The sequence below is a fragment of the Thermobia domestica genome, chromosome 17, assembly GCF_964235325.1.
Source record: "Thermobia domestica chromosome 17, izTheDome1.hap1.1, whole genome shotgun sequence".
Classification (NCBI taxonomy): domain Eukaryota; kingdom Metazoa; phylum Arthropoda; class Insecta; order Zygentoma; family Lepismatidae; genus Thermobia; species Thermobia domestica.
In genome coordinates, this window is record NC_137470.1 from 133274023 (window position 1) to 133346111 (window position 72089).

Consider the following 72089-nt stretch of genomic DNA (forward strand, 5'->3'; position numbering starts at 1 on the left):
GGATGTCTCAGGAAATTTTTCCCTGAGATACTATTTATGCAGGCATCTGGGATATCCTTAGCACATTAGTAAATATTTTTCCGGCTCTTACTTTTCAAGATAGAAGTCTGAAATTGTGTACGCACATTCAGTAAGACAATAAGTATTTTTCAGTTGATTTTGAGATCTGTGCGTTAACACAGGGAGGTCCAGAGGGTGAAAAGAAAAAAAATCAACAAAATTCTTTATTTCCCTTAACATTTCCCGCCTCAGGAATATGACAGGTTCATGTGAGTGGTACTGTTTGAAAGGCTATTCTATTCTGAAGAGAATGATGTAGAAAACATGATCCAAGGATAAATAGGAAAGTCTCAGGAAATTCTTGTTACATCCGGGTTTTTTGGGTCATCTGTGTTATTGTGGGGATGTTCTTAGCTCGTTTGTAAATATTTCCCCCGCCCTTACTATTCAAGATAGAAGATTGAGTTGATTTATATGTTGATTTTAAGTTGACTTAGTATTTATGAGTAGATTTTAAGGTGTGTGCGTCAACACAGGGGGGGGGGAGGGAACTCAGAATTTCAGAAAAAATCTCTGAAAAAATCCCGATTTCTCTCAAAATTTCCCGCGTCAGGGACATGGTAGGAAAATGTGACAGATACAATTTGAAACGTAGCTTTATGCGAAAAAAAAAATGAGCCATTATTCTACAATAAATAGCAATGAAGCAGTACCTGCTTAACTGAGTCTATAATTTACCTGACAAAGGCAGAATTTTAAAAGGGTTAACACATCCCATCAAAATTAAAATATGAGATTATGATTATAAGAGTGGGCGGCCCAGAGAACCCCAGGAGTTACGAAATTACTACCGAGATAATATCTTCTATAGTGCCTAGCGTGGATTCACGGTTTTCTTAAGGAAGGTTATTTTCACAACCAGTGTGTTAAATACCCCTGGATATATTAAATACCTTCTGAAATCATCACTAATCAAGATTAAAGGAAGCAAAAACCCAAATGTGATTTATTATTATCATTATTAAAATTCTTCAGGATTTGTGAAGTACGTTGTCATTAAATCAATAGTCGCAGTCTGCAATATTTTGAAGCACTTCCTGTGACTGTGTTAGAATGAACATTTAAGTTATAACTTAACGAGACATAATTCATTGCAATTATACAGTATTGTACTCTAGCATTAACTTAAATAAGCAATGAGAGAGAGAAATTACAGTAGGCCGAGCATTTTCCCAAGAACATTAAGCTACTTTATTAAAGAACTGTTACACATAATTAACACTAAGTGTATTATAATATCTGGCTGTAATTAACACTATGTTCTGAAATTCATAAACAAAATATAAGTATCAACTATCCACTATTTTTTGACATATATCTGCTGGTTCTTTGCGTTTGCTAAACCGCTTTGAAAGGACGGAACAGTGTTCAGCTAAGCAACAAATTGGCCTGCCACCTATTGATTAAAATAAGCGTCGAGCAGATTGGGAACAAAATGTGACTTGTTTATTTCGAGTATCGTTGTGTTATTTCAGACATAAAAGTGGATATTTAGTTTCGTTTATATTACTTGTACAATATATATGTTTAGAACTTACAATATGTTTGTTTGAAATTAATCAGTACGTGACAATATGGAAGATAGTGCTGCATGTATATATTTCTTCGCGTACTCATAAGTTCTGTGTACTTTGTGCAGACAACTAAACAACAGTTTGATTAATTAATTGCAGAATGCAACTCCAGAGAGCAAAATACCGTTCCGGTTTTCCAATAATTGACATTGACTGTATTATGTATTGCTTGTTAGCAAAACATAGTAATTATAAGAGAAGGAGAAAGAAAATTTGAACATAGGCTAACATTGTGTTACTTCTACACACAAGACAACTATATTTCTCACGACAAGAGCAGAGGAAATTTTAGACAAAAGTAAGTAATAAGGTTAGTTTTAGTTTTTAGAATATTTTTTTCTTATATAAGCCTACGAATTATTCTTGAGTAACTTGCGATCAGTCTTTGTTATATCAGAACAATAATAGAATTTCAATTAGTTTGGTGCTCGCGAGAGGGAACACACGTTTACGAATTCTGTTATTCATTCCAGTGTTGCCAAACTTAAAAATATTCAACCTCTGTTGTGGAAAGAGATTGGCTTTAGCAGCCCTAGCTAGGGGTAGCTAACGGGCCTCAATCCCCTGCTACATCCTTTACCCCCGAAATTGTTTAAATAAACTTATATTTGAAGAGCAAACGCTTAAGAAAGTGATATCAACTCGAATTAACGGCTCCAATTTTCTCTACTCCTTTGTCGTGTTGTATAAACGCGATTTATGTGAGAATTTTATGGAATAAGCCAAAATCTTCGAGTTTTTAAAAGTTTCAAACTAATTGCGAAATATTTATGATTGTAATGGGAGGAGATTGACATTTGATATCTCTGTAGCAAAATGGTCTACCCTGAATAACATGTTTTTGCTTATTGTTTCTATTTCAAATACTGTATGAAGTTCGTCTTCTATTGTCTCCTTAACGATTTCCCTACCCTTTGCAAGGCACACTTACATTTCCCGTTACATGTTATGTTTACACACATAATTGATAACTCGGCAGATATAGCTATTACAATTGCGAATTGTAAATATTTGGCAAGGTTCTAGAACACAGGTCCCCCTTCCCATTTAGCTGTAATAAATACAGAAGGTAACGTCCTCTGCTGAGCTCTAACCTGCCTTCACTCGCTGACGCTCGCTCGTCAATACTATGTGAATTAAATATTAAACTTTGGTACAGAAAGGAACTAACCTAGCTACTAACGTATATGGGGGGAACCTGTGTTCTAGAACTTCTCTAAATATTTTATACAGACAGTAAGATACTTGACACAGACACACATATACATACAGGCCGATCTCTAGAGGTATTATTTAAGGAGGAGGACTGACTGAAATGATGTAATAATGATAATAATATAAGCTTCACGAGCCAAAACAGAGAAATCCAAATTGACGAGCGTAATCCATGCGCAGTAATTGAGCGCGAAGACGTCTTTGTACTGCCGTTCAAAGTCGACAGCGACCCTAATTCCAATCCAGAGTGAGAGCAGCCTATGTTGATGAAGACGTGCACGAGCGAGTGTGAATTTCATCCGGCGTAAGCCTCATTAAGATTAGTGAGAATTAGCCACTTTGAGGATATCTGGCCAAACCCCGAGATTCCCGATTGCGAAATGGCTGTATCTACTTTGGAACTATTCCATGGCGGAGGCTCTCCAGTTAATGTTGCAGGCCCGTAGCCAACGCCCAAAGACGGGATGGACGTGAGTGCATATTACGTACATACCAGTGGACAACTGAAAGTTTGAGAGTGGGTTAAAGATCGTCGTAGCGGACCTGAGCCCCTGCCCCACCTCCAAGGTACCGGCATGTATTGTACATAATCCATCATCAAATATATATAACTGACACTTATAACATATAGCGCTGAACTCTCTCTCCTAATCCCTTTACAGTATCTCCTGCATGTAAGAGTAATCTAATAATATCGTCCAACTACTACAATAGGTAAATCAGTAAAGCCAGCAAGTGGAAAAATTTTAATACATTAGGAAAAAGTTTCTCTAAAAAAGAAATAAGTAATCATGTATGATGGACACGCCTTCTAATCATCTACCAAAGCAGCAGATTCGGCCCGTGACGGAATTCGCATGAGTAAATAGGCCTAAGAGACCTTTTTTGTTTTTGCTTGAAACTCAGAAAACTTTCTTAATACGGGAATTGTTGTACACAACAGTTAATACATGAGATAACCTACATTCAAGCGATAGAACTTTAATTTTTATCAATGTGACTTCCTGAAAGCCGTGGAGTAAGAATTAAAAATTTTTGGGACTGATTAAGAATAGCTCGTCACAAAAAGCTCTCTCTCTCTTTTTTTTTTTTTTTTTTTTTTTTTTTTTTTTGTCATTTTAGGGTTAAAATGGTGGTGTGCACGTGAAATAAATTTGTGTAGATTATTAAATTGGGCATTACTCAGCAGACGGTTCTACCAAATTATGACAAGTTTCTTACATTTTCAGGTTAAGTTAGAGCTTTTTATGTATTTATTTTAGCAGAACATGCACTAGATGAGGAGCTCCATTACTACTTGTGAATTCACTTCAACAGGGCTCAGTATAAATACAATGTGGACGGATGGCATAACAACAACAGTGCATAAAGCGCGAACAAGTTTGTACTAGGTGGTCACTAAAAAGCACGAATACTGTCTAATTGAGTCAGAGCAGGAGCGCAGCAATGTGCTGAAGGGGGTGCGCCCGTGGGTATCAGGGGGGACAACGACGGGGCTATACGTTTAAGCCAGGATAGTGGAGAGAACACTTACACATGCAATACTTTCACTGTTCTCAAAATTCATTTCAATATGCTGTGCACTGCAGGTAATTACTTATATACATGTTCCCATTCCTTTACAAAAAATGACATTTTCTATTAATAGAACCGTTTGCTCAAGTGAACCCTTAAATTGGATTAGCAGAGAAATTTAGCATGATGGGGGAAAATTATATTTATAAGCGCTCCAACTATATATTTTTATGCGATATGAAATATTAATTTCTTCCACTGTCTTGGTTTTAGCGCATACCCTCCGTTCTTAGCGCTTCTGCTCCAACAGACGCACCTCGGAAAATACCCCTCCTGCTGTGCTTCTGACTGACTGGGCTAGCTAGCATTTTCGCTTGTAAGGCCACGTAGCACAACTTTGTGTTTTGCACATTCGATTTTCTGGTATACATAAAAACATGAAAGAAGAAATTCTCGTAAGATGAATCTGCACACATGAGGTCATATCGTACCCTAAGAAATAACTTCTAAGACAGTGTGTGTGAATTTGGTGGTAAAATTGTTGCATATAATAGGCTAAAATGAAAATGAAATTCTTTAGTTTTACCTCCCACGCTTATGCCGGTTAGGCTAAAGAAGACGGTGATGGTGAGAAATGAATGAAAGTGGGAGGAAACGGGAGAACCCCGAGAAAACCCACGAGCACGGTGTTTGTCCACTACAAGGTCCACACGGCGTGAGCTGGGATCGAACCAGGGACCCCAAGCACCGGAGGTGAACGCTCTACCACTGATGCGCCGCGCTCCCTACCGGTATATAATAGACTAGCAAGTACTACATTGCACAAAGTCATTGTCAGTGCACATGAGTGTGCGCGAATATTCTCAATCTGTACGCGGTGCTCATTTTCTTTTGGCGCACCACACTTTGAAAGATTTACAGGAAAAAATCAATACTTTGAACGTAAAGATATATTAAAAAGAAAAAGATAAATAATTTCTGTGAACGATAAAATAAAATACACAGTAATACACTTGTATTTTGTGGTTACAAGTGTAGGGTTACTAGTGTAATATCATTAGAAGTGCATTACGAGGGTTAAAATAATTGCAGCATCTGTAAGATTACTGTATAAGAAATTATTTTTCCCCGGCGCGAATATCTGCACAGTGCACAGAAGCTGTATTTTATGTTTACATGTGGAGCGATACTAGTATGAAACCATTGCAAATGCTATTGGAACTCGTATCACTGCCAAAACTCACTCCCCTTCACTACATATGCGTATACTCACCTTCGCTGTCGCGCCTGCTCTCTTAGGAACCCCCCACTTTCGCCCTGTTCTGATTCGGTTAGATATCATTCGTGCTTTTTACTGGCTAGGTAGCACATGCTGTTATGTGTTTTGCACTACAGTGCAAAACTGTAGTTTTTATGCATAAATCCGGACGCCATATTTATATGCGAAACGTGAAAGAATGGAAATTTTTCAGTAATTGTTTATGACGGGCCCCCTGGAATTTTGAACTATGCCGTGTGAGATATTTCCATGTCGCCCAGCGCAAATCATTTAGGAAAGGATAAGAAGGAAATTAGTGAAAGAATTCTAATTTTTCAACACTTATTTCGAGTGGTGCGCCAAAACTAGACCTGAACACTGTGCGCAGTTAGTTGGACCGAAACCCTTCACTGATTCATTTAAAAAAGGAAAAGTGATTAAAAGAAATGTTCCTTAAATTTGATGGACTAATCTTAGTATGCGCCATATTATTACGGTAATGAAATAAACTTTATAAGGCAACACGAAATTATTTGTGTAATGAAACCATAAATATTTACTCAGTGTATAGTGACCCAGGTTTATAAACTGCAGGGAAATGTTTGAACAAGTGATCCTCGTATTTTAAATCAGTCTGCCTTTTAATGTATATAATTTTAATTAGCTTCTACACATCATCTACATTAGATAAAAACAGTACTCGCATAAGGCGCTGCTTTTTCTGTCTTATTTCGTACCGTACTTTACTCTTATTATTCCCAGATTTATTACGTTACGTATCTGACTATTAAGCATAATTTGAGTTTGTAGTACCATTTTAAGGATTACGGAGTTCTAATAAGCTTTTGTGAAATTTTGAGACCCGTGTGGAGATTAGCTTCTTCTTCGAAGCTTACTAATAAGTTATAGTCTGTGCATGTATATGCTGAATCATAATTTCGTTGATATTTGTAGAGGTAAATTTATATTAATATTCGTATTTTTCTTAATATAAATTAATGTAAAATGCTGAATTGTTAAATATAGTTCACTGATTCTTATTGTTGTAGTAAACATCGCAGTGATTTTTAATTTACTTATGTATTTAGGTGGGAAACATGTAAATAGCATAAAACACGTGCTTCGTTAAGACGCTATTATACGTAAGCAAACAGTCCTGTAACGATTTACAGTGAGAATCCATGTATTTTAAAACTTTACAGGACGAATTAAATGCTCCTGACCTAGTAAGAATGGCCACCTAGCAGTAGTGCTGTATCCACTATCCTGATTGATCCGTATATTCACCGTCGCTGACTCGTACAAAGAGTAAATTTAATGTAAAAGTACGTCTAAATATGAAGTGATTGTACCTTATTGGAAACGTATTGAAAATTTGAGCCAGCGACGCATTGTGAACGTTACTCCTAAGTTTACTAAGTAGATATGTACTAATTCTGTGACTGCTAACAGCCCTACACCAGACACTTTTGTGCCGTCGGTATTTATACTCCGGTGCCGGAAATGTTTGATTGCCTTGTATACTGTTGTTCCCGTGTCCAGTATTCATATTCAGTAGGTATAATTACGTCGAAAAGTATGTTTCTTCATCTAGTGAGAAGTGTGGGAGCCGGAGTAAGCAATACTGTTAGAAAGCAGGAAAGTAGCTGTGAATGTTAGGGCGCAAAAGGCACAGAGGCAGGTGTTATTCTTAATTACTGAATGGGTAGAAATCTACACGATATACATACGGTATAATCTTTACCTTATAATGTTTCCTTCTTTATGCTGTCTCGCTTTGGCGATTCAATACATATCGTCTACATAAATGACTCCTTTAAATTTGACTCTTCCCTTCTGAATTAACAGATTTTACCCGTAGATTTTTCAAAGTGCATTACATGTGAGGCAAAAGAAAATTGAGTACAGACTAATAAGGGGAAGTTGCAACGGAACCAAATGAGGCAAAATTTTCGGAGCTATCCCATTTTATGGGGGGTATAAGTTTGTGAAATCGACGGAAGGAATGTGTTACCTGATTTCTTAATTGGATTGTACCAGTAATGAAGATATATTAGGATCTTACGTCCTATACTTGTAATATGGTAAAAATACGGAATGGAGAGTGTGCTCTGTACCTCCTAGTTGACCGTAGGGGAAACATGAAGTGAAGTGCTGTGCTACATGCAAGGCATTTTTTTTTATGCTTTATAAACGAGTTTTCAACTTTCCTCTTTTATGCGTATACTTACCGTCTCTTACGTGCCTGCTATCTATAAACGCATTCCCTCGCTGCCGCTGGGGCCCTCCTGCTGCTCACCTACCCTGGCTCGGTTACATGACATAACTAGTTGCTAGTGGCCACCCAACACAAGTTGTTTTATTCTCCGTCCTCTTAAAGTCAATTTGCATCCAGTAAAGGGTATTTCGTTAAGTTCCGTCAGCTAATAGACAGAATAACAAATAAGACCTTCAGATCCGTTTGCCAGATTTGGTTGATGGGTTACTTTACGTTACGTTTCATTTACGGCACGATTCTAGTTTAGGGGATACACTAACATTCATTAGACATTATCTTCTCTTACCACGAAACCACTGTTACTGCCTCAAAGACATTTCTTAAGGTAGATGGTAAATTGCTAGCTGCAGGTTGACTTTAGGAGGACTGAGTATAAGCTACGAATGAACTTAAAACACGTATCATTTTCTACTAGGTTGGATCTAAAATACACGAGTACTATTTAACCGGTTCAGGAAGGAGCGCGACAAAAGGACCAGAGTGGTTACGAGGGGTGCGTCCGTAGAAAGCAGGCGCGTCACCAACTTTGGGTATACGCATAAACAAAGGTAGGGCAAAACATTACGTGCCATAGAGTCACAGCTTTGTGACAGTTTGTACACTCACATTTCTAATAGCACTTCAGTTCTTCATATCTTTCTCATAGAATAAACTAGTTAATCAAGCGCGCTCAAGAGACATTGGTTTTGTTTCCGTTTTTCCTAGTAACATTTCACACCATTGACTATTCTATTATATTTCAAGATATACCAAACTTTATTTTTCCTTGTTTTCACATCTTTACTTTTGACTTCGCGTCGTTACACTTAATTATTTGTGTCTTACGCACTTTGTTAGAATTTACTTGCGCAAAACACTGTTAAATCTCAATCCGCAGGGATATTCGCCATTTTCTCAATATACTCCCACCATAGTTCGGTAACCTTGGGCTCTAACGTCCATCATAACAAGGTATATCCATCCTTACTATCTCGGTATTCATGAATAAACACTAATTTCTACCGTTTTCTTATTCTATCACGCTACAAGGACCGCAATCGGCAGTTGTTTCCGGTGAATTTTGCAAGATTTTATTCATTTCGGCGGACCTTAACGGAACTTAACCCCAGTAATGCAATACCTCCCATATAAGACATTTTTTAAAGCAGCAGAAGTATATTTTGTGCTAAGGGAATGTAATATTTCATGAATCCTAGAATGGGATAGTGCCGTAAACGTAATATAACCTACCGTATCAGCTGAAACTTCTAATGCCTTCGTTAGGCAATTTGTAATTTTAGATTAGTTATTCTGTTCATTAGAAGCGGGCCTTAACGGAATAGATGCATTTTTCTTCCAATTTTCTTGTTTAAATGGTTCCCTAAGATGATCCAAGCTGTTATTACTCTGGCGCATGCATAAATAATTGCGTATGGATAGATTTTGTTCCTTCAAACTAATGTTCCCTAGAAAATGTCTATGTGCTGGGCAAGTACTTGATATCCTATTATATGCAATTATTTCTTCGCGAAATTCACTCGTAGTGCCTTAGAAGTTTTTTTTTTTTTTTTTTTTTTTTTTTTTTTTTTTTTTTTAGGAAGAGATTGCATTCATGGATGCAGATTCAGTTTGAATATATACCATAAAAATCAACTGCAAAAAAGAACAAACCAACTTGTGCTAGGTGGTCATGAAAAAGTTAGAATGCTATCTAACCTAGTCAGGGTTGGAGTGAAGTTGTTTAACACACGCGTGGGAACGTTCGTAGGCAGCAGGCGCGTCATCGACGGCCGGTATATGCAAAAACGAACATGTTGCAGGATTACACTTAATATCGTATAAGATCAGATAGGTTATAGCACTTTGATAGTTTCACACATGTAAACATGAAACACTGGTTTTGTATTTTCTGAAAAATTCCTCCGATAATATCCTAGACAACTCTCTTTCGTATACACTTACTGATTTTATCTGTAAAATTGACATTTTTATGACGGACTATACTTAATCAGTGCCCGAGGCCTTTTTTTTTTTTTTAATTAGTCGTTCCAAAAATACTGGGTCGCCTTATATTCGCAAACTAAGTTTGGTAGTTGATATCAGTAGGGCTTACACGGAGCGTTAAAATATGCCGCCATTATTGTAGTCATGGTTGTTTTTTATATTTTTTTTCTTACGGTAAAAGTGCATGTACCGTAAATTAACATATTTGTTTTCATTTACAGTGCTTATTTCACCAATGTGGGGACTGCTTCATAAAATTATTTTACTTATTCTTAGTAATACCCTACTATGTTGTAGTCTGTTCTTTTATTAGCGCATTCGTCATGTATTTTAACAGTCCTGTAGTACTGTTATTTGCTTGAGGCCAGTAACTCTACCTTTGTAAACATAGAATACACAGTAAATGTACTGTATATTGTTCAGATTAATAGCCTGCGAGAACAAGTTCCTTAAATCATTCTTTCTATGTGAATTACCAGTAGTACATTTTACCTGTATGTTTTCTAAAAGATCCCGATATTCTTAATGTTCACCCCGTATTTTACCGGTGTATGTTCTTTTATTATTATAATTTAGGCAACCAATAATTAGCCCAAGTCAGGAGTAGATAATGTTAACTTTTTTTATTTATCTTAAGATATTTCGTATAACTAAACAATTAGTAATTTTGATTATTAAGAATTTGTTAGAAAAAGGGGAAAGAACCATGGAATTCTTCAAAATAATGTTTGTTAATGAAATGTAAAAGGAAAAAGTAAATGGTGAAGAATATGAAGATTCCAATTAAAATTTCCGCATTAATAAAATTTAGACACATTCCTGACTTTGTTAATATTGCATGCATATATCTCTGAAGACTTGAAGTTAGTACTACATGCTAGATTGTTCGCAGAAGTATTTAACCCGTAAGTACTCGCGTCCTTTTTGTGACACTGGTACTCGCGCGGGGGTTCTGTAGACCCTTCAAATTGATATTTGTTTTATTTCAAAAAATATATTTTTTAATAATTAAGACAATGTAGCGTAACTCTAGACATTTTTTAAATATTTTTTCATCAGAACTTCTGGCTAGCAACACAAAAGTTACCTGGTTGGGGGTCTGTGAACACCCTGCGCGAGTACGTAAGGGTTTTAATATACGCTGTAAATCCATGTTAGATAACATACATTTTCTATCATTTTCTACCTTGTGCATTAAAACTCAAATGAACAATTGTGCTGCTTAACCATTTGATTTATTTATTCCTTGATTCAGATATCGAAATCGAAATCGAACTGCCATCGCAGGATTGACCAATTGCTGCAAGTAAGATCCAATATACTATTCCGGTTTGTATTCAAGGCTGAGTACTCGCCCTGGGAATCGAACTTGGTACCACACACACAATAGCACGAGTGTTACCCTTTTGACCATGAAAGGTCTTTGTCCTTAGCTGGAATTTCCTATGTTTGAAAGTGTGCCTTAAATTAGAAATCCACTTTCCTCGATAAAATCAACTAGTGAGATATTAAGACTGGGCCGAGAACTGATCTCCGGGCACCAGGTTTTTGTGTCGGTATACACTATGCACGTGATTCTCCAAATATATCAGGAGTTATGATATCGTCCATTTTGTCTAAACAACTCAGTACCTACCTCAAGAAAGAAACTCTTTCTGATACGGGTGGACCATGTTGTAGGGGATATCGGATCAGCATGCCAAGTTGGAGGTTGTTTCTTAGTTCTTGGCCAAGTTATACTTTTTCACTATTTGGGTTTTATTCGATTCATTGCTGTGGAATATGTAGGGTGATTATTATTATTATTATTGTGATTTATATAGTTTTCTCGATGTTTTCCTTTACAATGTTGCTTATGTATATGTTCGAAGAAGACATGTGCACATCAGAATCGTTTTAATTTGTAGACTATTGGTGAAAAATAATTCCGGCATAACACTATTTTTTCCCACGTTTACCGTTGTTTCTTGAGATCCAAATACGTTAGTAACTGAAGTTTTATATTATTCAATGATTAATTTGTTTCTTACAATTTTATTACTCAGTTTCTTAAAATGCGTAATTCAGCATACATATTTGCAGCACTACACGTACTTACTTGTTTTAACGAATGCACACTGTGCAAAATAATCTCCCCCCTTTTTTGCTGAAAAATTGAATAAAGATCGAAAAGTTCTGTTTTGAAAATTAAAGCTTTCCCAATTATGTAAAAATTATTAATATATCACGGGTTAATTGTTTATAGGATCACAAATTCGAATAAAACATTGTCAGTTCAACTAATGTATTGGAACTCATTGTTTCTTCTTCCTTTGCTTAAAATATCTTAACAATAATTTGCTTCAATTAGCACTAAATATTTAAAATTGAGGGAATGAACATTTATTTTAAATTTCCCCTCCACATTTCTCATACACTTAACGATGGTAACTTTTTTTTTTCGACTTCATTGTTATTAACAAGCAATCATGCAATTATGTTTAAATATTAGGAAATGTAAATATTGTAAAATTCTTCCCTTTGTAGCTGTAGGAAGAGCAAAGTTGGGTAAATCAGAGTCCGGAATCGACTGCCAGTAGAGGTTTATTATAGAACAGTATTTACAGAAATATTTCAATATAACTTTCTTTAATGCGAGGTAGAGAAAAGGTAGGCCAAGACCTTACAGCCTTAGGGCAGCATCTCAACAGAGCTCCGGGCAAACTAAATAGAGTGGTGTAGGAAACCGCATTGCTCCGAAGCCAGCAGTGAGGAGGTTAAGTCACAGAGCTCCGTGCAAGCTAAGGTGGGTGGTAGGGAAGCCTAGAGTTCCGCAGCAGACTAGAGGCTTTTAGGTTGGGTTTCTCCTAGAGCTCCAGGTAAGCTAGAGGAGGGGTTTAACCAATCGCAGACTGGTGACTATCGCTTGAATCCTCTTATATAGGCACTCCGGGCAGCGATGGCGCTGTTGCTCCCTTCTCGTCATGTGTCTTGTAGGTCTGTCGTCTGCTTCTTGTAGTAACCCATCGTGAAGTACTCCATCTTAAATACATGTGGTTGTTGTTTACAGACAAGAGCACGTGTAATATTTATAAACACTAGCACGTGGTACATTACAACATACATAATAAAATATCTAATGCACTATTAACTAAGCTTGTACTTACGTTAACACCCCTTGGTAACAATGAAAGTTTTGACCATAGACAGCCAGGATGTTAGAGGGTCAAAAGCTACGAATTGAGTTTGTTGGCGAAGATGATGTTCAAACAGGAAGTGGTCGAAATCAACCATTTCCGGTTTTAACGTTGGTCACTATGAGCAAAGTTACTAATAGATAGGGAAAAGCAGTTCTCTGTAATCGATTGAGCTCTCAAGAATAAAGTTCATCTATATCCGAAATTCTCTACTGAAAGCTGAAGTGATAGAAATTAACTGTAGCTTAGAGTTCGAGTATTTATCTACATAGAGCAAAAACTGTAACAGATAGCTAAAAGTGGCTTTTCTTTGGAATCTATTTATCGTTTTAAGATTAGGTACCATCTTCTCTTATAACCCTTAGAGAATTTTCTTTTCTTTCTCAGTAGTATATATGATATTAAATCGGTCTATAATTATATAAATATGCATGCTAGATCAGATATTGGTGTTACCATATTTTTACATCTATGTTTCCAGTGAAGAAATTATGTCGGACGGATGTGATGAATGGAGTATAGTGGTGGAGGAGCTGGTCAGGGCCGTCCAGGTAGCTGGTCTCCCGGTGAACCTTTCTGCTCCACGACTGTAAGTACTATGTTAGGTACAGTGATAAGTCACTTCGGAAATTATCAAACTTTATTAAAATCAAAAGTTCTATTAAACCGTTGCATATTCAATATGTGATACTTGTAGCATTTGCTGTTCGTGTGGGCATTATAATGATTGATGTGTTCTAGGATTATAATTTAGTTTATATATGCTATAGCAGATACATTTAGAAAAAAAGTTGAGAATGCTCCAAGAGCATTACCAGAACGAACTTAAAAAGAATTATGTTTTCTTATTAACTTCTACAGGCTTTGTACCAATTGTTCTATATACACTCATGTCCAAAATTATTGTTGCATGTCTATAAATATCAGGGTTTGCCCAAGTGGGCCCAGCCCGAAAAAAACTACCGGGTTTTTTCGGGTTGGACCCACCTGAAAAACCCCACCCTAAAACCCACCTGGGTTGTTGAGCTTTCTGTTAATATATTATTGATACAACCAAGGTGATCACATTGAAAGTGATTTTTATCAGATTTTGGACTTTCCTTGGGCGAATTAAATGCTTTTCCGTTAAGGTATACAACATTCAACATAAGACCTTTATAAAGTTCTGAATGCACTGAATGAAATATTTTGATAAAACCCAATTAAACCCGAAAATACCCATATGGACCCAGGTGGGTTGGGCTTTTTCAGAAAAACCCGGGTTTTTTTCAAACCCTGAATTAAGTACTAAAATTCAGGCTAAGAACAACGCTCAATATCAGAAGGAATTCTTACTGGCAGAGAAATGATTCATTCTACAAAGCATATTTTGGAAATTGGGAAATGTCGTCGTGAGAGAAGTTAACGCTCATCTAACACGATATTTGTGGGTGGCGTCAACTATATGTATTGTGGAAGACTATATCGTATCGCTAAGTGTTCATTACATTATTCAATTGTCCTGAATACTCAACCGTCGGAGAACGTTTAAGGTTGGATAATAGTAATTGGTTAATATTGGGTTATATCGCTGTTTTTAGATTGAAATAGCGTTCTGTGAGGCTTTTCGTTCTATTCTTATCTGGTTTATTTAACTTTTATTGTTATTTAACTTGTTGTTTTTATTTTAATGACGGGAACAAATAGCCTTGCTACTGACGTTCCATTAAACTGTAATCATTCATTCATTCATTTAAAGTTTTTAATAAATATCGAAACATTTGTTCCCTATGATTGCGATGGCAAATTGTAATCATCTTCTATATCTCAACTTGGTCACGAGGAATCTTTTCCTGGAATTTTCTGAAACACTATTTCGTCTTTTGTTTGTATTTGGTTTGCGGGGAAAAATGAAGGTGTAACACCCCGTCCGCAGCTAAATAAATAAATAAATAAATAAAATACATACATAAATAAAGAAAACGCAGAAGGAGCTTTTTGGGGGAATAGCTGCGAGAAGAAGAAATCTCTCTCAAATAATTGATAATCCAATCGCAGATATACAGTTGATATATATCATATAATAATAATAGCAGTAATATCAATAATAAATAGTAAAACCAATTTTTCAACAAGAAGCATTATTACAAAAATTTACAAACAATATTTCTTCAGTTGAAACAGCAAATTCTCTGATATCATAGTTCAGTTGATTTTGAGTTTAACGTCCCTTTTCAGCAGCGAGGCTGTATGAGACTTGGACCTACTGATTAATGTGGAATCCGAACCACATGAGCTCCCGCCGGGAATCGGACCCGGGTGTCCCGCGCCAAAGGCGCGTACGCTAACCGCTTAGCACGGATGAGCTCATTTCATAGTTCAGTCAATCGATGCAGTTCTCTAATATTTAAGGACTTCCTTAACAAAATTCATCAAATACTTGACAAAATTGAAGTTCGTTTACAAAGTTAAAAAAATTTAATGCACGTCTGATTCAACCAAGGATCTCTGTAAGCAAATACATACGATACAGCAAAAATTTCTTTGTAGACGGGAGGAACCATACAAAAGTAGAAATTATTGATGTCGCTCACTTCCCTCCAAATCATAGGCACTGCAAAAGGCATTCAACATCTCTTCCTATTTATCCAGTTTCTAAGATTGCTGACATAAGTGTTGCAGAATATGGGGTGCCCAATCTTTATCTTGATCTATAGTTTTACACACCAATATAAGAATGTGATAGGCTTTTATTGTTTGCACTGTTTGCAGAATGTTGCTACATTTTTGTCTATTTAAACACTTTTCGAGAAACTTGAACTGCTCACAGATATGCATGACAAACACATGTATTTTTTGTGCAGCACTTCACAAAAACACATCGAGAACTCTGATAAATTCTGTTATGTTGTTGTATCACACATTAGAAGAAACAACTAAAATGAGGAACAGAAAGAAACTAAGTGTTGATATAGTTCTTCGTGTGTGACAGCTAATCTCAAACGTGGCTAATATGTTCATTACTATAACGTTATTATTAGGTACAGTGTAAAACAAAAACGAGAGCTACTTTCGATTTTGAAATTAGTTTTCAGCACTACAAAATTAATAGTAATTAGGTGATTTTGTCCAACGAATATTTTCATTGTTCAACAGTGATGGTCACGAGCTTTAAAAAATATGCATCATCATTACTGAGTTTAATAACTGGTCACTTGACCTGATACGACTGTCATTTTGTACAGACCTGGCACAAGCATAGAGTCGTATCTGCTGTTCGAAACACTGGGCTACTTTATGTCCAGAGGCGCTGCCGCTGTCAGTTCCCTTCTCATATTTGTATAGGAACTTCACAGTAAAGCTTAGGTTTCTTTTAGAATTTTATCCGAAATCAGTCGCAATGACGACAGACCGGTTTTTTTCGATAATAGTGGGAATTGAAGTCATTAATCTACTCTGTAGTTCGCTAACTTCATTTTTATTTTATTTTATTTTATTTTTTTTTTTTTTTTTGGGTCAAATATACAAACTTGAGCTTTTGTAATGGCAAGATAAAGAGCTGTAGTGACATATTTTTGGAACCGTGTTGAACCAGTGTAGCGTGAGCGTATTGATTACTTTGTTCACTTTACAGGCTTAGCCCTGCAGGTAGTCAGTCCCCGCTGTATCTTCCAACGAGTCTTCCGTCCAGTACAAGAATCGTTTCGCCTGCGGCGTCCACTCCAGGAGACGTTCGAAGTACATCCGCTTCTCCAGAAGCCAGAAGGTAAGTTATTTTTTTAAAACTGTTTGATGTTGATTAATAATCGTTTTGAAGTCTTAATTTTTCCTCTAGTAATTGCTATACCAGGGTGTCTATCGGTCACGAAAGTCATGAAAAAGTCCCGAAACCAGAAAGCGGTCATGAAAGTCAAGAAATTTAGCGTTTAGGTCACTTTTTTCTTTTCTTTTCTTTTTTTTCTTTTTCTTTTTTTTTTTTTTTTTTTTTTTTTTACCTGGTGAAATATGGTATAGACTGGAAAATTATTTTTCTGTAAAACGTCAAAATTCACCACCAAAAATGTCTATTTTCGGCTTTAGACCCTACCAAATCGCAAACAAAGCACGTTTCTATCGCATGCATGAAAATTTGGCCCAATTCGCTTTTCAAAATATTATTAAATTTTATGGTTTAAGAAAGAAAAGGTCACGAAAATGTCACGAAATTTTATTTTGCAATTTGAGTAGACACCCTGTATACGATATGTGTTTCTCTAAATAACTGAGTAACGAAAGAAAAACTTGATGTAATTTTGACATTTTAGTGGTGCAGCTTATAAATTGATTAAAAATCCATTAAAGCCTTTCTATTTCAAGTGTGTCCCTGCTGGTGATGCTGTCGATCGCAAGAGGAGGGACAAGTTGCTTTGCTATAGCCGAGATCCTTCCAATAGTTGAATGTAGACAGGTTTGCCACATTGACGGGCTTAGCTGTGCACTGTCTCATTAGCCATTCAAAGTAGCTTGCAATCTTCGCTCACCAAACGACTGAATGACAAATTGGCAACACAGACACGTCATTCACTTCGTTCCCCAACACAAAGGGAAAGTTTCATCCGTAAGATGTTAGCGGGGGGTGGGGACGAAGTATGTTTCACATATTTTCGGAGGGCACACTTGAAATAGAAAAGCTCTAACAATCAGGTTTCCTGTAGTTATCATTTATAATTTGGATGATTTACTTTTCTTTTCTCTCATTTTCTCATTTGATAGATCATTCTGTGGATAATAGCAAGTTTCCAGCATATATTTCCTGTTTTTCCTATATATTTGCGCCTGTTCCTATAAACTCATATATTTCCTACATTTTAACGAAACCTCCTATATTTTTGTGGCATTGCTACTTCCACTTTTAAAAGTAACATTAGGAAATACGGTGTGGGTGGTTGAAAGGCCTTTTGTCTCCACAGTAGGGTAAGTGAATGGAGAGTAGAGCTTGCCCAAGTGGGCCCAGCCCGAAAAAAACCGGTGTTTTGTTTCGGGTTGGACCCACCTGAAAAAGACCACTTTAAAACCCACCTGGGTTTTTGAGCTTTCTGTTAATATATTATTGATACAACCAAGGTGGTCACATTGAAAGTGATTTTTATCAGATTTTGGACTTTCCTTGGGCGAATTGAATGCTTTTCCGTTAAGGTATACAACATTCAACATAAGACCTTTATAAAGTTCTGAATGCACTGAATGAATAAAAACAACCTTACCTAAGCTTGAGATAATTAAGTAACAAATTAATGTATGGATTATGCTTATAGCCTATTTCAAGGGAAAAAAAATGCAATTTTATATTTTAGAAAATATTTTCCGTGAATAGTGTGCTCGCCAACTCGGCGACGCCGAGGGACGTTGTCCCACATACGTTTGACGCGTTTAAAGCCATAGATCCGGCACTACCAGTAAGCATGTAGTACATTAGTAAAACTATTAGTATTATTTCTTACCTTTGATGGTAACGCAAGTATTCTTCAGTAAAATTTAGTTTTCGAACAACTACAGTTTAGTGCAGTTATTTGTAGGTACTCTTCAAATAAGCATTCTGTAGAATCAACACCAACAAAAGCGTAAAAATTCGTCAAATTTAAGGAACTCGATGCTCAGAGTTCCGAACTACGTACCGCTTACTATTTCAAGTGCTTTCGTACTAGTGGAAGTTTCGATGTACAGTAAAGGAAAGTACAATTTCGAGGGAGGAGGAAAAAAAAAACACGTCCCGAAAGAAGTTTTAGGGGAAATTCCCCCAATTGAACGCACAAAGCATCGAAACTGATACTTCAACAATAAAACTATTTATTTTATTGTGGAAGATAATTAATTTCATTTAAGACATTCTGAAACATCCTAACTATATATAAAACTACATGAGCTGACATAAATTATTGAGCACTTTCTGTAGGGCTACAATGATTAAATTTGGCATGATGGTAGCTTTCCGGGACTAACGGACAGAAAAATTGCCAAAAGTGAATATTTTTTAATTTTTAGGGGGTCTAAAGAGAGGATGAAAAAAATTTTTGGACCAATAATCTCATGTTTTAGGTACTTAGAATTGGAATAAAAACTTGAAATTCGGTATGCTTGTACGTTTTCTTAGCAGTATCTAAGTAAATCAGTAAAAGTTTAAAATTCCAACTTCAGAGTGGTTTATAGGGAACTGAAAAATCTTTCCCATGTTATTTATATGGTACACCTTTTACACCCCAAAATGTTTAGGCCCTTCCGGCATGATTAGAGCTCTTCCTGTAGGGCTACAATGGTTAAATTTGACATCATTGTAGCTTTTCGGGACAAACCCACGGGAAAATAGCCAAAAGTGAATATTTTTAATTTCTAGAAGGGGTCTAAAGATTGGATGAATTTCCCCGTGTTATTTAAATGGGCTTTTTTTTAACTTACAATCTCATGTTTTAGGTACTTAGAATTGGAATAAAATCTTGAAATTCGGTACCGCAGAGTGGTTTTATGGGGAACTGAATAATCTTTCCCATGTTATTTATATGGGACGTCTTCTACACCCCAAAATGTTTAGGCCCTTCCGGCATGATTAGAATGATGAAATTTGGCATGATTATAGCACTCCAGGACTAACCGACAGCAAAATAGCCAAAAGTGAATATTTTAAATATTTTTAGGGGTCTAAAGGGTGATGAAAAAATTTCCTTGTTATTTGAATGGGCGTTATCTTGGGATATAAAATTTTATCTTTTAAATAGTTGAAATAGGAAAAGAAATGATAGAATTGTGGGTTCAAGAGATGCGAGGCCGTAGGCCGAGCAAAGATAGTGTGTGGTGGGCGATGCCCCCGGATGGGCATATTCAGGAAATATGAAGAGCAAGTTCACGAAATTCACTGTTGATCCAAAGGGTGTTTGATAAAAATGCGAGGCCGTAGGCCGAGCAAACTTCGGGGCAGGGGCGGATCCAGGGGGGGGCGATCGGGGCGATCGCCCCCCCCAGAAGAGGAAAATTTCTTATTTTATATATATAAATAAAACCCATCCCAAAATTTGGAGCCCTTGAAAGTAGCAGTATGACAACCCACCGCCCCCCCCCCCCAGAAGTCGGTCCTGGATCCGCCCCTGCTTGGGGGTCTGGGGACAGAGCCCCCAGCTGGCCAAAAGCTAGTTTATTTTATAAAATATGATATATATCTTTCTTAATGGTCATTTTCTGGAAAGATCCCTTTTGTAACAAGTGCTCGGGAAATTCCCGTAATTGAACGCACCAGGTATCGAAAGTGAACTTCAAGAATAAAAAACATTTATTTTACGCTGTTAAATTAATATATTTGGTGTTCATATTTGGCAAACGTCACTGAGGCTTCTGGGATGATTCAATCTGCATTTGTTCGTTCGTCTGCTTGTACCACACATACTAAAGGGAATCACTTCCGGTCTTTTAAATGTAAATTTTCAGAGAACAAGCACGAGACACACTAAATTTCCTGTATAGATTTTGGTGGCATACCAAAGTAAAATTTCAAAATGGTGACAATTTATTTATTTATTTTTTTTTCAAAATAGCGGATATGCTCGCTTCAAAGCGCAATTTTCGGTCTTTTAAGTCGAAATTTTTAGAGTAGAAGCACGAGATACTCTAAACTAGCTGTATATATTTTGGCGATGATCCAACGTAAAATTTCAAAATGGCTGCCATTTTTTTTAAAAAAAAAAACAATGAATAGAAAATTGTTGCAAGTTGTGACAATGATAATCTTGAAATATAAATCACATTTTAACACTTTTACCCCAAAGGCAATGAAATATTTTGATAAAACCCAATTAAACCCGAAAATACCCATATGGACCCAGGTGGGTTTGGCTTTTTCAGAAAAACCCGGGTTTTTTTCAAACCCTGAATTAAGTACTAAAATTCAGGCTAAGAACAACGCTCAATATCAGAAGGAATTCTTACTGGCAGAGAAATGATTTATTCTACAAAGCATATTTTGGAAATTGGGAAATGTCGTCGTGAGAGAAGTTAACGCTCATCTAACACGACATTTGTGGGTGGCGTCAACTATATGTATTGTGGAAGACTATATCGTATCGCTAAGTGTTCATTACATTATTCAATTGTCCTGAATACTCAACCGTCGGAGAACGTTTAAGGTTGGATAATAGTAATTGGTTAATATTGGGTTATATCGCTGTTTTTAGATTGAAATAGCGTTCTGTGAGGCTTTTCGTTCTATTCTTATCTGGTTTATTTAACTTTTATTGTTATTTAACTTGTTGTTTTTATTTTAATGACGGGAACAAATAGCCTTGCTACTGACGTTCCATTAAACTGTAATCATTCATTCATTCATTTAAAGTTTTTAATAAATATCGAAACATTTGTTCCCTATGATTGCGATGGCAAATTGTAATCATCTTCTATATCTCAACTTGGTCACGAGGAATCTTTTCCTGGAATTTTCTGAAGTACTATTTCGTCTTTTGTTTGTATTTGGTTTGCGGGGAAAAATGAAGGTGTAACACCCCGTCCGCAGCTAAATAAATAAATAAATAAATAAAATACATACATAAATAAAGAAAACGCAGAAGGAGCTTTTTGGGGGAATAGCTGCCAGAAGAAGAAATCTCTCTTAAATAATTGATAATCCAATCGCAGATATACAGTTGATATATATCATATAATAATAATAGCAGTAATATCAATAATAAATAGTAAAACCAATTTTTCAACAAGAAGCATTATTACAAAAATTTACAAACAATATTTCTTCAGTTGAAACAGCAAATTCTCTGATATCATAGTTCAGTTGATTTTGAGTTTAACGTCCCTTTTCAGCAGCGAGGCTGTATAAGACGTGGACCTACTGATTAATGTGGAATCCGAACCACATGAGCTCCCGCCGGGAATCAGACCCGGGTGTCCCGCGCCAAAGGCGCGTACGCTAACCGCTTAGTCACGGATGAGCTCATTTCATAGTTCAGTCAATCGATGCAGTTCTCTAATATTTAAGGACTTCCTTAACAAAATTCATCAAATACTTGACAAAATTGAAGTTCGTTTACAAAGTTAAAAAAATTTAATGCACGTCTGATCCAACCAAGGATCTCTGTAAGCAAATACATACGATACAGCAAAAATTTCTTTGTAGACGGGAGGAACCATACAAAAGTAGAAATTATTGATGTCGCTCACTTCCCTCCAAATCATAGGCACTGCAAAAGGCATTCAACATCTCTTCCTATTTATCCAGTTTCTAAGATTGCTGACATAAGTGTTGCAGAATATGGGGTGCCCAATCTTTATCTTGATCTATAGTTTTACACACCAATATAAGAATGTGATAGGCTTTTATTGTTTGCACTGTTTGCAGAATGTTGCTACATTTTTGTCTATTTAAACACTTTTCGAGAAACTTGAACTGCTCACAGATATGCATGACAAACACATGTATTTTTTGTGCAGCACTTCACAAAAACACATCGAGAACTCTGATAAATTCTGTTATGTTGTTGTATCACACATTAGAAGAAACAACTAAAATGAGGAACAGAAAGAAACTAAGTGTTGATATAGTTCTTCGTGTGTGACAGCTAATCTCAAACGTGGCTAATATGTTCATTACTATAACGTTATTATTAGGTACAGTATAAAACAAAAACGAGAGCTACTTTCGATTTTGAAATTAGTTTTCAGCACTACAAAATTAATAGTAATTAGGTGATTTTGTCCAACGAATATTTTCATTGTTCAACAGTGATGGTCACGAGCTTTAAAAAATATGCATCATCATTACTGAGTTTAATAACTGGTCACTTGACCTGATACGACTGTCATTTTGTACAGACCTGGCACAAGCATAGAGTCGTATCTGCTGTTCGAAACACTGGGCTACTTTATGTCCAAAGGCGCTGCCGCTGTCAGTTCCCTTCTCATATTTGTATAGGAACTTCACAGTAAAGCTTAGGTTTCTTTTAGAATTTTATCCGAAATCAGTCGCAATGTCGACAGACCGGTTTTTTTCGATAATAGTGGGAATTGAAGTCATTAATCTACTCTGTAGTTCGCTAACTTCATTTTTTTTTTTTTTTTTTTTTTTTTTTTTTTTTTTTTTTTTTTTTTTTTGGGTCAAATATACAAACTTGAGCTTTTGTAATGGCAAGATAAAGAGCTGTAGTGACATATTTTTGGAACCGTGTTGAACCAGTGTAGCGTGAGCGTATTGATTACTTTGTTCACTTTACAGGCTTAGCCCTGCAGGTAGTCAGTCCCCGCTGTATCTTCCAACGAGTCTTCCGTCCAGTACAAGAATCGTTTCGCCTGCGGCGTCCACTCCAGGAGACGTTCGAAGTACATCCGCTTCTCCAGAAGCCAGAAGGTAAGTTATTTTTTTAAAACTGTTTGATGTTGATTAATAATCGTTTTGAAGTCTTAATTTTTCCTCTAGTAATTGCTATACCAGGGTGTCTATCGGTCACGAAAGTCATGAAAAAGTCCCGAAATCAGAAAGCGGTCATGAAAGTCAAGAAATTTAGCGTTTAGGTCACTTTTTTCTTTTCTTTTCTTTTTTTTTTCTTTTTTTTTTTTTTTTTTTTTTTTACCTGGTGAAATATGGTATAGACTGGAAAATTATTTTTCTGTAAAACGTCAAAATTCACCACCAAAAATGTCTATTTTCGGCTTTAGACCCTACCAAATCGCAAACAAAGCACGTTTCTATCGCATGCATGAAAATTTGGCCCAATTCGCTTTTCAAAATATTATTAAATTTTATGGTTTAAGAAAGAAAAGGTCACGAAAATGTCACGAAATTTTATTTTGCAATTTGAGTAGACACCCTGTATACGATATGTGTTTCTCTAAATAACTGAGTAACGAAAGAAAAACTTGATGTAATTTTGACATTTTAGTGGTGCAGCTTATAAATTGATTAAAAATCCATTAAAGCCTTTCTATTTCAAGTGTGTCCCTGCTGGTGATGCTGTCGATCGCAAGAGGAGGGACAAGTTGCTTTGCTATAGCCGAGATCCTTCCAATAGTTGAATGTAGACAGGTTTGCCACATTGACGGGCTTAGCTGTGCACTGTCTCGTTAGCCATTCAAAGTAGCTTGCAATCTTCGCTCACCAAACGACTGAATGACAAATTGGCAACACAGACACGTCATTCACTTCGTTCCCCAACACAAAGGGAAAGTTTCATCCGTAAGATGTTAGCGGGGGGTGGGGACGAAGTATGTTTCACATATTTTCGGAGGGCACACTTGAAATAGAAAAGCTCTAACAATCAGGTTTCCTGTAGTTATCATTTATAATTTGGATGATTTACTTTTCTTTTCTCTCATTTTCTCATTTGATAGATCATTCTGTGGATAATAGCAAGTTTCCAGCATATATTTCCTGTTTTTCCTATATATTTGCGCCTGTTCCTATAAACTCATATATTTCCTACATTTTAACGAAACCTCCTATATTTTTGTGGCATTGCTACTTCCTCTTTTAAAAGTAACATTAGGAAATACGGTGTGGGTGGTTGAAAGGCCTTTTGTCTCCACAGTAGGGTAAGTGAATGGAGAGTAGAGCTTGCCCAAGTGGGCCCAGCCCGAAAAAAAACGGTGTTTTGTTTCGGGTTGGACCCACCTGAAAAAGCCCACTTTAAAACCCACCTGGGTTTTGAGCTTTCTGTTAATATGTTATTGATACAACCAAGGTGATCACATTGAAAGTGATTTTTATCAGATTTTGGACTTTCCTTGGGCGAATTGAATGCTTTTCCGTTAAGGTATACAACATTCAACATAAGACCTTTATAAAGTTCTGAATGCACTGAATGAATAAAAACAACCTTACCTTAGCTTGAGATAATTAAGTAACAAATTAATGTATGGATTATGCTTATAGCCTATTTCAAGGAAAAAAAAATGCAATTTTATATTTTAGAAAATATTTTCCGTGAATAGTGTGCTCGCCAACTCGGCGACGCCGAGGGACGTTGTCCCACATACGTTTGACGCGTTTAAAGCCATAGATGCCGGCACTACCAGTAAGCATGTAGTACATTAGTAAAACTATTAGTATTATTTCTTACCTTTGATGGTAACGCAAGTATTCTTCAGTAAAATTTAGTTTTCGAACAACTACAGTTTAGTGCAGTTATTTGTAGGTACTCTTCAAATAAGCATTCTGTAGAATCAACACCAACAAAAGCGTAAAAATTCGTCAAATTTAAGAAACTCGATGCTCAGAGTTCCGAACTACGTACCGCTTACTATTTCAAGTGCTTTCGTACTAGTGGAAGTTTCGATGTACAGTAAAGGAAAGTACAATTTCGAGGGAGGAGGAAAAAAAAAACACGTCCCGAAAGAAGTTTTAGGGGAAATTCCCCCAATTGAACGCACAAAGCATCGAAACTGATACTTCAACAATAAAACTATTTATTTTATGGTGGAAGATATTTAATTTCATTTAAGACATTCTGAAACATCCTAACTATATATAAAACTACATGAGCTGACATAAATTATTGAGCACTTTCTGTAGGGCTACAATGATTAAATTTGGCATGATGGTAGCTTTCCGGGACTAACGGACAGAAAAATTGCCAAAAGTGAATATATTTAATTTTTAGGGGGGTCTAAAGAGAGGATGAAAAGAATTCCCCACGTTATTTAAATGGGCCTTTTTTGGACCTATAATCTCATGTTTTAGCACATTCCGTAACACAACGCAGAATTTGCTGTTTAGCTTGCAATAATTGGCACAGCAGTTATAATGACTTTTTGCATTTTTTTTTTTTTTTTTTTTTTTTTTTTCGTTGAGTCGCTGTACGGAGAATTTTGCGGAGACTGATACGGAATGGTTGCCCTAGTCGCTAAACGTACGTCATCAGATCTAACTTCATTCAATCCCCTTTTGGAAGATAAGATTCTTTTATTTATTTTGTTAGAGTTACTACCACTAGTATTAGTAGTACTATAAGTTCATACGGACCTGTGGTCGGAAGTGTGTAGTTTCGTATTTACAGGGTGCCTAAAACATTAAAAAAAAAAAAAAAAAAAAAAAAAAAAAAAAAAAAAACCTTCAAAGGTCCATAGTTTCACTACTATAGGACCAATCGTAGTCGAATGAGAGCATCACTTAGGAAGTAGTATGAGATTGTATGAGAACTATTCAAATATCCATCTTTCAGAACCGCTTGTACTTGCACAATCATTTTTAGAGAGGCTGTTTTGGAGTACTTGATCCTCTCCACCCACCTCCCTAAAAATGGGTGTGCAAGTACTGGAACATGCTTTATCATGGATATTTGGATAGTTCACATACCAGCTCTTCAGCGGTCTTGACCTAACTACGATAGGTCCCATAGGTGCCAAACGTCTCTTTCCTTCGCAACATTATCGCGTTTTAGTCTAGACATTTGAGGCCAGTGCCTTATAGACAGAACCAAGTTGTTGGACTCTTGTTAATTGAGTCATTCTTGTACAGCGGTGAAGTTATTATTTTTGGAGCTGTGAATTAATGATGCCGAGAGTGAAATCCAGTGTGTGTGAACGTTTAGAAAACTACATACTGGAATTTATTATTATTATTATTATTATTATTATTATTATTATTATTATTATTATTATTATTTTTCAACGACGATAAAATCGTATTTTGTGAACCGTGTTCTAGTGTTAGTGTTAGAAAAGTATAACTAGTGTTAGAAAAGTGGGAAATGCTATAGTAGATGTACTGATAAATGATTAAATAATTTCCAAACAATAATTCTTGCTAGCATCTAAAGAACTTTCAGTTACGAATCACGTAACAATTGCCAGGCTGTTCAATGAATCTTTGCACATTTTGTGGCCGAATGGTGTGAAAAATGACAATGTTTTGCTTTATTTGACTGATGGTGCTCCTTATGTGAGGAAAACTGTGAAGCTCTTTTTGTATGCTACACTAATATGATTCAAGTGACATGTGTCGTACACCCCTACATCGATTGTTAGAAAAAATCCAAACCCTTTATCCTAAAGTGGACAAGTTAGTGTCAAATGGAGAAAAAATTTTCACCTAATCGCTAACTAGAACTGAACTTTTCAAAGAAACAAATTGCGATCTTTCAGTTCGTCCAACACCCATAATTAGGCGGTGGGGTACCTGGCTTAATGCAGTACTATATTATGCAGAGAATTTTGCAGCATTTGTATCTGTAAACCCAGACGACTAAACTGTACCCACACGATGCTTCATCCATTGACATTATTCAAAATTTAGTAAGTGACAGGGTTTGAAATGTGACTTGCTTTCATACCTGCCCATTTCGGTTTCTTGACCACTATAAATAAACTAGAAACTACGGGAGATTTATTGAGTACTTCGGTTAAAGAAGTACAGTGCGTTGAAAAAAAGCTGAATGTTCTCTTCTTCGAAAGCTGAAGTCCTAAGGAAAAAAAAAATAAGGATTTATTTGAGAAAAACATTGGCTATAAGACTCTATGTAAATTATCTGAAATATTGGGAGGCCAAAACATAAGTGAAGTTGGTGTGAATACTCGTGATGTTCCTTTTCAAATACGCGAGATTAACATAGTGTGATGTAGAACGTTCCTTTTCTCAATATAAGGCATTATTCTGTGACAGTAGTCATGGCTTTACGATGGACAATTTGGAAAAGACATTAGTTATTCACTGCAATGCCCATGGAATTTCGACATCTGATGAGTAGGAGCTACTGGTGAATACCAGTATATATTTATGTTGGGCGTTCTTCCATACTTTTCCTTGTTATTTTTGTTAAATATTTTTTAACTTTTAGCAAATATTTTTTTTTTTTTCATTTTTAGCACAAAAAAATAAATATTTTACGGTTTTTAGCACATAAAAATCCGGGCCCTAATAATGAATAATAATTATACGTAAATGCAGAAATATCTTTAGAGCATCAGAAACGTCCTTCACGACGTAGTATTCTTTATCCATACAGTTTATTAGTTATAGGAGTACGACAAAGTAATTTCGAATTATCAATTTTAAGTTTCAATTTTACATGGTTATAAAATGCCAAAGAGGTTATATTTCCAATGAATCCAAATCTAGCTAATATTTAAGCCGTAATGGCCATTAATTACTAGTTATCCCCAACGAAAACGGACAAAAGGCAAAAAAAGTTTTAACTACGACAAAAATAAAAGTAAAGAGCAAAAATATTTAATTTTGACCTAAAGATAACTCAATAATTAATGCTCATAATGGCTCATATACAGACCTACGTTTCCTTTGGTAATCACAGTATAACTGTATATGTCCATTACCTCGGTATTTCTTCAAACTGTCAAAATTTACGACATTCTAATCTTTCGAAATTATACAGACTCGTTCCTGGTCCTATTGAGACGATTACATTGTGTTGAATGCGCCTAGCTCAAGGTAACATTCCATCATGTAATTTCATTAAGTTCACTGCCCTCACGGTACTACGTCTTTACAGCTCATAGAAATACTCAATCCAAGGTATCATCATACGAAAAACTGCAAACTATTACGTTACAGTTATATAACGATAAATCCATAAGATGATTACAAAACTTTTAACTTCTTTTTTATACAAAGTCCGTTACATGCCACACGTGTGGAAGGCGTCCTGCACCGTCAGCATGTCAGTCTTTATCGATATCCTACAGCTAACACTATATGGCACGGATGATGACTTCTTTTCTGTCGTAGCGCTTCCTGCGAAATAGTTCCTTCATTTTGGCGAAAAAATCGTCACGAAGTCCCTGCGAACATTATAGTACACTGAACCCACGTGCTATTTGAATCTTGAAATACGCACGCTGTTCGTCTTTCCGAAGCACATTGTTATGGTGATTCCACTTTTCTCTTCTATTTTGCTTGCCACTACTTTTTGTCTGTTCTATGAATCTTGTGACTTAGCTTATTTTGATTGGTTATTAGAGATTAGCGTCTCTTTCTAGCACAGAGGCTGTACGAGATGTGAAACTACATTTTCGAATTTCATAATGCGTTCGAATTTCAAAGCTGTCCCGCCAGGTCGCAGTGCATCAAAGGCGCGCGCGCTAGCTACTGGACAAGTGGGGAGGGCAACTATTATTAATAATAACAGTAGTAGTAAGAACTGTGATTTTCTTGCATCGCGTTATAAATGCTTTTGTGGTACAAGTGTACCTACTACATAATATTTAGATCTATCATGTACCCTCTCATTTACTAAAGTATATCTCAGTCGTTTAAAAGCTTCCTTTCCATAATTACGTTTTGTTGAGCATGATTTTATTAAATTACGTTTTCCACTTATAAGTTTCAGCTAAAAGATAAATTATAAAAAAAAATGTAATATCATTAAGGAAGTATAATTTGTAAACTTAACATTATAAAATAAAATTATTATTAAACAAGTCTTTCCGTGTGTTGTGCTTTAATGAGTTTCTCATTCGATAGTTAGCAACTTCTTTGCACGTGATGAAGCTACCTTGCACATCTAGAATAGTTTTATTCGCGATCCCGCTGAAACAACGCTCGGAGGAAAGAATAAACATATCAAACTTCTCAAATGTGGTGGTGCCTATTTTACACGATACTATCTTTAGAAAAGTTCTCTCCCTGTCAAAATTGGCGACTTGTTCTTTCCTTCACCAATGGCAAAGAACCTATATGATCATGACGGCATTTCGGTAGGAGGTAGAATGATTAGATGCATAAGATTTGCAGACGATATGACGCTTGTTGCACAATCTGAAAAGAAAATCAATAAAATGTTAGAAAAAATAAGGAAGGGCTTTGAAGAATATGGGATGAAAATAAATGTTAGAAAGCCAAAAGCCATGGTGATTGGAACGAAGGGGTCTGTGTCAAATATAAAAGTGGAAGAGGAGAAAATAGAACAAGTGAATAGTTTTCGATATCTCGGTAGTATTCTTAGTAATGACGTAAAGTGCGAACGTAAATAAAAGCAAGGATATGAATGGCGAAAGAAGCCTTTAGGAGGAAGAAAAATCTATTTTGTGGGACATTGAATAGAGTTGAGAAAAAGACTCATAAAATGCTTCGTGTGGTGTGTTGTACTGTATGGAGCGGAAACGTGGACATTACGTAAAAGTGATGAAAATCGACTGGAAGGCTTTGAAATGTGGGTGTAGAGAAGAATGGAAAGAATTAGTTGGGTCGAGCGGAAAACGAATGAAAGGGTGTTAGAAATGGTGGGGCAGAAAAGAACACTTTTAGATATTGTTAAGAAGAGGAAGAGAAACTGGTTGGGACATTGCCTAAGAAGAAATTGTATCATGAGGGACGTCCTAGAGGATATGGTGGCGGGGAAGAGACGGAGGGGGTGAAGGAGACTGCAATTAATGGATGATATAAAACAGAGAGATCATACTTGAAGATGAAGAGGTTATCGGAAGACCGTGGAGCATGGAAGCTTCTCAGCTGCAGCAAGTGACCTGCCAATAAGGCAGAATACCTATGATGATGATGAATGGCAGAGATGGAGAGAAAAAGTGTTTTAATTTCCTATCAGCTTGTCTCGAATGGCTAATGATTTAGTTTATTCTTGCATTTGTACTTGCTACTAAATATTTTTAAAGTTCATAAATGACTTTTATGTACAGAAAGCTCAGACTAGGCACGTTTGCTTTTGATAAAATCCACTGAGTTTGTTCACTGTAGCTTATAAAGCAATATATTAAATGCCAAAGCACGTAGATCAACAGCAAAGCACAACAGTGAAGTTTGAGCAGATGAACACATTGGAGATGGGAAACACAGTGATTCAATTATCTCTTTTACCTAAACATTTATTTGAGACAAATCATAACATCAAGAAAATAACGAGTTGCTGATGTCAAATTGCTATGCATGTTTTAGATTACAACATTTTATAACTGCTTAGAATATATTTACTATTATTATTTTTAAATATTTTGAAAATGTGAAAAGATATCCTGGAAGTTCTTACAGGATGATTAAAGTAGGAACAGTTTCGGTAATTTGACAAAGAATCAGTTTCTACAATTGTAGGAAGCAAAATGTGACGTCTCTTCTCCGTAATAGTGAGAGCTTATTGTCAACTTTAGTGTCCAATTATCCGAACATTTCTACAAAAGGATATCAGTTATTACTACTATATTTGTCCAGCACAACAGAGCTTGTGCGTAGTACTGTAGTCGTAAGTTTGTTTTTTGCAAACAGCTTATAAACTCAGACCAAGATATCTTTATCAGTCTCTTGATAAGTTTGTTTGGGGAGAGACAGAGAGCACACGCTTTGATACAGAACTTTTTTTTTCTGCAACGAGTAGTCTCTGCTTCAATCATAGATTGTGGTAAATAGTATCATGTCCTTGGTTTTCTTACAATTTTCCCATTCTTTTCATTATATCATTTTCATCTCACCAATTCTTTTAAGATTATTCATATATGAATATAGAATATATATTGACAAGTGTTACAAGAATTTTTTTTTATTTTATTCTTTCTTTTATACTATTAACTGATAACTAAAGTTTTTTATGTTTCTTACAGGGCTGGTGACATTGAAAGTCCTGAGACTGCCAGAATGTCCCCGAGAAGGGAGCACGATCAGGCTCAAGAAGCAGCACATCCTTCAGAGGTGAGCGTTTACCACTAGGTCACCACGGCTGTCATGAGGCAATTGAGGAGCTACATGAGTTAAGAAGTAGCGAACATTCAAAACAAGAAGAAAATTTTAAATATAATTTGTGAAATGTTTCCCCAGTAGGATACGCATTTCAATCAAACCGAAATGATAAAAGGTTAAGTCAATCCAAGTGCTATGTTCAAGATTCATTTCAAACAGTTAAGACGTTTCCTCGCTTTTGCCATTTGATGACTGCAGAATGGGAAACTAAGATATTGTAGCAATTGCCTCCTTTTTCTCCGCTAGATGTGGATTTTTCTCGAAAGTAGTGAAGCACGTGTCACTCATTTTTAACTAATGACTTTATATGCCGTGTTTCATCTTCCTATGATGGATAATCTATTGTTGAGCGTACATTTTTAATCCTCCTTGCAAGAGATTAATAAGATCAAATATAGAACCTGTTCCTCCAACACTGAATTCATATCAGAAGGCTCGCCCTACCTTACCATGTCTAATCTGGGTCAACAAATGTTGAAACCGGAAATGATTAATTTGAACCACTTCTGGTTTGAGAGGATTAATGGAGAAGGTGGAACCTTTACTTGGGAAGCTGAATCAGCTACAAAGAACCGTTTCAATATTTGTTTGGTTCATAGAAATCAGTATTGAAACCAGAAGTATTAAATTTGAAGCACTTCCTGTTTTGATCGAGTGTTCCGGTTGATGATCTATGTTCTCTTTACACCGTAAATCATTTGCAGGAAACCGCTTGTCGCTATTTGGTACCGTTTTCAATCTATGACGATAACGTTGAAACCAGAATGGCTAATTTAAATCACTTCCGGTTTAAATAGAGGGTTGATGAAGAAGACGGCACCTATTCTTGGGACGCTGGATCGATTGCAGGAAAAATCATATCGATATCTCTTATCATTTTTGCTCTATAGAAATCAGTGTTGAAATCAGGAGAGAATGCTCCCCTGTTGATAATTGCACGGCAAGAAATTTAATTGTTTTGTATCTATTAGTTTAAAAGTTACAAGGGCGTATCAAGATAAATGGTCCACCCTGTATATAACTAAAATCAATGGTAGTTTTGCCACCACTTGGTAAATTGTTACCGATTTCTTAAATATTTTTAGCTGGATCGCATAGTCGTCCTTTTGTAATTGTTTGCCCTGATATAATGAGCTCATGTTCAAGGCATTTTTCTCTTAATTTTATTATTATTTTTGTTTTATTTATTTATTTATTTAATTTATTTTATTTATTTTTTTTATTCAATCAGGATGATGATGAGCAGTCAGGGGAGTCAGTGGAAGAAGAGGGCATGAGTCTTCAGGAAAAGTTGCGTTTGTGGTATGAGGAAGAAGGGATGCGCCAAGAAAGACAGCAGGGTTTGTTTTAATAATAATACTATATACATATGTACTCACTTCATTTCAGGGATAAAAATGAGAAAACATAATTTTATTAAAGTTGTTGAATGGAACAAATTAATTAACGTAACGCGTATAGTCATCCGAAGTTCTTTAGATCTGTCTTAGTTTTATAAATATCACAGATCGACGGTTAGAAATACCGTAACGCACCGAAACGTCGAAGAGTGATAAAGTCACTTAAAGTTACTCAATCCTGGACTAATCATGATAATAGTGGATCCATCCGTATGCTACGGCAGAAAAAAAAAGTTAATACATGCAGGGTCTGATGAAGGTAAAAGATACTTTGCCGAAACTGTAACGCTGTTTTTTATTATATATTATATGCTTTGGTCAGAATGTCTTTTATTTCATACATTAAGTTCAAAGGTAGAATGAATGGTATTGTTTATTTTTATTACTTCATATCAGGGTGGATTGATTTAAATCAGTCTGATTTAAATCACGATTTAAATCAAGATTTAAATCACTTGATTTTTTTAATAAAAATCGTTGATTTAAATCGAATTCCGAAATAAATTAATTTAAAGTGAAAATAAGTAAATTCCGGTTTCTGTTTTGTTATTTCGAGTTAACAATCATAATACGATGAGACTCAAATGTACAGTATAGTATGAAAACAAGTGTCATGCAGAGGATGATTAGGGAAAATCCCGTTTTGAACAGGTAACGGAGCAATCCTGCTTTCTTCTTTTCGTAACATTGGGTTTGGGTTTTAAAATCGTTAACTATTCCAACGAAGAAATCACCATCGACATTTAAGACAAAAATTCTTTTTTGTGTGTGTCTGTTTGTTTGTTCCCAGATAATAGGGCGTATTTAGAGGGGTCCTATCCTCTCTCCATTTTTGTTTTTTGTTTTATAACTTTAGGCGAAATTTATGTATTTCATGCTGCAAGCTAGTTCTGAGTTTTTAAAAATAGGCCCCTGCCAAATATAAATAACTTTTGTGAAAAAAGTGTCATTTTGATAAACGTTGCTGTACTTTTTCCTTAATGCTTAACCTTTTAAATTATATCACCTATTTTTAGGTGATAGGGTAGAATCTTCATTATTCGATTAAAAAAGTACCAATAAGGCTTTTTACTTCGTTTTCTTCAAGACTGGAAGTATTTTAGAACACGTTACATATACTTCCATGCCTTTCTGCGTTGAGGCATACTATGTGATGACGTCATAAATTTAAAAAGATATTTTTTGTTATGCGTATTATTATTATTTTTTGGCGGGTTACATTTTGCGTTCAGAAAACTGAAATTTTGCACACTCGTTCAGTGCACCCCTTTATAATTTTCAGATGTTTTCAGATTTCTGCGTGGAAACAGCGGGGTCCAGAGGGGCAAAAATGTTTTTAAAAAAGGATATTTTTAACAAAATAGCTTTTCTCGTGATTTTCCCGCCTCAGATGGAGACATATGAATGGTACCGTTTGAAAGGCTGTTCTATTCTGAAGAAAATGACGTACGTACTATGCTCCTAGGATAAATAGGGATGTCTCAGGAAACTGTTACCTGAGATCCTGTTTTATACGGGAATCTGGAGTATTTGGGGAATATTATTTTTCGCGGGCTTACTTTTGCACCTACAAGACTGAAATTTTGTACATTTACTCAGTGCACCCTTCAGTATTTTTCAGATTTGTTTCAGATCTCTGCTTTAAAACACGGGGAGGGGTCCAAAGAGGTAAAAATTTAAGAAAAAAGATATTTTTAACAGAAAATTTCTTTTCCCGTGATTTACCCTCCCCAGATACATGATGGGAGACATTTGAAGGGCACTGTTTGAAAATTTGTTTTATTCTGAAGAGAATAATGTACAAATCATGATCCTACGATAAATAGGAATGTCTGAGGAAATGTTTATATTACATCCGGGTCATCTGGGGCATTGTGGAAATGTTCTTAGCTTATTGTTAAATAGTTTCCTCATCCTCACTACCCAAGATAGAATCTTGAAATTTTGTATACATATTTAGTACAGCCCTTAGTATTTCCTAGTTGATTTTGAGATCTGTGCGTGGGAACACAAGAGGAATCCAGAGGGGATCAATTTTTTTTTTTTTTTAAATGCCGATTACTCTCAAAATTTCCCACTTCAGGGACATGATAGGGAAATGTGAATGTTACCGTTTCAAAAGCTGTTCTAATCTAAAGAGAGTGATGTATGTACCATGATCCTAGGATAAATAGGGATGATGCTGTAGCTGCTTGACTGGAAGTCTATAATTTATCTTTAAAAAGAGCCATAATTTAAAAGGGTTAAGAAACATTGTTTGGGATTGATGTAGGTTAACGATTGGGGATAATTCAAAATTAAACCCCAATACTTTCACTTAAATGGCATAATTAGCATTTAATACTAATTCCTAATGCTTTTTCTTCAGTTTGCGACTTGTATTATACGAGGAAAAAGATTTGATTTAAATCAAAAATATCGATTTAAATCAAAAAAATCAACAAAAATGATTTTTTTTTAAAAATCATGATTTTTTTTTCACCCTGCTTCATATGTACGTAGTACATACACATACATACATACTATCTATCTACACACACACACACACACATATATATATATATATATATATATAAAAAGAGTGTGACCCATTTATTGTGATATGCTCTATAACTTTCAAACTAATAAATTCAAAACACTGATATTTCACGCCTTGCGAATATCAACATGGAGACAACCTTTGACATGCACTGCAATACAACCAGATTAACAATGTTGCCAACGCAACATAAAGTTTTGGAAGGGCAGTAGGTCATGTTATTACACAATTTAAATCTGCATATTAGATAAAAACTTACAATAGCACATTTGGCATACAGTTACAAACTAAGGTCACTACAGTATCACAAACATCGCAAAACAGCCAAATTTTGAGACATCTGGAACTGTAATAATGGAAGTGAGATGCACAGGGCAATGCATGTCCAAAATACCTTAGCGTCGAATACACGGTCATGATATGACGTATCTCGAGCGAATAGAAACAAAATTACAAGGGGTTGATTTTTTTTTTTTTTTTTTTTTTTTTTTTCAAGGAACTGTTTCGAAAATAGTGCGTAGATGAGTATTATAGCCAATTACGTAGATGGTTTTAAATACACGTAAAGATCATAATACCGCTTACAGCAATTTGATGTCTCAAACCATTCTAGAGATAAGAAAAAATGGTAAATGTTGCTATATTGCTTAAAATGGCGTATTTGCGTAAACTTTTTAAAATGGTTCTTGTTTTCCTTTGCTTGTATAACACCCCAACAACAGTTGTTGGCAGGTGTAATTAAAACAAGTTCTCGGAATTACGTGATTTTGAGAAAGGTTTCAAAGTTTTCCAGTGTCTACCGTATCTTCAGAAAGGTTTGAGATGTTAAATTGCTGTAAATGGCATTATGACCTTTACATTGACACACAATCATAGTCATACGTCTTGCAAATAAAATCAGAAAAATAAACACACTGCTGAACAAGACTGCACTTATTTAATATAAAAACACATTTACACGTGACGTTTCGATCTTCTAGCCAAGATCCTCATCAGACGTACATTCGAGTGGTTTTACGAGTGTACGTCTGATGAGGATCTTGACTAGAAGATCGAAACGTCACGTGTAAATGTGTTTTTATATTAAATAAGTGCAGTCTTGTTCAGCAGTGTGTTTATTTTTCTGACCTTTACATCTATTGAAAACTATCTCTGGGGAGTTAACTGAGGTACGTATCTGAGCATTTTTTTTTTTTTTTCAAATTAAAGTCTTCTGAAAAAAGTCAAATTTTTAATCCCTTGTAACAATTTTTTCTTTTTCTTTTTTGTTCATTCGAAATCAATCATATAATCATAGAATTAGTAAAGTACTTTATATGTATTAAAAATACGTGAAAAATGCTGTTTATTCTTTGAAAGGATAAACTTTTTAATATACTCGCCCATTTTCTTTTGCCAATAACTTTACAGCAATTGAATCTATTTCAACAGTTTTCGTATCATAGCAGAAATTTAATTCAGTGTTCTGTGGTAAAGCTTTCGAGACTTTTCAAAGTTATGGAAAATGAATGTAATGCTGAGAATGTAATTTTGTACGTTATTGTATGGTACTGTAATATACGGTTTGTTTTACAAGTATACAGTGTAAAAAAGACAACGTTCCAAGTAGATTACGTTTTGTTGAGGCAGGGATGGGGACTTCTTTGAATTTATCTTTAATTTATTGATGTATATGGTATCTCAAATTGATGTAAACTCTCACCCCTTAAAACAACATCTTATTAATTAAAACAGTTTTTTTTTTTTTTTTTTTTTTTTTAAAAAAAAGTGGTGTGTTGCACCAGTAGAACGTAAATATTCAATAGTCACATTCCACCGCATCGTCAACAACGTAAGAACAAAGCGACATAAAAATTGAATTCTTTCTCAAGTGGTATAAGATCACAATCTTCTTAATATGCTCTCATTAGGTCTTCGAATGTTTGTGGCTTTTGAGTGTACCCTATCGTCTTTACTTTTTCTCGAAGAAAGGAGCCTAGAGTAGCAAATTCGGAGTTCGTGGTCGACACTGTCTTATCTCTCAGGAAACGTGTGATAATTTTAAGAAAAAAAAAATGTTGTTGGGTGGCGCACCATTCTGTTGAAGGTAGTACTCTTGTTTATTTGGAACAAACTTTACGTCTTCCAGGTATACAACACCTTAAAAATGTTATACCTATTTGCTTTAATTAGTGTGGTACTCTGTCGTGAAGATGAAACAGCTTGTGTTGTGAATACAGTTAGTGGGTGGTTTTGAAAATATTTGCTTTAAAGAAAGATTTTGATGTGAATATCGCTGGTGTAAAAGTTAACGTAATTTAGAATATCTCATTATAATTTTCGAAGGAGTTTATCTTGCGTATTTCATAATTACTATTTTTAATCAGCTTAAGTCTTACGCAGTTCGAGAAACTTAAGGTGATGGAAAACTAAGTACTTATTTTATTTTCATTTCAGCCCGATACTTGAAAAGAGAAATTAAGGACGAACAAGACGACGACGAGGAATCTTCGGACGCCTCAGACGCGTCTATTTGCGTGATCTGTCCGAAGAAGAGACAAAGGAAGTAATTTGTAAGTGATGTAATATTGAACTCTCACCATTGCAACCTTCATAGTAATGTAAAATTGTATATTAAAAGATAATAGAACATGAAGTAAATTTTAAAGTACCGATATAGGCGTTCGTTAATACATTTAGACTATGAAACTCTTTAACATATGAGAGTGATAAGTAGGTTCACGTATAATTCCATAAAACGTAGACCAATTTTTATGTTTTGTCATTATTCATGTATATGGCCACACAGGTTTCGCAGACCGACTCATTTTATAGGAAGTTAGTGTCCTACTACTGAGGATAACGAAAAATTGAAGTAAAAACTTAAGAGGACAAACTGACTTCAAGAACGCACCCAAATGTAGAAAATAATTAAAACGTTAAAAAGGAGAAAATAATAATAAGCGCTTGAAATGTAAATATAATTCGTTAATATTATATATAAAACAATTCTGAAGTATACGCTAAGCTAAGCAAATAATTGCCTAATTGGAGCGAAACTTCTATGTATTTCACGTAGGCGTTCGGTTATCGGAATACTCCGAGATACCTGAACCGTTGTTAACCAAATTTGACATGGTGATTTGAGAGCGCACACTGAGTGTCATTAGAGATTGCATGTTCCGGTTGGACATATTGTTGAGGAATGATCACCGAAAAACGGGAATAATCAATAAAGGTAGATCGTTTCGACCCAAATTTGGAATTATTGTATTCCTAGCATAAAATTAATTTGAATTGTAGTTTTACTGAGCATTAATTTGTTTGACTTGGCATAGACTTCAAGAGCTTTTATAGATGATTGTAATGAGTAATTTGTCAGGTTTTAAGCGCTTATTATTATTATTATTATTGTTATTATTATTATTATTATTATTATTATTATTATTATTATTATTATTATTATTATTATTATTATTATTATTTTCAGTATCCTCGCGCTGTTTATTACTTTCTACTTTTTATAGTTTTTGTTGAAGCTGGTTAATGTTTTTCTTTTAGTTTTTGTCACTATATAACACAGAATGATACTATGTAGGTAAATACAATGGAATGGTATTGGGAGAAGGAATACAAAACTACACAGCTGAGATGGAAATAAATCCTGAAAGACATGAAAAATGTTCAGTATTCAAGACATAGATGACAGTAAGACGACTATGATTCCGAAGACTGCAATTTAGTAATAGACTCAGCACATCGGAAACAAATATATATATTCACGTACTGCTCACATTTGATTGGACTGCACCTTTATATATAGCTTAACCCACTTCTTACGTAAAATGTTATGCGTAGCATACAACGGGGAACACATACAGCATATCTTGTACGATACCATTCAATGTTCACTTCACAAAATTTCATTACTGATTAAACTTAGGTGGAAAATAACTTCAGATTGTATTTCTGGTAAAATTCTAGCCTAAAATCATATGCTATATGCCCATTTCCATTTAAAATATTGGACCTGAATTCAAAATGGCGGATTGCACGATGGTGCCAGATGGCACCATCTGATGCGCCCCTACCCCAATTACCCAAATCCAAAGTTTATCCATCTTTCCTCAAACTTTTTCAAAAATAAAAGAATGATGCTGGTCTTTTGCCTCACCCTGTATGTTTTGAGAAAAGTAAGAAGAAAGAAGAGAGGTTTTGATAAATATATAATTAATTCAAACTTCAACAGCTTGTGATATGTCTCCGTGAGAAAGTAATTTCTATTTTTTTCGTTCCAATGCTTCAGTTATTTATAATAATAAGAAATGTACTTGTCCGTACAGAAGACGAGTGTGAATGAGTTTGGTGTTTGAAACGTTAACCCGACTATGACATAATTGCACGATTGTGACTAAAAGTTTTGATATAGTGAATCGTACTTGCTAGTAAAGCCAAGCACATTGTTTGACTAGCACCTTTAAAGTTGAGACATTCTAATGCATAGGCACGCACCGATTCCTTAGGGAGCATATACTCGCGTGGCAGGCTAAGTTAATCTTTTCAATGTAAAGTTGTTTGTATGGGATTGAATATTTGTTGCGTTGTCATCAGTATCCCTTCTTTGCACACGTATCGTTCTTCTATTAATGGGTTCGTTAGTTCTTTAAAAGTCCTTTTTATCATACTTTTTCTTAATACTACCTACTAATCGGTATTTGATGCTTGACTTAAGGGGAGATACCAATGAGAGCTAAATGACTTTGAAGGTCAAAGAAAGGTTATTGGATTTTTTTTATTTATTTATTTATTTATTTTTTTAAAGAACCACTTCTTTCATGAAAGTGTCAGTAAAGTTCAGCGACTACTGCGAAACTCCAGCTTCGGGAAAATTACGAGCCTAAGTGTCCTATTGATCTTCGAAAACAGCTCATTAAATTATAATTTTTTGTGTGTCTGAGACTTGTCTTTGTAGTGTAAGTTCGAAATTTTCAAACTTATAATACAGAGTGATTCATCGAGAAAAGTTCAAACTTCGTTTAAGAATTAGAGAACTACATAAATTAATCTTAGATAAGGTAGGAGCAGAATTAAATGAAATGAAAGCTTTCAGTTTCACGTCCTACGATTATGCCCTTTAGCCTACAGGAGAGGATGATCGAAGCAAGTGAATTATGGTGGAAGAATTGGTGGAATGAAAAAGTGGAAGGAAACGGGAGTACCCCGAGAAAACCCACGGACACTATGTTGTCCACCGCAAACTTACTTGGCAGAGTATCGAGCCGTGGACCCCACGCATTAGAAATAAGTATTCTACCACTGAGCCACCGTGCCCTGTAGGAGCAGATTTAAGTTATTCGTGTATTTATCTTTTCATTTTCTTTACCGTATAATTGCCTTGCGAACTTATTTCCTGATTGGTAATCAAGGGAATTTTATAAGTTATTTAGAATATTAACATCTTTACTATTAATTTTTTTAATAGTATACTATGTGAATTATTTTTAATAGTATAATTATGTCTTGTTTTTTTTACAGTTATTGTAGTTGACATATGTGTAGTTGACTTTTTTCATAAGATATGTGTTAATAGTGCGTTAACTATCGAGGTCTGTAATCTCTTTGAAATATGCCGTTCCAATATTTATCCATGTATGTTTAACAGTTAAAAATTAAGCTAAACAGAGTATGGTTAAATCGTTGTTTTATTGCAGTTTCAATGAGAATTTTGTCTTTTTCAGTCCGCAGTTACTTTGATGTATTTTTGTCTCTGACTGTAATATGTACAGTTGTACTTTGTAATATTAACGTTTTAATATACAGTTTTATTAACATATAGCACAGAATGTGAGCATATATACAGATGGTGATCAGAAAAATGGAAACACCTGTAGTTGGCAACACGTCAGATGTATGGGTTGGCAGTGGTGTCGTGGCTCCCGCAGCACCGGACCGCTGGTGGTGGCGTGTTAGGTCGGTCTCCATACTACGTCAGGCGCAGTGGAATAGCAGTGTCCAGTGGCTGCAGCAGACGGAGGTAGTGTAAAATGGGAGACCTCTCAGATTTTCAAAGAGGGCAAATTGTTGCTGCGCGGTTATGTGGAGTGAGTGTGACGGCAGTGGCTACTGTGTTAGGTGTGTCGCGTGGGACAGTGTCGAAGGTGATGACGGCCTACACAACACACGGGAAAAGCACATCGCGGAAGCGGAACAGTGGGCGGAAGAAAATCATGAGTGACAAGTCACGCCGAGTATTAAAGCGCATTGTCACGCAGAACCGTCGTGCCACTGCGGAGCAAGTGACGGAGGAACTCAATCAGCACCTCCCCCACCCTGTTTCGACAATCACAGTCCGCCGCGAATTACATGACATGAACTTACGGGGTCGTGTTGCACGGATCAAACCGCTCATCAGGCACCATAACGCTTTCGCACGCCGCAAATGGTGCCGCGACCATGCAACTTGGACCTTTGAGGACTGGAAACGTGCGATATGGTCGGATGAGTCATCCTTCACCCTATTCCCAACCACGGGCCGTGTTTATGTGTGGAGAACGCCCAAAGAAGCTTATGATCTGCAGTTTCTCCGCCCAACTGTAAATCATGGCGGCGGCTCGGTGATGCTGTGGGCCGCCATATCATGGTTTTCATTATGTCCTGTGGTCACACTTAGCGGACGAGTTACTGCCAACGATTATGTCGCAATTTTAGGAGACCACTCGCATCCTATGGTCCAGATGTTGTTCCCGGACAATGACGCCATCTTCCAGGATGATAATGCACCCATTCACGCAGCTGGCGTTGTTGCAGCGTGGTTTGAGGAACATCGGGATGAAGTTCAACACCTCCCCTGGCCCGCCCAATCCCCAGATCTCAACATAATTGAACATCTGTGGTCCGTCTTGGAAACACGACTCCGGCGACGATTTCCACCTCCATCCTCTCTCACAGAATTGACCGATGCCCTGCACGAGGAATGGTGTAAAATTCTACTTGCTGCCATTCAGGACCTCTATGCCTCCATACCACGTCGCATCAAGGCTGTTCTGAAGGCGAAAGGTGGCCCGACACCATATTAATCTGGTAAGTTGCAATTTCGTTCAGGTGTTTCCATTTTTCTGATCACCATCTGTACATCAAACCATCAAACAGTTGTACTCCGTAAGATCTTTGTGTTAAATTGAGAGTTGGACTGTACGTTCATTATACACACGTTTAAACAGTAGAAGTTGCTTTCGAGCTAATCAATGAATTGGCATATCCCCATAAATACAAATACGTATGGCACTTAAATTGTAATATATATATAATCAGCGTTCTGTTTTTGCAATTTGCATTTTGTGTGGCAAATTGCGATACAAATTTCAATTTGTAAATTTTGTATCGCACTTTATGTACTATAATGAGTAATTATAGATTCATAAAAGCATTCCACTAAGTACGAACACACTTCACATTTTGAATGAAATTATGAATTACTTTCATGTTTATTGGATTTCTTTTATGAATGTATTATTATTATTTGGTCGGGATGTTTTTGGAGTTAGGATCGTAGCGTCTCGTGAGGGGAAATCTTGCAAATAATGTATGTTGGTGTTTACAAGAGGTGTAAATAGGCATCCGGTATATCAGTATTTCAAATGAAAAGCGAAAAGAAAAGACAGAGAAAGACGAGTGTATTTTTCTATATTTTCGGCGCTGAAGAATGCCGTTACTGTTTCAGTGATCTGCTGTACGCACTTCGTGTTTTACTAACCATATCCAAGCCCCATTTATACTACGCCATATATCGACTAGATCCAATATAGTTCGAACTTGTTTCCTCTGCTGGCAATGCGCTTTTCCTTCAAGGGATATTTTTTTTATTATACATTCAGAAACAAGGATAGGATGACCCGAAACCTGGAAAGGTCTTCAGGATGACCTACTACCAACAAACCTACAAAGGGAAAGAAAGACAGAATGGAAAACTGTTTTGTGACCCCAAGTCGAGGGATTTTTTTTTTCTTGCAGCAACCTACCCTTTAAAGAAAAGTTTCTTGAAATAATAGTAATATTTTTTTTCCAGTTTGCTTCTTATTCTAGCTTCCGTGGTAATAATGAAAGATGCAAAGATGCATCGCAATTTGCGATACATTTTTCAGTTTGTATCACATTTCCGTGTTTTCGCATCGGAAAATGCGATGCGATACCGTTTAATAAAAACGTTGAAACACTTGCACATACGTAATACATTTATTGAAACAAGACCGGGGGGGACAGGTAACTCAGTGCTAGAGCGCTTACTTCTGGTGCGTGGAAATTCTGGTTCGATCCCCGGCGTAGTAAGTTTCTATTGGACAACATCGTATCCGTGGGTTTTCTCGGCGGTACTTTCGTTTCCTCCTACATTCTCATTCTACCATCATTCACTTACCTCAGTCATCCGGGCCTTAGCGTAAGGGGCATAATTCTGGTCCGTTATACAGAAAAAATTCATTTCGTTTATTCAAACACTGGACGCTGTGTCCATTTATTGTCAGGTCTCGTTATCAGGAGTGCGTTGATTAGACGCTTGTCGTAATATTTTGCTTTGCTTCACTTATATCCTCTTGTTTATTCATTCATTTATTTATTTCGTCTTTTTAGTCATACATATTCCACGATTACGTGCGTATGGATAAGACTCGTCAAAGGTACAAATACATAAAATACGTAGTAATGACAAATACATACCTATTGAATTAAACTACTATGCTACATCTACGATATAAAAGCAGTACAAAACAATATATATTTCTAAAACTATCAATAGACAAGTTCACTTACATATATAAAAATTCATTTACAGAATAAAAGCAGTGCTGCAGCAGATATGTTTTCATTAACCTCTTGAATTCTCCTTTTTGTTCTGTCCTTCGGATATACTGAGGAAGTTTATTGTACAATATGGTACCCATAAACATAGGATTCCTTTCATATAACTTACGAGGAAACGGTCTTAAGTGTAAACAACCGATTTCGCTGGGGTCGGGATATGTGTTACGGGAGACCAAAGTAGAAGACACGTATTTAGGCGTTTGGGCCCATACGCAGAAATTTCCGAAATACGGGGCCCCAAAGTGGCCCTACATGCTATAACTAGGAAGCGAATGACGTTACTTGTACACAACCGATTTGGCTGGGGTCGGTATATGTCCAGCCAAATCGGTTGTGTACAAGTAACTTCATTCGCTTCCTAGTTGTTGCATGTAGGGCCACTTTGGGGCCCCCTATTTCGGAAATTTCTGCGTATGGGCCCAAACGCCTAAATACGTGTCTTCTACTTTGGTCTCCTGTAACATATATCGTCGTTAAACTACTAATTGTTTATTTCTTCGTAGCAGATCCCTTTACTTTTACTGCAGCAGCAATCGTTTGAATCGTTCATCACTTTTCCAACGATTCTTAGCCTTGAAGCACCTGTCCCTATTTCACTCTCAATTACTTTGCAAAACCTTGGTATTTTAATTTATCTTGAACGCCAAAATTGTTTATTCTTTGTTGTTTTCCGTCTCCACCATCATGATTTGTCTGTATGATCCCAATTATAGCTCATTTTTTTCCTATGATCTTTGTCAATATTTAGTTCTCTTTAAAACGATATTCTTAGACATTTTTTTAAAAGACGTTTAGTAAGTTTTGTTAAAGTCGTTTTTATAGGTTGAAATTTATTCCTATGCAATGTTCGAGAAAACTATTTCTCCGAGTGTATTTTGTCGAACGTTTTGTTCTTTTGACCACTCGTGGTTCAACAATATGTTGTATCACAATGTTTTCATTCATACTGATATTCCCTTCCTTTCCACATTCAAGTAAATATTCGAGTATACACTTTAAACTTCACTTTTTGTTAACACACACATTACAGGATTATCACACAAATAAATATGGTCCAAATTTAATGAGTCGTTTAATACACACTGGTCCTTGAATTTGATTGTAATCGTAATACTCTTATGTAAACGGAAGGTTCACATTATGAAGAAGGGAAGGATTAACGTCGAAACGTCATTTCTTTCTCTGGGTCGCTTTTAGTCCTAAATAAAGATTTTCTTTTTTGTATTATACTTACTTTATGTCGATTATATATATCTATCTGTCTCTCTCTCTCTCTCTCTCTCTCTCTCTCTCTCTCTCTCTCTCTCTCTCTCTCTCTCTCTCTCTCATATATATATATATATATACCGTATTTATACTGTATTTCTACGAATATAAGCCTCGTGCGAATATAGACCGCACTACTAAATTTACGAGAAACTTGTGTCAGTCATCCATTCAAAGCTAGTGTAAGACAATTCTATAGAAATTACATCACGAACAAAGCAACTTCAACTCCAGGAGGCAGTTTGCAACGTGCATCTTTGTCAGAAGTGTGCCGTTGGATTTTGGTTGCTTGGCGGTCAGTATCGGAAGAACTTATGAAAAGTTTAAGATAAACTGGAATTTCCAATAATCTTGATGGGACTGAAGGTGACCTTCTTTATGATAATAACTTGGAGCGGAATTCTGGATCGAGATGGTGAGAAGTGATTGTGCTTGATTTGGGTGGGTACAATCAAGCTGACACTTTTGCGAAACAAAGTTGCTTTTGTTTTTTCAAGACCAGGTATTGTATATAAATATGCCATATATATTATATATGCTGTATAACAAAGATACGTATTTTTGTTAATAAAAGTATAAAGTGTACAAGTGATTTTTGTGCTACTGTAAGATGTTACCGATACCCAATGAAGATGGCAATTTTTGCGAACAATATAGGTTTTTCTGCTATTTTCTTCTTAAGTCGGCAAAAAGTAACTTCATTAACTTATAATGATATTAATTTCAACCCAGAAGATATGTGTGCATGTCATTTTGAAATTGAAGATTTATTATCTGAAGTGATAAAATTATATTAATATATATGTGGTGCTTTAGTCAGTTTTCTTTTATTATCCTTTCTACGCCCGCCAGCGATTTGAACGAAATCGTAGACACTCACGTTGGGGGCCCTGGGGCTTCCTAATTATCCCAGAGTCATGACTGAAACATTACTGGAAAGCTTATGGAAAACAGATTCCAATGAGGTAACATTTGTGCAGACCAATTTGGTAGAAAGATACCTTATATAGAACCGTCTTGAAATTAAATGTAATTTACGTCAAAAAAAACTAAGACGCAAAAAATTCGGCACCTCCCTCTTCCTCCCCCATATAAGCAACAAGTGCACATACAGGGTGTTACCAAGTAGTGAACGACTATTTCATTGCTTCACATACCAATTTTTATGAGTACCCCAAGGGGGAATGGCCCCCCAGAAAATCATGATTAAAAAAGGCAACAAAAAATTAATTATATCCTCTCCTCCTCCGTGGTATTCCCACGTCATAAGATGCATATCAACGGAAAGCTTCGTCCTTGAGAAACAGATTGATGCCAAAATTATCTTTCTACCTTAATTAGGGGCTGAGCTATTGAGGTTTAAAGCCTTAACGCAGTAGTTGCGTCAATGGACGTTTAAAGGTTAATACTGTGGAATATTTTCAAAGCTATAGTGAACAAGATACAAAATATATAACTGTTGAGGGAACGGACTGAGTAGCGTAAATGTTCAAATACCAGCGTCGTGGGCATTCCCCGCACAGACGTGCATTTTGTCACTATTTTTATATATTCATTTTGTGTTCCTTGTTAAAGATCCATTTTGGAGCCATTTGTTATTACTGGTCGTATTAATGTTCTGTATAGTGTAATTTTGCTTGCTTGTTATATCGTTTTAGTGGTGATAAGTTGTCTATTTGTGTAGTATGATTTATTTCTCACAAGATTTTTTTTCTACATATTTCGTGTTGTTACACTTTTCACGTGAGACCCTTAAATTTTTTGTTTATTTGCATGGCTTTAGTGTATGTTGGACTTTCTGGTTTTCAATATCATATATAATTATTTTTATCAAGACATATATAAAATTGGTTGTTCAGTAAAGTTTACTGTATATAATAAAGTAAATATCTAAATGATGATTACTTACTGCATTGAAAATGGATAATAGTTTTTGGTCTATGATAGTAATAATTTGCGACTTTTTTTTTTTTTTTTTTTTTCTCGTTTCTTTCAGAGGCTGCAGTAAGAAGATGACGCAAATACACTGAATTAAGGACCAAAGTTACAGTAATGTTTCTAATACTGTCAAGTTTCTAGTCATCTCGTAATAATAGTTATCTTAGTACTTATCTATTCAGTAAGGTGCATTTATTTTTTACTTGTAAATAATAAATATTTGAAAAAAAAAAACGTATCCATATATTTTCCCATAATCTTTTATTGATTTCCCTAAATGTACCGGAACCAGTTGGTTAAATTTACAATTAATGTGTTGAATTATGATCGTATTCAAATAATTTTGTAGAGAATGCCTTCTGGTGTACACCGTCCGACAATTAAGTAATGAGGTTGATATGACTGTGAACAAACAAACAAAGATAATGTAATAATACCTGTTTATTATTCAAAGTACATCCCTCCTGCGTCAATACAGTGAGTGACATGATCACGCAAGGAGTAGAACAACCTCTGCAACTCAGTTTGTGGTATATTTCGTAATGCCGTTGTCACAGCTGCTTGGATGTCTTCAACATTGTCGAAACGTCGTCCTTTTAATGATAATTTCAGTTTAGGAAACAGAAAATAGTCGCAGGGGGCATATCTAAAAATAGAGAGGTGCTGCAGCACACACATTTGTTTTTTGGCCAAATATTAATGAACAAGTACTGGCTGGTGAGTGAGTGCATGACCACGAATAAGGAATCAGCTACCTGGGGCTGAGTATTCAGGCCGAATACGACATGTATATATATATATATATATATATATATATATATATTTTGCTTAAGTGAATATGCGCACTCATACAACTGCAACAGATGAAATAAAACTAATGGTGCTCAATAAAAATGTCAGCTTCAAGCCTTAGGGTACTTACGTGCACGGGTATATGATTAGCGTTATTTGCAAATACATTTGTTCAATATACAAAAGTCGGTCAATAAGTAACGCAGAATCGCTCGATGATGTTAAGCATTAGAAAAGTGAAATTTTGTAGATAGAATCAATTTGCTTTGAAAATTTCACTCAATGTATGATCCGTTTGCTTCGCTTAAACTTTCGTGATACAAATACATGTTCATAAAGCTATTCATTGATTTTTTTGTACTAATACACAATAACACACTGAGCAAGACTATGTGATAATATGTAAAAAAAAATAATAATAATAATAAAAAAGTATCACGTAACAGTTTCAACACAATAACTGTTACGTGATATTTTTTTTTTTTTTTTTTTTTTTGTTTACATATTATCACATAGCCTTGCTCAGTGTGTTATTGTGTATTAGTACAAAATGGAAACAAGGCCTGATAGAATAGTTATAGGTGATTTTTTTTTTTATAAATATATTTAGCGTCACTTTGAGCAGGGAGGCTATATGAGGCGTAGACCTACAGCTTAACGTGGGATTCAAACTACATGAGCTCCCGCCGGGAATCTAACCTGGATCTCCCGCGCCAAAGGCGAGTACACTAATCGCTTAGACGCGAGGTAGCTCTCGTGAAACTCTTGAAGTTGGTCATTATACCAATTTTTTACCCTCACAATGAGTTCATTCCATCTACTGCCTTTTACTCTCACGATTAAAATGAAACAGCCATTATTCATCACACGTGGTAACTACGTGAAAGCATTCTGGATAATCTCCAAACTTCGTAGATCATCATGTATGTTCTTCCTGATGATTGGTTGGTTAACGTTTGTATAACATGTGGACCTACAGCTTAACGTGCGATTCGAACGTGATGATTTCCCACCAGAAATCGAACCTCATTCTCCGCCTCAGAGACGAGTGCGCTAACCATATAATCCTGTTTTGCATCTCCTTTGTCAAGTCGTGAAAACCAGCGAACACAAGGTTTTTTTTTTAATCTCAATCGTTACAATAACGTTAAAAGAGTTCGTTTTGCCAAATCTGTCTGATTCATGAACTGTTACGTGGTGATGCATCTGTCTTTATGGACGAGTTCCTTCTTGACGGTTGTCGGTCTATTTGACCGAAGCTGATCCTGGATGTTGCAGTTACCTCGCCGAAATATCTGAAGCCATCGACCACATTACCTCGGCTTCTTGTGTTATCCTCATAGATTTGGTGAATCGGTGTTGCTAGGATATCCCTGGATTTTTGGAGGAGTTCGATTACTGCACGTTGAGGTAATAGGGTGTCATGTTGATCATTAATTTTGGCTTATATCTTCAAGAGCAGGAAATAGAAGTTAATTATAAGGTAGGTGGAAAAAGGCGAATGCTTCTATATCAAAGTTTCATTTCTCTAGTAGTTACCGGTACTATTAACGAATTACAGGAGATCGTGCTTTACTTTTTGTGTATAATGATTTTAACAATGTTAAATGAGGGAATGAGAAACCTCTGGATATTTAATAGTTTTATGCAATGTATACTTAAGTGGAAATGAAATGTGTTTTGAAAGGCAAAAGTTTAATCGAATATATTTGTATTTCCTCGACAAATGAAATTATAGAAGGGTATCCAGCTGTAATTGAAAAATAATTCGTCATCGATCTCTCCGTGATTACTTGTCTGTAGTCAAGATATATAGGGTGTTTAATAAGTAATGGTCATAAATTAAACCGTAGATAGTACACGCCAAAACTAACAAAAAAGTCTTAGTAAACATGTGTCCGCAAACGCTTCGTAACGGAGATAGGGGCGTCGAAAGTGTGGGAAAATGAAATTTAGAGACGAATATCTCAAAAAGTATGAATCGGACAGAGGGCGGTCCAATGAATGACTATCGAAGTCAGACCTGCGCTATGCAGAAATACATGGTTGATAAGTATGCAATGCGCGCGCAAGGGATTCCCCAAAGAAAAGGAGGGATTCCTGGAAAATTGTCCAAGGAAATGGGCTCTAGATGAACATCGAGAGCGAGTCTATCCACCAGTAATTCATAAGTCGTGGTACCAGGTCGAAAGTTCGACAAGATACAAAATGGCGGACAATGTTTACGTGCCGTGTGTTGTTGCATAACCAGCAGGAAATGAGGGAGGCAATCGAAGTGTGGTGATGTACGTTGTAAATGGCTCCAGGGAGAATTCCGACAACTAATGCATACGTATAAGTTTAGCAGCATTTAGGTAAATCAAACGGTATGCAAGGCAATGATGAAGCATTATGTGCTAAGCAGTTAACGAATATCCGGAAACTGGGTTGCAATGGGAAAAGCATTACAACATTCGAGTATGTGGGAGGCGAATATGAAATATTCCGCATGTTGAACGCGTAAGTGTATTACAACAAGCGAAAAATGATGGACATGTCTTGTTTGTCCATATCAACAAATAGAAATCGTCATGTTGGTAATGTGTACTGTATTAATCATAAGGTAAACACTAAATACCCAGATGTGTAACTACAAAAGAGTTGCATAAGAAATTAACCTACTTAATCATTAAAGTAAATGTTGGAAGTGTCGTCCATTCATGCGAATGCATGCTCGTACCTGTCTTCGCAAAGATCCACGTACTCGTGATAACATTTTGGCATCCTGTTGAATATGTCCGCAACAATGTTCAACCCTTTCTCGAACGTCTTCTAATGTTGCAACATGGGTAGAATAAACTTGCGATTTCACATGGCCTCAGAGAAAGAAATCTAAAGGATTTAAGTCCGGGAAGCGCGGTGGGCAAGCAATAGGACCCCCATGTCCTATCCACTTTCGTCCAAATCGGGCATGTAAATGTTCTCTGACACGGTTAAAGAAATATGCTGGCGCTCCATCATGCATAAACCACAGTCGCTAATGCCTATCGAGAGGTATATCTTCGAGTAGAAGCGGCAAATCGTGTTGGATAAATCTCAAATATGGGATCCCAGTTAATGCATTAGGAAGAAAGAATGGCACTACGAGCTGATCACATAAGTGCTACCCACACGTTTAAGGAAAACCTACGTTGATGTCCTAACTTCACTATTGCAAGTGGATTCTCAGTGGCCCAGATATGAGATTTGTGAAAATTTACAATGCCATCCTGGGTGAATTGTGCTTCATCATTAAATAAGACGTCATCAGTGAAATGATGATTGCCAGTAATTTGTCTTCGGAGCCACTGACAAAACTGCATTCTCACCGGAAAGTCTGTGGGGGCCAGAGGTTGGACACGTTGCAGATGGTATGGCTACAACTGCTGTTCATGGAGAATGTGCCATACGAAAGCATTGGATACACCTTCGGCAAGTCCCACACGTCTTGTACTCGTTCCTGGGTTTTCGTCCACTGCCTATAGCACGCGTTCCGGGAATCCCTCCGTTTCTTTGGGGAATCCCTTGCGCGCGCATTGCATACTTATTAACCATGCATTTCTGCATAGCGCAAGTCTGACTTCGATAGTTATTCATTGGACCGCCCTCTGTCCGATTCATACTTTTTGAGATATTCGTCTCTAAATTTCATTTTCCCACACTTTCAACAGCCCCTATCTCCGTTACGAAGCGTTTGCGGACACATGTTTACTAAGACTTTTTTGTTAGTTTTGGCGTGTACTATCTACGGTTTAATTTATGACCATTACTTATTAAACACTCTGTATATATTGAAGCCTTGAGACTGAGAATAATTTAAAACTTGATGGCAAATTATGTTCAAATATAACTTGAGTTCCCGCCATGGTTACATAATAGCGTAAAATTAGCTTCTTTGCTTTCAATTATATCTATATATATCTGGTGTTCTAAAAATGGCGCCCACGGACCACAGAGCAGTATTCTGCGAGTCAAAACAAAGCAATATATATATATATATATATATATATATATATATATATATATATATATATATATATATATCTGTATACCTTTGGAGTTCTCGTCTGGAGACACAAATTGCACTATGTGGCAACGTCGCAAATAAAGGATAGATTAGATCTACCAATCTATCAAATAGTTATATCGATTCTTTCCAGGTGGCAGCTAAAGTCGATATTGATTGACACTACCATCATTTATTAGTGTAGCAATCGATTCAACTGCTTGTTATATTCGTAGAGTAATGCTAATGATTCCAAGTTAATTTGCAACGTTGCCACATTGTGAAATTTTGATTCCCCGTAGCGGCTGAAGGAGGCCCCGGAAGGCATACCACCATATAACATTTTCGCTTTATTTTGGCCTGCAGAACAGTGCTCTGTAGCCCGTGCATTACGTTTTTAAAACACAAAATATATATGAAGTCACTTCTGTTTTTATATAATAAAATTAAACGTCCAGGATTTAAAATAAAAATGATTGGAGATAAAAGAACGAAGCAGATAGGAAATAGAAATATGTCTGAAGGTACGTCGAATGGAGCGCTCTGATTGCTTTACACAGGCCGTTACCGTGGGAATAATATGTTTTAAAAAAATGTACATTTAAAAGTTTATGAAAACAAGAATTTTAGGAATGATCAAAAGAAATTGGAGCAAAAAATTGCGATCTTGGCCAAGAATGTTAGAAATGATAAAAAAAAAGAATTAAAAGATTGCGATTTTGGCCAATAATCATTTTTGGATCAGAGACCACAAAATTTTTGAACGGTTCCTGAATCGAGTTTTCGTATTTTCTACGGAATAAGCACACCATAGTGAGTTAAGTGATAGTTTGGGTTTGGCAACACTATATGTAATTCTCCAGATATAAGGCGTACAAGAAAATTTTTGATTGAAATATATGGGAGTTTTATGTTTTTTTTATCAGGGTCCACAAAATTTTTGAACGGCTCCTAAATTGAGTTTTCGTATATTTTGTGGAATAAGCGCATCATACTGAGTTAAGTGATAGTTTGGGTTCGGCTACACTGCATTTAATTTTCCAGATATAAGACCTACAAGAAAATTTTTGATTGTAATATATTGGATCTTTTGCTCCAAGAGAAAACAACTTTAGTAGGAAAAAGTTGTTTATGTGGGTCACCGTTTATAAAATGGCCACCATGTAACTATGAGTTTTATCTGACTGCAAGAATTCACAATAATGGTGACCACTCCATAAACGGTGTCTCATGCGAAAAACTTCTCACGAAAGTCGTTTTCCATTACCTTTTCAATGATGTATCAAATTACATACCTTTTTGGATTCTCCCGCAGAGCTCCACGATAGGAAAATCGGGCGTTCCGTTCAATGCTTCCTCTAACATTTTTTTCTATTGCAATTTTTTGTTTTAACCTTTTGTGGTGCTCTCTCTTTCGCCGTTCTGGTACGGTGCAGGTAATCCCATAATGAGTGCTGTTTATAATTCACGTTAAACCAAGATGGTGAAAACAATATATCCAAGGGCAGATTATTTAATTATCAGCACGTAAAATCAATTTTATTTAGCATCTGTTAGTGATATTAAAGAAGAAAAGATAATATTGTGAAGACAGCCCTGTGTAAACTTCACTGACTTTCTACTTGTATATGCGAATGGGTGTTATGTAAAGAATCAGCTAGAAAATGCATAGAGAATGGCTTGGTCAGAAGTTGCATCAGCCTTCCAATTGCTGGTACGTTTCCAACGCAGGACAGCCCAACAACGAAGAAAACAAGGCAGAGGAACTGTGTAAAATACATCAGGAATGGGTACGCAATGTGTGAAGTAATGTGACAAATACAACTTTAAAGTGTGGTCAAGTTTATTATCCATGCTGTGTATACCGCACAAACAGTCGTCGGTTCATCAGATGGGTTACAGTCAATACATTTACGTCAGTACGATTACAATAGGGTACAATATCCGCACGCATATCAGTATTTATCCACATTAACATCTAAGTTCGCTTCTGTTTTAGATATGAATCATTGACCATTGCACATAATTAACGTTTATTTAATGTACGTCGCCGTATTCCATTACATATCTGAGTAATCATTTAGATCGTCGTGTAATCATAAATATAATTACATTGCTCTCGTAAGTGTAGTAGTTTCGTCGTATAATAACAAAAGGATGATCATTTAATTATAGGAGACAAATCATTCGGAATGTAAAACATAATAATGCATTAAACTAATAGTATTCCATTGAATATGTACACTCATGTTCAAAATTATTTTCGCATGTCTATAAATATGTTGTTGTAGAAATATAATATGATAACGAATTCGTCGGGTATTTCATATAATGTCAGTATGTGTATAATCGGCAAAGACATGTATATGGCATATATCATGTCAAAAGAGCAGTAAATAAGAACAATAAAACGAAAAAAACCTTTCTTGTCCATTTAGCGACATTTTGTTTTACTCATTCTAATTTTCGTATTTATAATTCTTTTCCTATGAAATTTACCACAAATATACATTTCCCGATTATACACATAGTATCAGTATTAAAAGTACTCTGCAAAATCATTATCAAATTAAGACAGTTATAGATATACGACAATCATTTTGGACATGAGTGTACAGGCGTCTCTTGTGTTCTCTGTGGTGAACTTAACAAGACATTTCATTCTTCCTGACGTAGACGATGTTATTTATAAACGGCAAAGAAGACAATCGAGTCAAGAAATTCTCACTGATTCCGGACTGTTGACACCAGTACAACATATTCATGCTCTCTCTTCTCGTACAATCACTACTATTAAGTATTCTGCTTTTAGGCAAGTCCTGGGACTAATGATTTTTTCCTTCTCAATTTAAAATTTGGGCCTGGAAATGTTTCCACGTTTCTTGATCTTCAGTTCCCGCTTTTAACTCCCAATAGTTTCTTCTAAATTTTAAACCGTCCATCAGTCGTGTTCTTCCTGTTCCTCCCTTTCCTTCTATCTTTTCTTCTATGGAGATACGAAAAAGACAATTTCTTCGCAGGATGTTTCCAATTCAATTGGCCTTTCTACGAAGGATGGTGGATAGAAGCGTCCTCTTCTCTCCTATCCGTTTTAAAACACCTTCGTTTGTGACTCGCTCCTTCCATTTTATCTTATCCATCTTCCTCCAACATCATATTTCTAAGCTCTCTAAATATTTCTTCTCTAACTTCCGTAATGTATGTGTCTCTGAATCATATAGTCCAGTGCTCCATATATAGCACTTGACCAATTTCTTCCTTAGCCTACTAGTTTAGAGTGATCTTTTCTTGTTGAATGCTTCTTTGACTATGACAATTCTTCACCAGATCTCTTTGGTGCAGTAAACGTCTCTCGTCAAAATACTTCCCAGATACTTGATATGATCGACATCTTCAAGTTCTCTTTGTTCTACTCTGACCCCTTAGAGCACGTTTCCTCGGGGTATTCTCATGACTTTTCGATTTTGATTTCCATTACATATAGTTTCCCAGTTTCAACTATTTTGTCAATCATCTGTAGTCCTTCGATTCTAGCTATAATAACCGTATTATCTGCATACCTGATATGGTTAATGATCTGCTCTCTTAATCTTGAAATCTCCGATTCCCATTAATGCTTCCTTCATTAAACATTCACTGTAAATGTTGAATAATTGTGGTGACATACTTCATACTTGTCTGAATTCTCTTCCAATTTCCACACTATTAGTTTCTCTTTCATTCAAGCGCAGCTGGACTCGTTGTTCTATGTACAGGTTTCGAATGAGTCGTCGCTCTCTCCAGTTGACTCCGATTTCTTTGTATTTTCAGAAGTTTCGTCCAATCGACCCAGTCGGCATAATTTTATATATATATATAGGATAGAATATGAATATGGTGAGATAGTAAAACAATCAGAATTAAATTCAACTGATTATTTGAAAAATACTTAATTTCAAATTATACAATGTCGAAACTCTTTTCAATGAATATTGCTGAACAGGAGAAAACATATATACTAACAGAAGAAAAAAAATAATAAAATCGGCTATAATTTCCCGGCCATTAGCATCAGGATACCGAAGCGCAGATACATTAGAACCCGATGATAACTTGTACAGCAAATGAACGTAAATAATGACATAAATGCCAAACTAACAATAACTAATGAACTTTTACTATTGGAAACGACGAACAATAAGGGTACCTAAAAAGAGAGAGAATTCTATACTGTAATGGAGATCAAACGGATCCATTACAGTTTGCTCCATCTTCAAATAAAAATATTTTGTTAATGGTTTTCTAGTGCAAGGCAGTTAACTTACCCAGCAGAGTCAAATCAAATCACAGAACAAATAGAATAAACGATATTTGAAACAATGAATTAGTGAGAACAATTTACGTGAACTGGGTTTTACTCACTACTCTTACTCTTAACTTTATTTCGAAATTTGCAATTCATCTGTTCTTGCACTTTCTTCAATTTCCATTGGTCAATCATCCATTTCATCTTAAACCACACTCTAACAGTTACTGTCCTGATTCTCTTTTGTTTCTTCCTTCTGTGATGGTTCTCTCTTACTCTTTCTTTGTTTTCCTAGGTCCAGATTTGGCTAAACTGTCATAGTTGTACATATTTTCTACTTTATCATACGATGTGTCATTTGGAGAGTACAATCCCCCCGAGTTTGAGAAACTCCTTTTAGATTCGATAATTGTATTACTATTAGAATTTTACTGGCACCTTAATTTTTGCACATATAAGAATCAAAACAATATAAGAGACGGGTTACCTATTTATGTACCGTTAGTTAGGAAATACACTTAAGAAAGTACTTTATTTAATTCATGTGAAGATTTCTTAAACTCAAAATTTTATTTCCCGACACAAATTAATAACGTTAATCCAAAAAGAAATCTTTACATTTTTTTCGATTTCCATTGAACTTACTCTGCATTGATTTTTTAAGTAATAAAATAATTATCCTCACATAAACAAGCTTAGTTCGTAAGTGAAATTGGATGATTATGTATCATATAGTGATGTTCACCAAATCAATTTTGAAATTGTAGTTTTTTTTAATTAAGACCACTCAGATCACCTAAGACAGAGATATTTTTTAGAGATCAGATCATATTTTAAGTTTGATCTGCATAGAATCTATGTTCGGACACATATGGTTAACGTTAATGTAAGATGTGATTAATATATCCGATTTGCTTACGAATACAATATATGCGGTACGCTAGTATCAGTTATTTAGTGTTCTTCTATAGATACCCCCCCCCCTCTCTCTCTCTTTTAGGCAAAATTTTAACTTTGTATGAATGAATTATTAGACGGAATTACATTTATGTATTTTTTCATTCGTTTTTTTCCCTTTTTTTACACATTATATACATTTCTCGTTTAACTGTACTATATCACCATACATATCTATTTGTTCAGTTTTAATAACGTAACCACTACATATGTTGTTTTACATTTATGCTTTCTTAAATTACTACATAATTATGTTACGACTTCTAATTATCAATTTCAATCTCCATATCGTATGACATTATCACAGGAATAATGTTTCTTAGTTTAAAACCACACATTTGAAGCTACTTTCTTTGTAATTGATTAAAACCAATTTCTTTGTTTTCTTTTTGAAATGTACTCAGTTAATTAGAATTAATTTAAGACAGTTGAGCTGAAGGCTCTCCTTGCAATTATTTGAATGAAATCCACTAAAAATAATTTACGCGGAAAACGTATTATTTGAACTAAAATATAATGGAATTTTTGAGTTTTACGTCCCACATTTATGCCGGTTAGGCTAAAGGAGACGGTTGAACTAAAATATAATTACGAGGGCCAGTCATAAAGTTAGTTGCACTGCTTAAGAAAATTAAACAGGATAGAAATTTTACAATAACTCTATTTGTATCGTAAAGTTACATTCACAATCTACTTTTCAACGTAATTGCCTCCGCTATTTAAGGATTTGTTGAGGCGAGGTGCAAGTTTTCCTATGCCTTCTGCAAAGAAATCCCGTCCAATGCCCGATAACCATGTCCACTACCATGTTATGCGCGTTACCATGCAAAATACCAGTTCATTTTCGATTTCGTCTATTCTTATGCGTCTGTTTACAGGAATGCACTCATTCACGCGAGCAGCAATTTCCTGATTTGTCGCAGTTTATGGTCTTCCCTCGCGCTCAGCATCATCAATATATGTACACTCATGTCCAAAATGATTGTCGCATATCTATAACTATCTTCTTTTAAGAATATAATTTGATAATGATTTTGCAGGGTACTTTTAATACTGACACTATGTGTATAACCGGGAAATGTATATTTGTGGTAAATTTCATGGGAAAAGAATCATAAATACGAAAATTAGAATGAGTAAAACAAAATGTTGCTAAATGAACAAGAAAGTTTTATTTCCGTTTTATTGTTCTTATTTACTGCTTTTTTGAGATGAAATTTGCCACATGCACGTCTTTGCCGATTATGCACATACTAACATTATAAGAAATACCGGGCGAATTCGTTATCAAATTATATTCCTACAACAACATATTTATAGACATGCGACAATAATTTTGGACATGAGTGTACATCCATTCTGAAACATGTTGCACCACTTCGCGATAGCTTGACGTCACATTTCATTTTCACCATACACTTCATGCAACTGCCGATAAATTTCAGTTCAGTTACACATTTTCGCCCACACAAAAATGAATCACTGCACGCATTTCCAATTTGGACGCCACTTGCAGCCGTCGAAACATGTTTACGATTTATTATCAGAACACCTCCACTTGCGTCGTGAAAGCCGCTACGTCACACGATACAGCTACTTATCTGCAGTGTTGTCACACAGTTTCATGTAAATAACCTTTGACCGAAAATATTTACGGAGGAGAGCAACTAACATTCTGACTTACCCACGTACACTTTTAACATGAATTTGATTTTATACACTTGATTATTTATAGATACTTGTGAATTATAATCATTACTCTAACCAATAATATACAAGAGCTCATTTTTGTTTGCTAGGAAATCGTAATGACAGTAATGTGCAATAGATAATGACGTTAAAAAATATCTATGTTACATTACGCAATACACATTTCTAAGTAGCTTACTGCAATTTTTATCTGAAATATTTTCTAATTGTTCAGTTTAATATATTTGAGCAATTTGTTTACATATTGGCAACATAAGTAATAATTAAATTTTAATGTTTGGTTTCCGAATTGCAATGGATGGAAATTTATATTGTTTACATCGTGTTATCAAACAAGGACTAGGTTTGATTTTTTATAACTTATTGTAGCTGATGAAAAACAAAAAGATTTTAGTAACAAATACATTTTTAGAGCAGGCTATAGATATTAGTTTAGCAGATAGTGTTATTAGGGTTCAGAATAGAAAGGTTAATGCTATTTCCGAGGCCTTGTAGATGAGACGTTTCTGGTTTTGGCATTTAGAGTGTGTATTGCTGTGAGCACTGTGTGTGTGATATGGACTGGAAACAGAAGATTTTTTTAAAAAAATGTGCAAAATGTCAACAAGTGCGTGAGAATAGGCAAATATATTTATATTCGCATATGCATAACACGTGTATTCTTGTAAATTAACACTGAAAGTGTTACGACTTTTGTTAAAATTTGGAGATAAGTAAAATAAAATAAGGATCATTCTGCGTTCTCTAAAGGGTAGGATTACAGGATAGGATTACAGTTATCCCCACAACATGCTTTTTAAAAATCACTACCATCTATACAGGGGCGGGGTGGCATATCATATTTTACAAGAAATATGCTTTGTTCTATTATCCGTAAATTTCACATTTATGCAATAGGCACGGGGTAGTTTAGTTCTTGCTTTCTGTATATCACAATTGAATCGACTAAATCAAGAAAAACATTGTGCCTACTATAAAACAAAACACTATAAACTCTCCGATTGTTACATTCTTTTCTTATGTATCGACTGTATAATTTTTATGAGCTGGCATCCATGAGTATTAATACAGTATTCGGCATCGTTTCCTGGAAGATAGCGAAAGTTAGTTCATATATTTATTTAACTGACTTTTAAACTTTATTTTCACGAGCTCGTATATTAAAACATAATTTAGTATAGATACTATGATTTATATATATAGTGTTCGAATTGGAAAAAAAAAGCAGAGGTGGTATGTTTTATTACGACTTTGACTCGACATACCGGCTATCTAAATGCTGAAATGCAGTGAGGGTATGTTGCCTAAAAGATTGCTATTCTATTTACATAATGACTTAAAATCATTGGAGAGTTTCTCTGTAGGAACGTGAGGGGAAGGATGTAGAGAAACTTTGATCCCATCCAACAACTTACTTAAAAAAATAAAAAAAATATCCCCTTATCTATCTATTAAAATGCTACAATAGCAATTAAAAGCTTAGCTTAGCTAAGCTTGAAAGTGTGGTTTTGTGTCGAGTATCGGACAAAAGTCCCTGACTCGATGACAGCTATAGAAAAGAAAATGATTAGACCTGTGGGGGGTGAGTTAGAATATGAGATACGACGACGTCATGTGACCTTCAGCTGCAACTGTCGCAGTGAGGGGGAGAGTGTGGGTAAAGAGTTACGCTACAACCGTGACGTCCTGTAAGTTCGTCGGTGTGTATGCGCTGTGCCAATGGCTGCAATAGCGGGGTTGACGTGGCGGGGGAGGTTGGCCCAAAAACGAGTATGGTGTTGATGTAACACGTCCCGGATAGGATATATGTTTAAGTCCTCTAAAAGTTGACGATTACGCGTGTATCGGTCATGGCCTGTTACGATACGAGCTGCCCTGGTTTGCACACTCTCGGCCGTGCGCAAGTGACTGAGTGCCGCATGTTGCCATGCTGGACATGCGTAGGTGATTGTGGACAAAATTACCATTTTAAAGACGTGGAGTCTTGTTTCATGACTTAAGGCACTGCAACGCAGAATAGTATAGAGGGCAGACAATTTTCGAAGGGCTCGGTGTTTAATGTCCCTGATATGAAGACCAAAAGTAAGGCCTCGATCTAATATAACTCCCAAGTATTTAGCATGCAGACGGTGCGGAACTTCAATGTTGTCATAGTATAAACGATGGATGGCTCTGCTGCGTCTTTTGCTATAGCAGACTGTAACGCTCTTATCCGCGTTGATTTTTAGGCGCCAGATGGTAGCCCAACGTTGAAAGACATTGAGTTGGCACTACATGTACTGGTAGGAAAGACGAAGATTGCTGCTGTTCGTAAAGAAAGCAGTGTCATCGGCGTATGTTGCAGGAAAACAGTGTGGCACAATGGGTAAGTCTGTGGTGTATAAGGTGTAAAGCAGAGGCGAAAGAACCGCGTCTTGAGGCACACCAGCTTGAATTGGTTTGGGAGCAGACTTGGTCTGTCCCACAGAGACATGGAAAAAGCGATGAAAGAGGTATGAAGTGAGGAGTTTGAGATAAGGTAAAGAGAAGCCTTGTAAGCGAAGTTTATAAATGAGGCCTGGTAACCACACTTTATCAAACGCCTTCGAGATATCAAGGTATACACCCACAACATATTGTCGTCGATTAAAAGAGGTAGTCAGGTGGTCGACTACCCTCACCAATTGGCTTGTTGTGCTGTGGTTAGCACGAAAACCAAATTGATGGTGGGGGAGTATATCTAGAGTGGTGACGTGCTCGTGAAGTCGGGCGAGAAGCACTCGTTCGAAGAGTTTGCTCACATGAGATAATAGGCTAATTGGTCTATAGTTTTCTGGGAGAGTCGGATTTTTACCTGGTTTAGGGAGAAGAATGACTTTCGCTTCTTTCCAAGCACGGGGAAAGTAGCAAACCTGAAGGATGCCTGTAAATAAAGCAGCAAGATAGAGGAGTAGCTTCCGTGTCCCATGTTTCAGTAGTTCAGGGCGGATCTGATCAACTCCAGGCGCTTTTTTGTTGGCCAAGTGACAAATTTGACGCTCAACTTCCCTTGGTGTTACGACTTCAGGCAGGGGAAGTATTGGTTGAAAATGGAGCATGCGCATAGTGGCCCGAACGTCCTGCCGAATGTGAGGAACGACAGGAGTCGCATTAGGTGTAAACTGGCGCTCTAGAGATGCAGCAAATAGGTCTGCTTGCCCTTGGTCTTCATGTATGACCCCATGCGGACCTTGCAGTATTTGAGTTTGACGAGAAGTCTCTCGGCGCTGGAAAAGGCGGGAATACTGCCAGATTTTAGTGTCATTAAGTGTGACCCCACGAAAAAGGGTCTCCCAGTACTGCTCGGTTTGTCGTCTAGTGATGGTTTTGATTTTGCGGCTTAAGGTGTTCCATAGTGTTTTGTAGAGTGGATGTCTGGTGCGCTGCCAAGTACTTCGAGCCCAGCGTTTTAGATGGATATAAATACGAAGTAATGGAGAGTCACAGTGTGGTTCGGACTGCGAGTCAGGAATTATTGATGTGCTGAGGGAGTCAGCCGTACGTAGGGCAAGTGTGAGATGGGCGACCGCCTGATCAATTTCCGCAGGAGAATTTGGACGAGCGGCTATGTCGAGCAAAGAGTTTAATTCCTGCTTAAAGACATCCCAGTTCGTAGTTCGGGAGATATGAGCGGGTGCAGGACGGGAGATATGACGATGCGAAATTTTGAAAAGGACCGGATCATGATCTGAGTCCAGTGCTGAGATCACGTAAGGACGTGTAGCTAAGACGGTATCTTTGCTTAGAACTATGTCCAACACATTCGGTTCTCCGCCTGCTTTAGGATGGTGAGTTGGATCAGGTGGCCCATAGGCAATGAATGGAGATGTGTGCAGATACCGGTGTAATATCCGTCCGTTTTCGTTGGAACGTCTGGAGTGCCATTCCCCATGTTTTGCATTGAAGTCCCCTGCCAATATGATTTTGGGGCCCAAAGTCGAGATGATGTCGAAATCATTGGGATCTAAGTCATGTGCTGGACAACGGTAGCCCGTGACCAATATGAGAGGAATCCCGGGGAGGAAGACTTCTATAGCAAGAGCTTCTAGTGTGTGTAACGGGGGTAAAAGGAGTTGTCTAGCCTTGAAACTTCGTTTCAGGGCAATCAGTAATCCTCCTTTCCGTCGTTGAACTCGATCGAGGCGAAATAATTGGTAGTTGGGCAGTCTCCAGCGTGTAACCTGGGCAGTGAAGTGAGTTTCCTGTATAAGTATGATATCTACCTGATGTTCTGCTAGAAAACGAATTAGGAGACGCTTCTGGTCGATAAGACCATCTGCATTCCAGGTTACAACAGTTATAGTGTGATGAACGAGTGGTTGGTTAGAAGCAGCCATCAGCAATCATGTCAGCAAATGTCTCTATGACGACAGCAGCCTTGGACGCAGGATCCGTGGCTTCCCGAAGTCTAGTAAATCCTTTCTTGAGATGAGAGATAATGCGGCCAAAGTTGAAGGTTTTGATGTAAGTGAGGAGTGAATGGAGATTAAAGTCATTAACGGATGGTGTAGACGCACTATCTGGTGTGCTGGACGTAGAGGGAGTATCCTGATTTGGTGGTGGAGGTCGGTCGCTGCGAGGTGCCTTATTGTCCAGTGAAGTTGATACAGTAGGACCGGAGCTGCGGCCAGAAGGAGTTGATTTCTTGAGAGCATCTGACAAGTAAACCTTACGTTTGGGTGAATCGAGTTGCTGACTGAGACACATATGAGAAAGTAGTACTAAATGTGGTCAGTATTTCAGTGAAGTTGTAGGTGCGAAGCTCCAGGGGTTTAGGAGATACAGCTACCAAAACATCACATGGAAGTACAGAATAGTCTTCATACAGTTGGAGGTAAAAGCTCTGTAAGACCTCTTGTAACGACAAAAGGTGAATAACAAATATATGGGTATATATTAGGACTAGGGGGAAGTCATATAGTAAGGGTATACCTGACGGCGGCCATCTTGAAATCCGCCATTTTGAATTAAGGTTAAGTTTTTAAAATAGGAATAGGGTCATGTGATACATGATTTAAGGCGCAAATTTAACCAGAAGAACAATGGTCACATTAATTTTGAGTTACGCACAATTGGTAAAAAGTTACAGGGAAATTAAATATTGTTGCAGCATATTAGTCCTTTACCCCACCTTGTAAATTTTGTTTTAATGATAATAATTAAATAAAAAGCAGGTGGATAAATATTAGGTCTATGGTAAGAGTTGCCTTAATGGCGGCCATGTTCAAATCCGCCATTTTGAAGCAGACGAAAGTTTTAAACAAAACGCGTAACAGTGATACCTTATTAATAGCAAATTTTACCATAAATCCAACGGTATAACCATTTTTGCTTTATCATTAACCAGCATTTGTTATCGCATAAACAAGTTGCTAATTTAAGGAAAGATGACCAAAGAGGAATTGAATCATAATTGAACTTGGGTCTTTCTTCCAGAAAAGTCCTCAATTGGTGCAATCAATATGTAGTTCAGAAAAGAGTGCATGACTTGCACAAATGCTCTGCTCACAGTGAGCACACCTGACAAAGGCAATCGAGTTACACTTGACACATCTGTCGTTAACAAATCCGTCAAAGCAGTAGTCGTAAGGAGCGGTCCATTTAATTTTGTGCTGGTTAATGATAAAGCAAAAATGGTTATACCGTTGGAATTATGGTAAAATTTGCCATTAATAAGGTATCACTGTTATGCGTTTTGTTTAAAACTTTTGCCTGCTTCAAAATGGCGGATTTGAACATGGCCGCCATTAAGGCAACTCTTACCATAGACCTAATATTTATCCACCTGCTTTTTATTTAATTATTATCATTAAAACAAAATTTACAAGGTGGGGTAAAGGACTAATACATATGCTGCAACAATATTTAATTTCCCTGTAACTTTTTACCAATTGTGCGTAACTCAAAATTAACGCGACCATTGCTCTTCTGATTAAATTTGCGCCTTAAGTCATATATCACATGACCCTATTCCTATTTTAAAAACTTAACCTTAATTCAAAATGGCGGATTTCAAGATGGCCGCCGTCAGGTATACCCTTACTATATGACTTCCCCCTGGTCCTAATATATACCCATATATTTGTTATTCACCTTTTGTCGTTACAAGAGGTCTTACAGAGCTTTTACCTCCAACTGTATGAAGACTATTCTGTACTTCCATGTGATGTTCTGGTAGCTGTATCTCCTAAACCCCTGGAGCTTCGCACCTACAACTTCACTGAAATACTGACCACATTTAGTACTACTTTCTCATATGTGTCTCAGTCAGCAACTCGATTCACCCAAACGTAAGGTTTACTTGTGAGTAGGAGCGAAAGACTGGACAACCGCGATAATTGGCTGGATGGTCCCCTCCGCAGTTTGCACAGGTTGCTGGCGTAGATGCATCTGGTTTGGCACAGGCTTTCGTAAAATGACTTTGCCCACACTTGACACACTTAGGTTGAGCTTTGCAAGTGTCTTGTGAATGACCAAGACGTTGGCAGCGGTAACACTGCAGAACACTCGGCGGCCGATAGGGCTCAAATGAAACTTTATAATGAAGCAATCCTGATATGTTGTATATCTCCTGTATATTTGGAGTTTTCTCGAGGGAGATGAGAAAAAGTGGCATGAGGACTCTAACTCCACCAGTGGGGCCCCGACGAGACATTTGATGAATCGAGAGCGGCTTAAAGCCTAAAGTGAATAGTGCAGACTGAAGATCAGCGACGTCGGTATCGATGGGTAATTTGCGAACGACAACCTTTACTGGTCGGTCACTTTTGGCGATGCCAGTAGCGTATTCAGGTTTCGTCTGTTCGCAGTAGTTTTTTATAGTTGTGAAATCGTCCCTAGAAGATACCTGAATCACGATAGTTCTTTGTTATGCCGAACCTGAGGCGATTCTCTGAGGGTCTTGCAAAGGCTTTTGGTAAAGTTGTAAGTATTTTGGATGCCGTAAATGTAAATAGGTGGTGGTTTAACCTCTTTGGTGGGTTTGGGTCTTGGCTCTATCACAGGAGACCCGTCAGCTGTGAGAGTAGAGAGAGGCTCAAATCTGTTGTTCATTGGTAAAGCAGGGAAGTCTGATGATTGTTGTTGGCTCAGTGTGGACTCCAAGGACGAGCGACGTCGCTTGGGTGTAGTAACCAGGGTAAAGTCCATGGCATTGTCGTCCTGCGGTGGAGCAAGGGATGGAACGTCAGTCGTCGACCGGTTAGTCGAGGATGATCGTGACTTGGCAGTAGCGCCGGAGGTGGAGGGCCGCCCCAGCGGAACAAGGAAGTCCTCAGGCCGGTATTGAGATCGGCTGACTATCTTCGTTGGGATTTTGGTCTTCTTTTTCGAGATGACTGGCTTGAACGTAGCCATCATAGGAGCTCAGATGATGATTGAAGCTGAGATGTCAAAAGTATAAGTTACCCTCCGAAGAGGAGAGTAACTTAATAAATCGTTTAGCCAAGAGAAATAGCAAGGTCGTCAACAGATAATATCAATTTGATGCGTTAACCTCCGTGGAGGTATTAAATATAATTCGACGGTTGTTTCCTCAGCCTCAAAGAGGCAAGTAATCCAACCGTATATACGAAGATCGCGACTAAAATAAACCAACGGGGATGGAATACCTAAGTGACTTGGTTATTTTTCTCCGCCAGCTACGGATACCCTATTTTTTTTTACCTGGTTAGAGATTCCAGGTGGCCAGTTCCAATTAAAAGCGCCTGAGCTCCAACCTATAACTTTAGCTTTCAAATCTTTCATTTACGGTTATGTGTGATTTCACGTTTAACAGAGAAAAACATTTTAAGTATTTGTACTTTAAATAGTCTAAATTAGTTAACTATATCTTTTTCATAAAGTTTATGATATAAAATTATTATTCAAAGCCTTTGTATTTTAATAACCCTTCTCTAAAATCAATTCATGTGAGTTGTGCTTCCATCTCCCGAGTTCTTTTTAACTATGTTTATATGTTTGTGTCCAATCTTTTCGACAATGAGATCTCGGAAACTACAGGCTCTAGAAAGATGACGTTTTCACTGATCGATTGGAAATTTTACGTAGATTGTCCAGTTCTAATTGAATATTAAAAAAAAACATGGCCATTATTTCTTTATTACATTTTTTTACGGTACGCTGGAAGCGTTGAAATTTAAAAAAAAAAAAACTAAAGCATCATATCCTACGCGTTATATATTCCAACACCATAATGTTGTATATTGGGGTTGTATATGTATCAGGCGTTTGTTCCATGGCCAAATAATAGTGAAAAAGGAAGTATAACCATTTCTCGAGACTTAAGATAAATCTTTATTTTTTGAGTGTTTTGCCCAATGAACACCATATGTAACTGACATATTAATTAATTGTGTATGTAATGTATTTTCTTATTACATACTGCATGTAAGAAGAAAGAAAACACTGGTCATACATGAATTAGAAACTCCAACCGGAAGTAGGCTCAAATCTTGCAAACGGTGCGAGATATTGAGAAAAACTAATCGAAAAAATCTTCCCTTTATGATACATCTTCCCGATTTTTTTTAAAAAAATCAGGACGTCTTTCACTTGTGTCTGTAAAGGGACATGTATTCTCGTCGCCAAAAGTGCCTTTACATCGCCGTGACGAGTATGTGACCGCGAAGTACTCTAAGGAAGGGATGGTTGCATAAGAAATTTTGATTAATTTTGAAGAGTTTTTATTTTGACTAGGGAAATAACCTATGTATAGGGAGTAAAGGAACAGATTTGAAGCATCAGTACACTGTCATCTCTGAAAAGATTCGTATTCTCAGTTTTTCAGTTTATTATCTTCTATGTTAAGTTAATAACAGCTAACAATTGCTACTAGCGCATTACACTCTTCAGGAATTTACTACATGTTCGCAAGACACTTTTCTAAGTCCTAAATGTATGCGTGAATTATTTCATTCGTCCTTATTTGATAATGGAAACTGATTACGCTGAACGTGAATATGTTTCGCTGTCGTAAAGCAAGGTCCGTAATAAATGTAAATAAAGTTCTTATTAAATAAAACACAGATGTTTTTATTGTGTGTATAGCACAATATAGTACAGTAACTAAGCAACATGATAATCCTTAACACCAGCAAGATTTTTTCCAACAGGAGGGGGGAGCAAAAGGCCGATATAGAGTTTTTCGATTTAATGCGCTATATATATTAAGTTAAAATTCATAACATTTATAATTGATAGCATATATCGTCTTACTTTTTAAAATCGCCACTGTAGCCTATTAGTCAGAACATTCATCTCCAGACATGATGTAGAGAGAAAAGAAAGAAAGAGATATGATCAGTAGCGTAACTAATTTTACTGCGCCAGGGATCGATTAATAATCGATTTACACATACCCGCCGCCTGCCCCACGCATTTCAGCTGCTGCGTTATATATATGGTTCTATGTCAGAAGGGCCAGACGAAAAGACGATTACAAAAAGGCCTGAGTCAAACAGCATCGATCAAAAGGGCCCGCGACATAAGAGCTCAAGGCAAAACGGACCCGCATCAAACGGGTCCGTGTCAAAAGGGCCCTACGTCAAATGGAACGGTGTCAAAACGGGTCCGCTACAAAAGGGCCTCAGTCAAAAGAACTGGCCAAAAGGTCTCCGAAACAAAAATACCCGAGTCAAAACGGCCCCGCGTCAAATGGTCCCGGGTCAAAACGGCCCCGCGTCAAAAGATCCCGGGTTAAAAGGGCCCAGGTAACTGCCTCCGCGACAAAACGCCCCGAGTAAAACCGGCCCCGGGTTATAAGCTCACCGCGGCAAGAGGGCCCTGTGCCAAAGGGCCCGAGTCAATACAGCCCCGCATCAAAGGAGCCGGATCAAAAGGGCACGGGTCGAAACAACCCGTAACAAAAGGGGCCGAGTCTAAAGGGGCTGGGTCAAAAGTCTCCGCGACAAAAGCCGTGAGTCGAATGTACCCCGCGTCAAAAGTGCCCTGCGTCAAAAGAGCCCGGGTGAAAAGGACCCCAACTCAAAAGGTCCTGGGTCAAAAGGATTTCGTGACAAAAAGACTCGAGTCAAAAGGTTTCTGAGTCAAACGTGCCCGAGTAAAAACGGCCCCGCATTAAAAGAGCGTCCGTCAAGATGTCTCCAAATCAACAGAGCTCGGGTAAAAGAGCCCCGAGTACAAACAGCCTGGGCCAAAACGTAACCGTGACAAAACGGCCCTGCATCAAATGAGCCCGACTAAAACGGCCCCGCGTCAAAGGGTGCAGGATCAAAGGGTCCCGCAACAAAAGGTGCTTGTTCAAAACAGGCCGAGTCAAAAGGACCCGCCTCAAAAGAGCACCGATCTAAACAGCCCCGCTACAGAAGAGCCAGAGTGAAAAGGTCCCGCGTCAAAAAGGCCTGGGTCAAAAGTCTGTGACAAAAGGGGCCAGAGTCAAAACGACCCCACGTCAAAAGGTTCTTAGTCAAAAGGGCTCGAGTAAAAAGGGCCCTGTGTCAAAAGAGTACGGGTCTAAAGGACCCCGCCTCAAAAGGGCCCAGGTCAAAACAGCCCAGCGTGAAAAAGGCCCGAGACAAAATGACCCCGCGTCAAGAAAGCCAGAAATAAAACGACCCAGCATGAAAAAGGTTAGGGTCAAATGAGTCCCGCGACAAATAGATGCCAGTCAAAAGGGCCCTCCATCAAACGGGCCTAAGAAAAGTCAGCCCCGCGTCAAAAGAGCCCTGGTCATAATGTCGCAATGTCAAAAGGGCCCGGGGAAATGGTCTCCGCGACAAAAGACCCCAAGTTAAAACGGCCCCGGGCCATGAGATCTCCGCGACAAAAAGGAACTGAGCCAAAAGGGACCGACTCAATACGGGCCCTGGTCAAAAGGGCCAGCGACCAATTGGCCCTGGGTCAAAAAGGGCGGGTCATAGGAGAGGCCTCAAAAGAGCACGGGTCAAAAGCACCCCGCAACAAAAGGTCCCGATTCAAAAGACCGGTTTCTACAGGGCACGGGTCAAAAGAGCAAAGCAACAAAAAGTCCCGAGCCAAAACGGCCCAGCGTCAAAATTGTACGGGTCAATAGGGATCAAGTTAAAAGGCCCTGTGTCAAAAGACCTTGGGTCGAAAGGACCCATCCTCAAAAGGACTCGAGTCAAAACGGCCCAGCGTGAAAAAGGTATGTGTACAAAGGTGTCCGCGACAAAAGAGAACGAGTCAAAACGACCCCGCGTCAAAAGGTCTCGAGTTAAAAGGGACCTGCGTAAAAAGAGCCGCGGTCAAAAGTATCCCACCTCAAAAGCGCCCGTGTTAAATCGGAACAGCGTGAAAAGAGCCAAGGTCAAAATCGTCCCGCGACAATAAGACCCGAGTAAAAAAGAACCTCGTGTTAAGAGAGCTCGAGTCAAAAGGACTCTACGCCGAATGGACTGTGCCAAAAAGGGCCACGCTACAGAAATGCCCGCGTCCAAAAGGCCCGGGTCTAAAGCTCTTCGCAACAAACGTTCCCGGATCAAAACGCCCCGCGTCAAAAGACCTCGTGTCAAAAGTGTCCTGCGACAAAAAGACCCGAGTCAAAATGGACCTGCGTCAAACAGGCCCAGGTAAAAAGGGCTCTGCGCGAAGAGCCCAGGTCAATAGGCATCGGATAAAAGATCCCCCGACAAAAGTGCCCGAGTCTAAAAGGCCCGGGTTCAAAAGATCTCCGCAACAAAAGGGCGCGAGTCAAAATGAGCTGTGTGAAAGGGTCTCCGCAACAGAAGGACCCGAGTCAAAATGGCCCTACGTCTAAAGAGCCCGGGTTAAATGGGCTTGAGTTAAAAGGGCCCTACGTCAAAAGAGCCCGGGCCAAAAGATTCCGCCACAAATGGGCCCTAAGTCAAATGGAGCCGTGTCAAAACGGGCTCTGCTACAAAACGGCCTTAGCCAAGGGGCCCGGGTCAAAAGTCTCCGCAACAAATGTGCCCGTGTCAAAACGGCCCCGCGTCTTAAGTTCCCGGGTCAAAAGGATCCCGCGACAAAAACCGGACTCAAAAGGTTACTACGTCAAACGTGCCCGAGAAGAAACGGCCTTGCGTTAAAAGAGCGCAAGTCAAAAAGTCTCCAGGTCAAAAGGGCCTAGCGACAAAAGGCCCCGAGTAGAAACGGCCCCGCGTGAAAAGGAGCCGAGTCAAAAGGCCCCACGACAAATGGTCCCTAGTTCGAAAGAGGTCGGGTCAGAAGGATGCAACTCAAAAGGGCACGGTTCAAACCAGCCCCGCTAGAAAGGAGCCCGCGTCAAAACGGCCCGCGTCAAAAAGACCTGGGTCCAAAGGTCTCCGCGACAAAAGTGCTTGAGTCAAAATGACCCTGAGTCAAATGGGCCCGGGTCAAAACAGCCCAGAGTGAAATGTCGAGGTCAAAAGTCTCCGCGAAAAAAGGGTCCAAGTCAAAATGACCACGGGTCAAAATGGCCCGGGTCGAAAGGGCTCGAGTTAAAGTTTTCCGGGATAAAACAAACAAGCGTGATAAAGACCCGGGTCAAAATGGTCCGCGAGAAAAAGAACTAAGTCAAAAGGACCCTGCGTCAAACGAGCCCGAGTATAAACAGCCCCGCGTCAAGAGAGCCTAGAAAAAATAAACATTCGCAATAAAGTTACCTCGCCGGTTTTGAATGCTTAAGACACCGGCTGAGAGTTATGCCGCTG

At 37.1% G+C, this 72089-nt stretch overlaps 1 protein-coding gene across 1 annotated transcript; it reads left to right on the plus strand.

Annotated features, from left to right (window-relative positions):
- The first annotated feature begins 1818 nt into the window (after positions 1-1818).
- Positions 1819-47929, plus strand: LOC145674351 (uncharacterized). The gene is made up of 8 exons (XM_081744291.1): positions 1819-1932; positions 13541-13648; positions 16673-16804; positions 23279-23410; positions 31558-31645; positions 32925-33033; positions 38069-38184; positions 47730-47929. The coding sequence occupies exons 2-7, from the start codon at positions 13551-13553 to the stop codon at positions 38179-38181; spliced, it is 672 nt and encodes a 223-aa protein (XP_081600417.1). The 5' UTR covers positions 1819-1932; positions 13541-13550; the 3' UTR covers positions 38182-38184; positions 47730-47929.
- Positions 47930-72089: the final 24160 nt, after the last annotated feature.

Excerpts from the sequence above, each read along its gene's own strand:
- LOC145674351 (XM_081744291.1), top strand. The coding sequence starts at position 13,551 with ATGTCGGACGGATGTGATGAATGGAGTATAGTGGTGGAGGAGCTGGTC. Across the intron at positions 16,805-23,278 it reads GCTTCTCCAGAAGCCAGAAG|GCTTAGCCCTGCAGGTAGTC; the intron begins GTAAGTTATTTT and ends TTCACTTTACAG. Across the intron at positions 23,411-31,557 it reads GCTTCTCCAGAAGCCAGAAG|GGCTGGTGACATTGAAAGTC; the intron begins GTAAGTTATTTT and ends TGTTTCTTACAG.